We start from the raw sequence: 65,927 nt of genomic DNA on the forward strand, positions 1-65,927 counted from the left end.
GGAGAGTGCAGCTCTCACTGTGCCTGTCAGCTGGTGACTAAGGCAACTGCTGCTGCTCCTCTTCCTCTTCCTCCCTGCCTCATGCCTGCCCTGCTCCCCATCCACAAAACCTTCCCACCCAGCAGCGCCAATCCCAGCTGCTGAGACCACGGCGTCCAACCATTCCTCAGCTCTGCCAAGGCCACCCGCGCTGTCCCATGTCCCCAAGTGCTGTGTCAGACACAGCGGCAGCACCCAGGGACACAGAGCTGCTTCAGCAGCCGGTGGGTTCCTCAAATGACTCACCAGAAGCCCTGGGACAGCCCCAGGCGGGGTCCCTCCCCCCCTGCGGCCCGGACCCGTCCCATGTCCCCGTTCCCATGGCCCCACCGCCCCAGCCTGGCCCCGGGGGCTGGCAGCACAGGGGACAACGGGACACGGATCACTCCCATCCCACCTGCAGCCAGAGCCACCCTGCAGCTGCCCAGCCACAGAGGTTTGTTTGTTTTAGAGAATCTCAGCCTGAAGGGGAAAAAATACCTCTAAAAAAAAAACCAGACAAGAAAAAGAAGCCACGGCCACATCCTGCCTGAACTGTCACCCGTGCTGGGTGCGTGCCGAGAGGGTGCTCGGGCAGCAGCGCTGGGGGCGGGGGCTCTGCTCCACCTGCCCAGGGACCCCTCAGCTCTGAGTCACGGCACCGGAGCCACAAATCCACTTGATGTGAGCAGGAAACCACGGCAGCCCCTGGTGCTGCTCAGGGCCACGTGTGCCACCACCTGCTGCCACGAGGAGCTCTCTGGTGGCCAGCGGGACACTGCAGGGACCAGGGAGGAGCTCTGAGGTGACCAGAGGGACACTGCAGGGACCATGGGGGAGCTCTGAGGTGACCAGGGGGACACTGCAGGGACCAGGGAGGAGCTCTGAGGTGACCAGAGGGACACTGCAGGGACCATGGGGGAGATCTGAGGTGACCAGGGGTCTGTAGAGCCCCCTGTGAGCCAATCCTGGAGCTCCTCTGGGCTGGGACCCCGGGGTGTGAGGAGGACTGAGCCCTCCCAGCACAGGCTGCAGGGCTGGAGCATTGCTGTGAGCAAGGTGGGAGCAGAAAACTGGAAAATCATGGAATCACAGAGTGGCTCGGGCTGGAAGGGACTCCAAAGGCAATCTAGATCCAGGCCCCTTCCCAGCTCAACTCTGCCACAGCATCCCTGTGAGCAGCCTGGGCTCCGTGACCCATCCCCACGGCCATGCCTGGCAGTGGCGCAGGGATCTCACCTGCACCGGGTGCCAGCCCACACCCCCAAGCCCCCCAGTGACAGGCACAGTCGGGCCCTGCACCCCTTGGAGAGGGGCTGGGTGGGAGGAGGCTCCTGGAACGCAGCTTTGGAATGTGGGTGCTTTTCCCTGTGGGGTCAGAGACGCTCAATGTGGGTGGCTCTGGCTCCTGGGCCCTGCTGCAGCCCCATGGGTGCTGCTGGTGAGGGGAAATCCGGCAGAGAAGAAATCCAGAGGTGCTGGAAAAGGGAGAGAGAATCCCGAGCAATTAGGGGCTGCAACCACTGGCCAGCTGGGACCCCCGGAGGGGCTCTGGAGTCCCCCTCGGTGTGACACTGGGGTGACACAAACACCCCAGCAAACAGCCCCAGCTCCGGCCACCCCTGGCCCCTCGGGCAATGCCAGCAGGGCAGGGGCCCCCAGGCCACTGCAGAGTGACCCCCAGGGCTGCTCACAGCGGGGCACAGCCATCAAACCCCCCGGCCAACCCCTGTCACCACAGGAGCTCCGTCCCCAGGAGGGCTCCCCGCAGTCAGACAGGGCAGGGCCTGGGTGGCTTCGGGCACCACAGCCATGCTGGGCTCAAGCACTGGCGCTGCAAACCTTCCCCTAATAACACCTGGGGGCTGTGGGAAGGGCTCAGAGACCACACAGGCACCGCACAGCCTCCTGCAGGCTGCTCAAACACCCCCACTGCTGCTGTGGGTCGGGAGCCAGGTGCCCCCATGCCCCTGGGCACGGCCCCGCTCCCCGCAGCCAGGATGGCTCAGCTCCCCAAAAGCAGGCCCCAGGCTCACACACGCAGCACCTCCTCCCCCCGAGCCAGCATTCTGCTCGGCAGCACAATTAGGAAGAGTAATTATGCAGTAGAAAAACATGAGAGAGAGACAGCAAAGCATGTTTTGGGGGGAGATGTTATCTGTGGAGCAGGATTGTGCTCTCAGGAGCTTTGACAGGTTTGGAATGTTTCACTGGGGCACCACGGCACTGGAATAAACCCTGGATTGTCAGGCAGAGCCACATCCCTGCCACCAGAGAGGCTGGCTCTGCTCCATTCCCAGCCAGACACGCACAGCCTGGGTGGACACTCACAGCCAGGCTGGACACTCCCAACCCGATTGGACACTCCCAGCCCTTCCACAGACACTCACATCCAGCCTTTTTCCACCCAAAACCTCCTGCCAGCAGCAGCAGGAGCAACTGAGCTCCATCTGTGCAGACCCAGAGCAGACCAACCCATCTCCAAGGGGCCGCCGAGCGCTCCGGGGCAGGAATACCGAGCACCCATCCTGTGCTGTTTCATTAAAGCAGCGCTGCTGGAGCTGCTGGAGCTGCTGCAGCCGCCACGTGCAGCTCTCCCTGCCGAGGGTTTTGCTCCTGGCTCAGGTGATCCAACCTGTGCCCCGAGTTGGCTCAGCAGGAGCAGCACCCACTTCAAAACCCGGGCTGGGCTGGCATTCACCGCCGGCAGCGCTGCCCCGGGAGGAACACGGAGTCTCTCCCCTCCCTGCCGCCTGCCTTTCTCTTTCTTAACCTTTTTGGCTCCTTTATTAAAGCAACTGAAGAGTTTAGAGGGTTTTTTTTCCTCCCCCCTCCTCCTGTGTGGCTCTCGGTGTAATCTGCCTTGAATATTTGATGTGGAATCTCTCGTGAGAGCAAGCAGGGTTTTTATGGGCGCTGGAGGAAAACTCTTGCAAGGCAGAAGTGGTAATGAGCACCCCTGAGTACCTTCTCGCTTTCACAACCGCCTGTCTTTAAAAATGAGCAGGAATTGGGCAAGTGGTTCTCATGTGGGAGCGGCGCAGCCTCGCGCTCCCAGCCCTGCTCTGCCTTCCAGGAGCTCGCAGCAGCCCAGCAACGCTTGTTTATTCCAATTGAAGCTGACACCAGCAGCAGGCCAGACCAACCAGATGAGCTCGTGTGTGTCCTGTTTTATTTCCAACTCGGATTAACAGCATCTCTTTAATTCCTAATAGCCCGTTCTGGGATTTGCAGGCACTGTTCAAACACCAGCCCGGGCTGTGGCACTCGTGTCCCTCCTCTCGTGTGTCCCCTCCATGCCCAGCTCCGTGATTTCACACCCGGAGAGAGCTCCCAGCCCAATTACATGGGGTGAACTCCTGGGAAGCTTTTCATCACACCCACACGCGTTTTTTTTCCACATCCAGGTCTCTGAATTTAACACAGCAGACACGATTCCTCTCCTTTTCAAAGGCAAAATATTCCCTTTCATTTCCAGCCCTCTGTACATCATAACCCTGAGCAAACTCTGCGGGAGCTGCTTGACAGTGCTGCAGCTCCAGGTCGGGATAAACAGCGAGGAGAGTCCTGGGGGGTCCCTGCTCATCCCGAGAGGAGTTTGCCCCCAAAGCACACACCTGTGGAGCACCTGGCCAGGCTGGCAGGGCTGGGATGCAGAGAGCCAGGGCTGGGCTCTGGCAGGGCTGATGGCCCGGAGGTTGGGGTGATGCTCTGTGGGTGTTGGGGCTCCCTGTGCCTGCAGCAGCTCCCTGCACCCCACAGGGCCACCTGTATTCCAATAGGACAGTCTGAATCCCAGCAGGATCACCTACATCCCAACAGGATCACCTACATCCCAACAGCACAGTCTGCACCCCCACAGGATCACCTGCACCCCAACAGGGCCGGCTGCCACATGGGTCCAACAGAAAGCAGGATCTCGGATCCTTCCAGAGCAGCAGGGTCCCCCCTCACCAAGAAGCGCAGGGAGAGGGGCTGAGCAGCAGATGCTGTTCAAGGGCTGTGGCTCATTCACAGGGACAATGGCAAAGCAGCCACCAAGTGGGAGGAGAGGCCAATCCGTGGGACAAATGAGGCCTCGCTGGGATCCTGCCAGAGCCTTGTCCCTGCCCACACCGGCTGCAGGAACTGCTGGAGCCAGGGCTCGGTGCCCACAGGGATGCCCGGCTGGGCAGCCAAGCCCAGCACCGAGTTCTGCAAGGGCCAGGGGTCCCTCTCGGCCAGGCAGGGGCTGATTATCGTAACGAGGATTAACGAGTTGATTAGTGCAGCTTGGGCAGGGCTGGGGGCTCCCGCGGCTGCCGGGCTTTGTGCCGGAGCAGCCCCAGCACCTCGTCCTTCCTGTGCCCCGGGGGGCAGCCACGGCCCCTCACCCAAGCGAGACCCAGGCGGGATTTTCCGGCTGCTCCGGACAAAGCCCGGCTCGGCCGTGCCAAGGCTGTCTCCAGGAGCTGGCTGTGTCCAGGAAGCCCCCGCAGAGCCCCAGAGTCACACCCGGTGCCCGCAGCCCCCCACACCCTCGGGGATAGGGAAAGGGGCATTTCACAGCCCTGGTCCCCATGAGGGCTCCAGCCTGCCGGTATTGGCTGGAGGGACAACACAGCAGGACATAAGGGGTCCAGGAGTTTCCTGCGATGTGCTGAGGATAATTTCCTTCTCCAGGTGTCCAAGGCCAGGTTGGACAGGGCTTGGAGCAACCTGGGATAGTGGAAGGGGTCCCTGCCCAAAGGGCAGGGGGTGGAACGGGGTGAACTTTAAGGTCCATTCTGACCCAAACCATTCCAAGATTTTCTGATTCCATGTCCAGCGCCCTCTGTGCCAGCTGCACCCTCCTTGCTCCATGATCCAGACCAAGCTGGGCAGCTGAGGGAACACCAGGCCTCAGCCAGACTCCCTGCTGATCCAGCACGTTGCAGAAACATGGGAAGGAGATTTGGTTTCCCCTGAGCTTGCTCCAGCCCCTCCCCGCTGTGCTGCAGCAGGATCAGAGAACATTATTAAAACAGTGTCATGTTACCTATCAATAATAAATGACCCGAATAAATTCACTGCTCCCTGCTTAATAACCCTGCCAGATTTCCATATAAATATCTGCACAGAAATGGGTCCTCATTCCAGGAGCCCTTCAGATGGACACCAGTGCCACATCTCAGACACAGCCCAGGAGCACCCAGCCCAGCTTTAATGGGAAAGTGCTTTTTCCTGCTACAGAGGGAGGAAGGGGAACTTGGCACTGATGAAATGAATCCAATATCAGTGATGTGCTCCTGTTCAGATGCAGCCCAAGCATCCCCACTCTCAACTCCCCACCAGGTATTTGCAGCTGGGAAGTGCTATCCCTGCTGATCCCTGGATCCCTTGGCCAGCAGCACCCTCAGGGATTCATTCCCAGGGATGGCATCTGGGGCCAGCAGAGATGGATCTCTCTCATTCTCAGAGATTCAGCAGAATGGCAAAGCTGCCCTAAGGTTCCCCCAGCTCACAAGAGGCTGTGGCAGAGTCCCCAGGGCCCCCAGGGCAAAGGATGGCACCAAGCCACCAAAGCCCTTTGACCTGCCCAGCACAAGGAGCAGCAGTGCTGGGAGAGCCTGATCCATCCTGCTGCTCCTCAGCCTTGCTGATCCCAAACCCATGGCCCTGGGCATGCTCTGCTCTTTCCCAGGCCTGTTTAGCTCAGATGGCTCTTGGTGTTACCCATGCCCCAGGCCCGAGGGGGCTGTTTGGCAGCTGCAGCTCCTCGAGGGTGATGGAGCCGTACCCGAGTGGGAGGTGCCTTACAGCCCAAGAAATCCCCTTTTCCACCACTGCCAAGTGGGACACAAGCAGGGGCTAGCACAAACAGCCCCCTGGCAAGGCCCAGCCGGCCTCTGGCCTCCTCCTGTGACACAGCCCATCCCAACCCCGCTGTGCCCTGCACAAGGGTGGCGGGGCAGGGCCAGCGCCCTCCAAGTGCCCACACAGGGCTGTGATCCAGAGACCCCTGGGTGCACAGAAAACCCTGGCTCTTCCTCGCTTCCCAGGAGCACTGAGGGGCAATGCCACACCAGGCAGGGAATGCCCAGCTCAGAATCTGTCCTGCAGTGGGACATGTCCAGTCCCAAGAGCAGCAAACACGGGGCTGGAGGGTCAGAGCTGAGCCCCCGATCCCAGCAAACCCCAGCTCGGAGCCGGGTGCTGCCGTGCCGCTCCATCCGTGCAGCCCAGCGTGCCAGGGGGCTCTTGCGTGCCTTTCATTTGGCTTTTTCAACATGTCAAAGCAGACTGCTTCCCTCCCAGCGCTCTCAGATGTGGTCGGATTGTTTTCGCCAAAACTTCCCAAATACAAAGTTTCAACCTAAAGCAGACGCTGCCCACAGAAAGCTTTCCCCCCCGAGCTAACTGTGAAGTTATAAGCAAATAAAACTGGATTTAATAATGGGAAATATTCCTCATTCTTGTGCATACGCCTCTGAAGTCAAACCACCCTCGTCGAAGACGTCCTTCTCCAGCAAAGGGGGTCTGTGCTGGATGCTCGCTGCTCTTTGGACCAAAGCACATGGAAAACTGGGTTTGTTTCCCTTCATGTGGGCACAACCTCCTGGCAGTATTTAAATCTCCTTCCCTTACAGTCTCAAAATTACTGAGGGGTTGCTTTGTTGCAAGGGCTCCCCAAGCCAGTCTCTCCCAGAAGCTTCCCAGCCCTCGGGTCCGCCAACATCCCAAATCCCACCGGGCAGCTCATGGACACAGGAGGGTCCTACTCCAGTTTTCAGTCAAAAACCAGCAATGAGGGGTATGAGGGCACCTGACAGCAGCTGCAGGAGGGCAGTGTGGAAATACCCGGTGGAGCAGGCAAAGAGCAACCCTGGCACATCCCACCCCACCTCCCCACCACCACTGCCACAGCCAGCAAGGTTTGGATTCGCTGTGGTCCTCAGCACCTCTGAGCTCTTTGTTCTTCCCATCTATAACCTAATTAAACCCGACCAACGCTGGGTTTTCCACATTCTCTGCCTTTTTTAATGCTATAAATCATGAGAGAAACACCCCTAAGTGCAAAAGCCCAACGCAGAGCCTCAGCAGCCACGCAAACATCCACGGGCAGCTTCTCACGACACGGAGTCGTCAGGCCTTTCCTAAATGCTGCTAATGAAATGGTTGGAATGACAGAGCCTCGTTAATGCCAGGCTCCCACAAGAGCCGGGCGCAGCGCCGGCCCCGGCGGGCAGGATCAGGCAGGAACATGTGTTTGGAGTGGGAGGCTCCGGCCCGGCCCGGGAGCTGCTGCAATTTGTTACAGGGCCTTGCGCAAGCGGCACCATCGGGCTTGTGGCTTTGTCTGGGGGGCCACTGCGCACCCCCTGTGGTGGGGCTGTGGGAAGGGCAGCCCGAGGTGCCCGGGGCACCCGCAGAGGTGCTGCCAGGCTGCTCTGACCCCCAGGCATCCCTGTGCCCCTCCAGTGCCACCCAGGCACTGGGGCGGGACTCGATTTGGGGTTTCACAGCTCAAGGTGTTCACCAGTGTGAGGTTTACCAAGGGGGTTGGAGACAGGAAAATAAGCAGGAAGATAAAAGTCCACTTCAATCAAGCACAGTGTACAGACAAATCTCTCCCAGGACGTGAGAAGGGAGGAAAACCAACAGTGCTCCAGGCTGTTTTTCTCTCCCAGGGATCTGGAGCAATGCAGAGGACCACAGCCAGTCAGAACAGCGCTGCACACACCAGGTGCATTGGAAATTCGGGATGGGAATGGCACTTTGCCTTGTCCAATAAAACCTCCAGCTCTTCACCCTGCAGCCCTGGGCCAGTGGGACTGAGCTGAGCCCGATCTGCTGGAGGTGCCACCGGTGCAGGTCCTCGTGTCCCCAGACCCTGGGGAGGGGACGTGGCGAGGCCAAGGTTCAGCGTGACGGCACATCCCTGCTGAGTGTTCCAAACAGAGCCCTTAGAGACACCCAGGTCACACCCCTGGGCTCCTTTCACCCCAAAAATAATGCAAGAGGTGAGAAGAGCTCACCTGACACAGGGACAATCTCACCCTCTTTCATCCAGGAGGCCACACATGCAGGGAGCATGCACATGTGTCCAGCAGGACACACATCCGAGCTGTGGTGAGGAGGAGGAGGACGAGGAGGCTGAGGAAGGACACAGAACACTGCGAGGAGTTCTGCCTCTCTGACACTGTTTGTCTCACTCTTTCCCAATCGCATCCACCACGTGCTCGTGCTCTGCCATCGCAGGGACAGGAGCCTGGGGGAAGGTCGTGCTCCGTAACCCCACATCAAGGCACCTCCCCAGCCGGGGAATTCATTATTGTTCCTGATAAGCTATGATCCCCTTAAAGACACTTCCCTGTATCCTTCCATCTTACACAGCTCTTCCCTGCCAGCCTGGGAGGTGCTTTGAGCTGCTGCCTCTGGTTTAAATGGAGGATCACAGGCGCGGGTGGAAACGCAGCGATAGGGAAGTGACAAATCTCCCGTTTGCCCAGGAGCATCCGCAAAGCACGAGCCTCCAAGCAAAGCTCCTCTTCCCTGAAAAGGAAGAGAAGGAAAAGACCAATGCTTCAAAAATCAGAGCTTCCTTTACAGGGATTTAAAAGGAAAAAGATGCAAAACACCCCATAAATTCCCCTCTGTGTGAGGCAGAGCTGTGAAGGTGAGAGTGCAGTTTCCTGACAAGGGCAGCAGAGCAGAGTCCCCCCCTCTGGAGCACCTTCTCCCTGGAGCCTGGAGATCCATTCATTTCCACACTAGAGACAGGGATTCTTTGAGAGCATTAGGAAGGACAACATCGGCTTTATCCGAAAATCCTGGATCCCTTTGGAGCTGCCAAAAGCGCTCGCCGTGTCCTCCCCTCAGCCCTGCCCACGGTAGCAAGGGGGTGTGGAGCTGTCAGGAAGGGCCAGGAGGCTGAAGGGGCGGGAGGGATTGGGATGAGCTGCTGGGATGAGCTGCTGGGATGCCTGGAGCACGTCCAGCCGTGAGCTGAGCTCTGGCTCCCGTCACACCTGTGGTGGTACCTGAGGGATGATTGACACACGCGACACCGGGTCCTGTGGGGCTCTGGTCCCTCCTGGTGCCAAGGGCGGTCCCAGGGATGGGTGACACAGGGAAGAGCCACCTGGACACTGCACAAGCTACCCTGATGCTGGGGGTTGGAAGAGGGAGGAACACAAGGGCCTCTCTGCCCCTTATTGATTTTGCATTCTGAGCCACCACTGCAAAACAAGCCCAAGCCGTGAATCCAGCTGGAACAGGCTGTCCCATATCCCAGTCACTCCTCTGCAGGGAAGGATTTACAGAAATCAAGAATTCAAGCCTGGGAATAATGTATCAATCTCTTCTTTTGGGCTCACTGAGTGGCATTCAAAGCGCTCAGAAAAAAACAGTGATTCATCTGTGATGTTATTGTTAAAATCCACACCAAGGTGCTTTTAACAAATATCAAGTGCTCTGAGGAAGAGCATCAGGAATAAAGTCCTTTAAAAAATTAGTATTTCTTTCAAAGGAGAGGTGATTTCTTCCATTTTAATCCTAAAAATCCATAGTCAGAGAGTCCAGAGGAGACCATGGGGAGGCCCAGGCACAGAGTACACAGAGCAGCTGTGGCTGCCCCTGGATCGCTGGAAGTGTCCAAGGCCAGGTTGGACAGGGCTTGGAGCACCCTGGGACAGTGGGACAGTGCCCTGGCAGGGCTGGCACTGGATGAGCTCTAAGGTTCCCAACCCAATCCATTCCAGGATTCCTAGCAGCACGGGGGCTCCTGTGAGTGCTGCCCGGCAGATGGGGAGGGATGGAGGGATTGATTGTTCCTTTGCCTCTGGAGCTTCCCACGTGCTGCTGAGCCCCTGGCACAGCACGGCCCGACCAGGAACACCCAGGATCTGGGATCAGGCCCAGAACCAGGCGCTGCACAAGCCCGTCATTACCCCTGTCTGGGATCCTGGAGGCCTCTGCCAGCGGAGCCGCTGGGGAGGGGAGCTGAGGGCAAAATGCAGAGGGCTCCAGGATCCCTCCCCCATCCCCTCCCCAGCACGGGCAGCCCCACATGCTAATGCAGATGCCAAACCCATGTAAAATGCCTGCTGAATTCTGGGGAATTAGGAAATTTCCATTTCAATTCAAATACAAATTAAACTCCAAGTTGTCATCAAAGAAAAGAAGAAGATGAGGATCAAAGTGATGCAACACTCTGGGAAAGGAAAAGATTAAAGAAAGTAAATTGAACAAGATTTTAAAGAGATATTAAAAGGTGTTAATGCAAGCTAATGCGGCTAATGAAGAGAAAGGGAGGCTATTCAATTAACATTTGCAGCAAGGAGAGGAGAGCTTTCTACACCTCCGCTACAACATCAAAGGCTGGATGCTACCTCTTATTAAAAGGGAACATAGAATATTTAAAAGGCAGAATAGATTAAAATAGATTTCAGATAATTACGTCTACCCCCATAATGGCAACAGTTTATCATTATATTCCAAAAACAAATCTAATAATATGTGCCACATACTGCGGTTAGAAACATTCTTTGAAGTGTTTCAGAAAAGCAGCAATTAAACCCGAGCACAGACGGGTCTGTGGTTTCTCTGGGCAATGGGAACCTCGGGATGTCCAGCTGGAGCTGGGAATGGTGCCCTTGGCCGCCCCAGGGCCGGTGCCGGGCAGGATGCTCCGCACGGAGCCGGGATGCTCCCGAGATGGGCTGTGAGCAGGAGCTGAGGGCCCGTGCTGGCACAGCCCAGCCTGCGCTCACGGGAACGCTTGGCTGGGATTAGGGGCTGCCTGTTATCCCAAAGGCACCGACTGCTCCGCTCCCACCTCTGAGCCACACGCCCCGCTGCCCTCCCGCTCCGACGGGGCATGGGAAGGGGGAAAAACCCTGGGGAGCACCCACAGCCAGAGCTCAGCCTGGCTACCCACAGGGGACAAGCCAAAGCCTCCTCCTGACAGCCCCTGCGGGTTCTGGTGCTGCCGGCAGCGGGAAGCTCCCCCTCGCTCCCGGCGCAGCCCGGCACAGGAAGGCAGCGCTGGTTAACCCGGCAGAGGCTGGCTGGGCGGTGTTCTGCAATAATTACAGATAATTTGGGTATTTGCAGACACCTCCAAACCAAACAGTGCGGCCCCAGGACAGCCCTGCATCCCTGGTGGGCGGGTGCTCCATAGGTTGGGATTTTACCTGCAGGGTAAAATCCTCTGCATTCCCGCAGGGATCTGATTGTCACACGACAACACCAGGAAGAGAAATGGCAAACTTGAGTCCTGGGAAGAGCAGAGAGCCACGGAGCTCCCACTCAGAGGGAGCAACAAAGCTCCAAACCCAGGATGGGAGCAATCAGGGCAAGGCTGGAGAGCACACGTAGGAAGTGGGGGGTCTGTGCTGGAATTGGCTCCCAGCTGGAATCTCACTGAGAGGCTACAGGTGTGGTATGTGCAGAAGACAGGCCCTGAAGCCATGCCTTGTCCCCCGTCCCTGTGTCTCTCTGCTGCCCATGCCAGGCTGCAGCCAGAAGGAGGCAGGGAGATGCCGAGCTCCAGCCACAGCCCATCCCACCCCACCCCATCCCTCCCACGGCACAGACTTTCCCAGCACACAGCAGACACCAAAGCCCTCCAAAAGTGATTTCCTCTCTGGTTCAGGGGGAAAAGAACAGACACGGCGTTAACCCCCGGGCGAGCTGTCTGGGAAGCAGAATCGATGTGGTTTTAATTTCCGCCCGAGAGGCTCAGCTCCATCCTGGCTTCTGGGAGCTGCTCACATGTCCCTGGGTGTGGATACCTGAGCCAGGCAGGACTCGGCAGTTGCAGAGACTTGGACAAACCTGTCACCTGCTCCTGCAGCTGCTGGAGCCCTCGGTGTCTTCAGAGACTCTCAGCATTTCCCCTAATTTAGCTGGAGAGAGGAGCAGGGAAAGGGCCTCCTTGGCTCTGTTTTGGGGTGGGGCTTTGGCTTCATTTGACAGAGAGAACAGAGCAGCACGTGCCGAACTGGAGGTACCTGGCAGACCCCACGCAGAGGCAGTGGTTTAGAGGTGCTCCAGACAGCTGGAAAGTCGCTCTCACGCAGCTCCCTGCTGTCCTTGGGGGCACTTGTTGGCTCCCACAGAGCCCCTCATCTGCACAAAGGTGTCAGAGCCAGGGCAGCGGGATCCGGCACTGGACTGAGGCACCAGCCCGTGCTGCTGGATGTGGGCACTGCTCGTGTCTCATCCTCACCCTTCCCCTGGGCCAGCCATGCCTAGAGCAGCTCAGTCCCACGGAGGCACAGGCAGCTCCAGATCCCACAGCAGACCCCCTTTCCCAAGAGCATTTCTGCCCTCTCCTGCCCTTGAACACTTTCAGCTCATTGATCTTGCCATGCAGAGGATTCACTTTGTCAAGATCTCCTTTAGCCTTCCCAGGTAACGCTCCTGCCCCGCACTGCTGTCCAGCTTGGAGCTGCCTCCATCCAACAGGGAGAGGAGTGGGTGGAGCTGTGGTCCAGACTCAGCAGGACCCCTCAGGGTAGGGACACCAAGGACCAGGCACAGATCTCCATGCTCGGGAAGCTCCTGGTTCTGCTCCTCCTCTGATCCCCTGCACGGAGAGGGAGGTGGCAAAGGGATGGAGCTTCCCCAGCCCTCCCCACCCTCCTGGCACCGCTGGGACGCCGAGCAGGAGGGAATCGCTCCCGGCCCGCGCTGGCTCCAGCTGGCAGGAGGTGTCAGTCCCCATCTCATCCCGCTCCCTCGCCCTTCCCAGGACCTGCTCCCGCCCGTCGCAGCTGCTCAGCCTCAGCCGTGGCCATGGCCCTGGAGCAGGAGCAAACTGTGCCACGGGAGTGCGGGGGGATGAGGGAACCTCACATGAGGTGGGCGGCGGGGGCGAGAAATCCTCCCCAGCACGTGTGACATCCTGCTCCTTTCTCCCAGCAATCGCCACCGAGCCTGGCTGGAGCCCTGTGGGAGGGACATCCTGCTGCTGCTGCCCAGTGCCCTGTCCTGCCCAGGTGCCCTGCACCAAAGCTCACCTGTGCTCCCCAGGACGCAAGCGTTTCCCTGAGATGGAATCAGTGATGCCCAGTCCTGGGGCCAGAGCGCTTCGCCTCGAGGAAAGGCCGGACCTCTCCATCCCAGCAAGGATGGCAAAATACTGGGAATGAGCAGACCTCATTATTTCACATGCCAGAGGATCTGGTGGAGATGCAGCAGCTCAGGAGCTCAGCATCACCCTGTGACCAGCTCAGCTCCGCCATGGAGCCTCATCTGACAGCAGCCAGAGTGGCCGGAGCGGGCTTGGCCACCAACACCCCGAGGATCCCCCTCCAAAGCCCACCATCACCTGCAGAGCCTGTCCAGACACCACCCTGGAAATCCTTCTCACCCCTGCTTGGAGAAACCCCCCGGTTTTGGGAATCTTCACAGGCAAATGTCAGCTCTGCTGAAACATTTAAATTTTCCCATGGGAGACGTCTAAACAAAACATTAACATTTTGACTTAAAATGTCATTTCATTCTGGTTCTTCAATTAAAAACAAAATGACATTTCAAGTCAAAACGTTGATTTGAAACGGATTTTTTTTTGTTGTTTTACTTCAGGAACCAAAATTCAACTTCAAGTAAGAGAGACAAGAAAGGCTTGTTCAGAGCTGGTTCCTCCCAGGTTTGCTGAACAAACGCCCTGGGAAACCCAAATTCTGGCAACAACCTGTTTTAAGGGTTTTTTCCATTAAAAAAATCTGCCAGGAAGATGCTGCTTCCTGGGCTAACTCATCCCATGAAGCAAAGCCCAGTGAGGGGGGCTGGGACTGTCCCCATGTCCCCAAGGCTCTGCAGGGATTGAGGCATCACCTGAGCTCCACGGTGTCCTGCCTGGAGAGCCCCTCACCTGCCGCAGCCCCCGCTGTGCCGCTTGTCACCCTTGTCACCCTGGGACCACGGGCAGCCTCGGCTCATTTCCTTGGCACTCAACATTACCAGCCCAGCAAGATTTCCCTCTGGTAAAATCTGAGTTGAGCAAAAATTCCCCGAGCAATTTACTGGAGGAATTTAACATCCTTTCCCTGCCTGTTTTCTTCTCTCTGCACATAAAATATTCTTTTCTGCGCTACAAAAATACTTTGAAACCGCTTTATCCTTAAGTGCTACAAGGCCTTTTCCTTCCAGCTGCAAAAACATCGCCGAGCAGGTTGGGCTGTCCCCTGGGAGGCCGTGGCCTCGCTCCATGGCACCTCGTGGCACATTTGGAAAGCCAAGGGAAGGTTGTGGAGCCCATGACAGCGTCCCAGGGAGTATCCAGTGCTGTAATTTAGACACGGAATGAGCAGCTTCCAGAGGAGCAGCTCTGTGTTCGAACCTGCTGAAATGTTCACAGTCAGCTTCAAACCCTCCCAAACTCCCTTGGTTTTGGCACTGGGTGCAGATCCCAGCTCGGGCTGGATCTGCACAGGGGCCTATCTGAGAGCTGGCTCAGCCGGGGGCTTCTACTGTGGGGGAAGATCGTGAGGAATTCCACTGTGCAGTTTCACCTGGAATTCAGCCACTGCAGCCACCTTTGGTTGGGGCTCTGGGCCTGTGGGAAGGGGCAGAGCCAGAGCTGTGACCCCACTGCCACCTGTCCTCGGCTCAGCGAGACCTGGCACCGACACAGAGCTGGAGGTGGCTGTAGGAAGTGAGAGGGGTGGAGGATGGGCTTTGGGAACACCTCTGGCTCCTGCTGGGCCATGATTTTGGTTTATGTAGAGCTTCATGATGAGAAACCACATCAGTGTATAGAGCCATGGGGTCACACCACACAGTGTGACCATCCTGTGTGGGGCCACTGCAAAGTGGGACCTCTCCAGGCAGGAGACTGAGGGCACCTCGGGCTGGACTGATGATCCCCAAGGGTCCATCCCAGCACAGGATATCCTATGGCACATCCAGGCTCCAGCTGCTCCAGGGCTGTGCTGCAACCTGTGTTTGGTAAGAAGGGACCTTCCACCTTCAGCTGCCCTGGAGGCTGCTCCAGAGGCTGCTCCGGCCCTCATGGATCTGGAGATGGCAGCTGAGGGACACCCAGTCCGTGCACCCCGACGCGGAGACAGAGCCCAGCTACTGAGGGTGAGATCCCACGTGGCTGAGGACTTGCATTTCCCATCTGGATGCTCACAGGAATAGCAAGGCTGGATTTAGATGCCCAAGTCATTTTGGGATGGAGCCTACGTGGCTCCCAGCAGGATCTGAGCCTGCTGCAGATACACAGACGTGGTTTTGCTCCAAGGAGGTCACTTATAAGGCAAGGCTGGCAGAGGAGAGGAAAAGCAGCCCAGGGTTGAGGAGAAATTTGCTCGAGGCCACCCCAAACCAGTGCCAGAGCAGGGAACAGCATCCAGGGCTCAGCTCCCACCCCAGGCCCTCGACACACAAACCACATCCAAGGGCTTTCCAGAGAGGAGCCAAACCCAACCACAGACCCGGGCAGTGCTCACAGCTCCCTTTGTCTGAGGCAAACAAAGAGATGGGGAAAGTAAAATCCATCCTTTCCCTCTGATCCTTCCCAAACCTTTCCCCCAAGGAGACACCGCAGCAGAGCCAAGCCCAGAGGAAAGGGAGGATGAGGTTTTGTGGATTCACCACCCCTGGAAGTGTTCTAGACGAGGTTGGATGGGGCTTGGAGTGGCAAGTCGTCCCTGCCCATGGCAGAGAGTGGGACTGGATGGGCTTTAAGGTCCCTTCCAACCTGAACTATTCCACGACTCCCTGGGCTCCAGCCCCCAGCCCTGTGCCGCGCTCCAGGTGCTGCCTGCAGGAGCCTTTGGAGGTTGCTGGCACCGACCTCCTGCTTCCCTCGAGGCTTCCAGCACTGATCCAACACCCACAGCCCCGTTCCCACATTCCCTGTGCTGGCAGGGCAGCCCTCCCGCTGTGCTGGCAGCTCCTGGAGCTCGAGTCCCTGCAGACGGGGCTGAGGAAGGACAGACCCGGCCCCTGTCACCCCCTGTCCCTTGCAGCGCGGGCGCCGGCAGCCGGGAGCTCTGCAGTCACACCGTGTTCCTTCTCCGTGCAGGGGAGAAACTGTCACTTCGCTCTAATTAGCCAATTAGGTCCCTTAATTAGCTGATGTAATTACTCCGAGGAAGTGATTTCATTTAAGAAAAACCTTATTCCCGAAAGCAGACGGAGCCAGCCCGGCACCAGCAGGGATGGCCGGTGGTGGCTGTCACCGGGGCGGGGACAGGACGGACATGGGGAGAGGATGGTGTGGGGATGGTGGTCAGGGGGACGGGACAGGGATGGGGACAGAATGGGGATGGGGACGGGGACGGTGGCCAGTGGGGAGACAGGATGGCGTGGGGATGGTGGACGAAGGGGACAGGACAAGGATGGGGACAGGACGGGGATGGGGACAGGGGCCAGGCTGCCCCAGCTGCCCGCGGGGCCGGCGGAAGCGGCTCAGCGTGCGGGGAACAAATGCGGGGACAAACCCGGCGTCATCCCCGCCATCCCCCAGCCCGAGCAGAGTCAGAACTCACAAAGCGCTTCCCACCAACAATTTGTTCTCTCACAAGAGATCAGATAAGCTAATCAGCGTGGCTCCATCTGTCGAAAGGATGGGGGAGGGGGGGGAAATAATACTGCTTATTTACATTTTTTCCTTTTCTTGATGTAACTTCTAGATCTAATCAGCACCAAGCTGTGCTTTAATTGGAATTATGGAGCAGACGTGCATTTCTCTACAGCTCCTTTGTCTCCTCAGCACAAAAAATCCCCAGTCCAGTGCACAAGGCGGCTCTCGGCATCCTCCTACCTGGCCTGGGACAGGTCGATGGGAGCTGAGGGACAGCCCAGCCCCCGCCGGCTCCTTTCCGCAGCCCGCGGGAGCCGGAGGATGGGTGGGAGATGCTGGAAGGGACCCGGTCAGTTGGACAAGCCCTGGGAGCCAAACGCCCTCCCCGAGCGGGAAGAGCTATTCCGGTGTGACGCCGGGAGCAGCTCGGCGCTGCTCTCCCGAATGAGACCCGACAAGCACAAGATCTTCCCCAGCCCTGCAGCAGCCCGAGCTGTAAAAGTCGCTGCAGATATTGTGACCTTTTAAGAAGGCAGAGATCGGGGAGGTTTAAATAGCGCACCACGGCGGCTCCCAGGCGCAGCCGCTGCCGCACAACCCGAACGCGGCGATTTCCAGGTCAGCAGAGCTGGAGCAGCGCGGTGACCCCGCGGCTCCTCGGGCACGCGGCGCTGGAGGCGCCGCCGCCGGGAAGCCGCCTCTGGAGCAGCCCCAGCCCAGGTTGTCGCTGTCACACAAACGGGCACCGCCGGAGTCGCTGCCGACGGGTTTGAGCTGCAAATTAGCAGTCAAAAGCTGTTAAGTGCTTCAATTGAAGCGCGGCAATCAGAAAGGGATGGGGACAGGGACGAGACACCCCGTCTGCTCCCCAAAGCACCCCATCAAGGCAGAATTAATGCGTGTATGCCAGGCGGGTCATTAGAGGACAGGGATGTTTGCATTCCTCCTTTCCCACAGCCCGGCTGGTGGCTAAGCTGGAAAAATCCCCGAGATGGGCACATGCCAGCACACTAAACTGCGGTTTATGTCACCTAGAGCATTCCGCAAAGTCTCAGTGATCTGCAAATAATTAAAGGAGAAAGCAATCAATCTTGTTGTTCAAAACAGCGATTAGCCCGGGAGGACCCGGCATTGTAATTCCATCGGCACCCACGGGGGAAGATGCCGCATGCATAATGAGAGCTGCGAGTCCTCACAAGTTCAAGGACCACGGGGTGTTCTCCGCTTGTGATGGGAATTTCCTGTGCGTCTCCGAGGCTGTGTCATCCCGTGTTTCACAAGCTCTTCGCCGGAGGAACAGGGGAATAGCTCTGCGGCTTGTCAGGCACAGCCCGGCTCTGCTGCCCGGGGCACAGGGCACTTGTCCCTGGGTTTTCCCAGGACACGATCCAGGTGTGATGTGGAGGCCGCGGAGCAGGAGAGCCAGGGCCCCACCCGGCCTCCAGCCAGGCAACCCTGAGCTGTCCCTGCGAGGGGGACAGAGCTCTGGGGAGAGGCCAGGAGGCTTCACCTGGACAGCCCTGAGCCTTTTTAGAATACTTTAGCTTGGAAACCGCTCTAAGATCAAATCCAACCATTCCCTCAGCACTGCCAAGGCCACTGCTAATCCATGTCCCCAAGTGCCACATCCCCACGGCTGTTAAATGCCCACAGGGATGGGGACTCCAGCACTCAGGGCTCGCAGGGACCACAGCCACTAAAGCCATGGCCTGCCCTTGTCCCCACGTGTGACCAAAGCAAAGCTTGTGCAGGAGCAGAGCGGAGGGCAGAACCCAAGCAGCACTGACTCCATCTCCTCGAGCCAGCCTCCCTCCAGCCTCAGCCACGCTCCAGCACGGCCAAAAGCCCGGCAGATCCAGGCAGGAACACAACTCTTCCCCCTGATTACTGTGGGAGCAGCAGAGAGAAAAGCTCTCCCCGAGCAGCACACACACTGTGCAGGGCTGAGCAGCACTTCCCACCCACCTTCTGTGGTGTGTTTGGAGTCAGACTCTGCGTCTGTGGCTGACGCAGCCCCCAGAGAGCCGGGAGGGATCACCCAGAGCTGTGCCGGGCCAGGGGGGCTGGGTTGAGTCGTTCCGGCGGTTTCGCAGCTCCGATCCTGCCTCACCACAAGGCCAAGAGGAAATTGCAATTATTTGTTGATGGTTTTTCAGAGCCCTCATCCAAGCACGCTGCACAGGCAGCTCCCCTGAGCCCATCACTTCCCAAACGCTGCCACAGGAGCTCCTTGTTTGTGCTTCACCACGTACCTGCTTCTTCCCAGCACGGGGAAGCTCCTCTGCCAAGCCAATTCCCAGGGCGGCTGTGGGAAGCCTTGGCTTGGAAAAAAGTAATATTTCACAACCTAAAAGGGAGAAAGGAAGAAAACTTTCCCCTCAGCCCCCCTCCACATTCCAGAGCTGCTGTGGCCATGAGGAGACCCCAGCCCGGAACAAGAAGGCTGTCCCTGCAGGGATGAAGCTTTCTGTGCCCAGAACCGGCCTCCATGGAAGTCAGGGAATTTCCACCTGCTTTTCCCGTACAGAGCTCTGAGTTCCTGTGTCCCCAGCACCCCAGAGTGCTGCCCCAGGAGCAGGGCATGGGATGGAACACGTGGATAATTGCAGTGAACTTGGATCCAGGCCTGATGTTTCATGTCCCTGTAGGGACTTTCCTCACAGAACTGCAGTGTTTGCTGCTGCTGGACTGTCCCTGCCAGGACGGGAAACAGAGTCAGAGTGGTCAGGGTTGGAAAATACCTCTCAGACCATCCAGTCCAGCCATAAACACGGACCCAGCACAGACAGGGCTGTCTTTGGCATGAGGGCCTCCCCACAATGGGTTCCTTCCTCCTGCTGCATGAGGAACACAAAGCCATGAGAGATCCAGACCCAGGGCAGATTTTACCTCCTGAACATCAAGACCCAGATCAAATAAAGGATGGATGGGCTGATGCTCAACTCCACCTGGCCTCTGGAAGGACCTGCAGGTCACTTTCAGCCATCCCTGAAGGTGAGATGGACAGAGCTCACTCCCCATTTAACAAAGCCAGAACATGAGTTTGGACTGGAGCCCAGAGCTTGTGGCTGAAGGCCCTGAGCCCATCACGTGCTCGGGGCTGTTCACGCAGAGCCAGAGCCAGCACCCAACACAGGAAATGGCTCTGAGGCAGCAGAGCTCCCACTTAGTTCCGATCTGAGTCAGCTCCAGCCCCACCATGAGCTGAGGCCCAATCTCAGAACTGCTCAGCAATCTCAGAACTCTCAGCACCTTCACCCCACAGACCCTCTCGCTTCAGGTTGGACATCAGGAGGAGTTTCTCCATGGAAAGGGTGCTCAGGTCTTTCAAGGGGCTGCCCAGGGAGGTTTGGAGTCCCCATCCCTGGAGGTGTCCAAGGAAGGTCTGGGCATGGCACTCAGAGCTCTGGGCTAGGGACAAGGTGGGGATCAGGCACAGTTTGGACTGGACGGGCTGTGAGGGCTTTTCCAGCCTGGGTGACCCTGGGATCCTGTAACAGTCCCAAGGTCTGGCTGCAGGGGAGTGCAGGCACCGCTGGCTCTGGGGAACATCCCTCACCCTTCCCCAGATCCAGACTCTGCTCCCGGGCAGGGCACGTCCGGCCCCGCGGGAGAACGAGGAGGGATTTGCAGGAGAACGAGGAGGGATTTGCATCTGCGGCTGAAACCTGTGGGAGCAGCGCTGGAATTTCGCGGGAGGCGATGAGAGGGGCCGTCCCAGCAAGGGAGGCTCGGCTGCAATTAGGAAGCCAATTTGGGTAATGTTTTGATTGGGAGGGGTTTACATGCCGGTGGTCTCCGGAGGCAGAACTCCTGCCTGGGAGGGTTTGCCTCTCAGCCCATCCCTTTGTGTGATACTCAGCCTAAGCTGCATCTGAAAGAATCAGCCTCACTTATTATCAAAGCCACAAACCATCTGGTTCCACTTTGCTGGGGAAAGGCAATGAGTGGAAATCTGGTTTCACTTGGGTTTTCCTTCCCTTGGTCATGGTTTGCTCCATGTTTAATGTTGTTACTGCAATTCGATAGTTGGGCAGTGGGTGGCCCGGTTCCCCCATTTGAAACTAATTTACAGCTTTGTCTGGCAAAATTGTTGCTTCCAATCAATTAGCACTGACACCGAAATTAAACCATCCTGGGGTCTCGACACATGAGGAAGCAGGTCCGCACTTTTTGGAAGAAATTTGCTCTTCTGAGGGGAATCTGGTGGTTCACCCTTCCCCCGTACTAAGCTGGATTTTTATTTTTAAAAAGATCCAGCCTCTGTTTCTTTTCAGGAGGTTTAATAGCCAAGGCTGAGATCCCTCGTGGATGCTATTTTTGTTTTACAGCCGTGACCTTGTTAAGGAGATGGACAAACAAGCCAGAAATGGAACATTAATAAATAAAGCCTGAATCCATCAAAACATCCCCAGCCGCCTCCATCAGTCCTGCAGAAACACTCAGTGTTCCCCAGCACCTTCCCCTCCTTTCCTGTGGCCAGGCCGGAGCAGCTCCGTCCCATCCCATCACACACCACACGGTGCAGGCTCTTCCCAGAGGCTGCAGCTCCGCGTGAGCTGGGGATGGCACCCTGGACTCACCCCCTGGGTTTATTGTCCTCCTTGTGTTCTGAGAGCCCCCCATTAACAGAGTTGACTGAGGGTGGGGACACCCCACGCCAGCCCTGCTGAGCCACGGCCAAGGCTTGGCCAAAGCCCACCCAGGCACGGCTTAACTCCCTCCACAGGCAGCAATCCCAGCTCGGAGAGGCTTGGCTCCAAATGCTGGGATTTCAGAGTCCCAGAGGACAAACAATGCCCTGAGAGAGAGGCTCCACGGGGTGCCTGGGAGCCGCAGGATTTGGGCTGGGAGCTGGGAAGGAACAGGACTCACTCGCTGTGGTGATGCCACCCTCAGCCCTTCCCTCCCTGCAGTCAGAAATCCAGAGCTCCCTTTGGATGGGACCAAATGGGGATCGACAACGGGCTGAGATCCAGAGCAGGACTCCAAACCTCCACACAGGGTTCAGTGCTGTGTCCAGGAGCCAAACAAGAGTGGGCTTCCCACTCCAGGAATCCTGTGAGATTCCTTGCTTTGCCCTTCGCTCCCCGGGCAGGGTGTCCAGGGTCACACGCACAGCGGGGGACAGGTGACCTTGGGCAGGCTCCCTCTCTCACATCGCTTCTGCAAGGGCTGTGACCTCCCAGCTGTGCCTCCCCTCCTGCACGGGGCCAGAGGGCTCCTCGGACAGTCTCGCCCAGGGGCAAGGACAGCAGGCTCCGTGCTGCAGGAAACGCAGGAGCTCTGGGAAAGCAGCATCGCCGTGGAACCATGGAATGCGCAGAGCCTGCCACAGGCCAGGATTCCGGGGCTGCTCGCTGCTGGCAGAGGCACCAACCCCATTTGCTGTCAGAGCAAAGCTTGGCCCCAGGTGCTTTGCTGAGCCCCAGCCTTGCCTTGAGCCCTTTGCTCCCTGATCCCTCATCCTTCCCCATGGCACAGGAGCCCAAGTACTGCTGCTCTGGGACACGGCACGGACACCTCAGCAAAAACCTGCCCTTTCCAAACCTTCCCTGAGCATGTGGACCCTCAGCAGAGCTGCAGCAGCGTGGGCTGTTCAGAACGAGCAAACACGACACAAAAATGGAACCTCTCTCCCAACAGGAAGAAAAATATTTTTTAAAGCCTTGAAGTTTTTACAGCTGGTGAGAGGCAGCACCGGGAAGGCTGGAGGGCAGCCCTGGCCAGCAAATTCCAGCCAAAGTAGGAGCATGGGAGAATACCAAACCAGACAGGAAAAAAGAGATGAAGAAGAAAGGAGATGAAGCAGCTGAGATAAAAATGAGATAGCTGACAGGCTGGTGCCCATGGAGCAGGGCACCAGGGCCTCGTGTCTGAAGATGCACCAGCTAGAGCTGGGAAAATTCCCTGGCTTTGAAGACCAGGTCTTCCTGGAGACAAACAGCTCTAATCCACACTCCTGAGTAATTCTCTCTTTGGCAGCACATCATACCAGCATCGATTTAAACCTCAGGGCAGCTGCACTGGCTTTAATCTGGGTTTTATTTTTGTAAACTCCAGTTTCAAGGAGCTGCTCAGAGAGCGGAGCGGGGCTGGGTGGCAGGAGCAGAGCCAGAATCACTCAGAGCTGCAGTGGAAACACTTGAGCTTCTTCAAGAGCAACGACCAAATGTGAAAAGCTTTGATCCTAAAAAGGTAACAGCCCTGTCAGGGGGAAAAGGGGTCAACCTGTTCCACTTCTGCTGGGGCAGCTCCCTCTGCTGCCTTTGCTCCCCAGCTGTTCCTGAGGAGGCAGGGCAGGCCCAGATGGGCTCCCAGCAGTGGCTCAGCCACATGTGCTCATTACTCTCCTCTGTAAAGTTCTCACCTCCCAAGAAACAGAACCCAAACTTGAAAAGGCAAATGCCATCCCTGTGAGCTGCCCCATTCGGGAACCAGCTGGATGGGCCATGGAGAATAAATCACATGCACAGCTGCTGCGGAGCAGGGAGAGCCAGCCCTGCCTCCAACACCCCCTCACGTGGCAGCTCCACCAGCCCGGGGGCTCGTGGGGCACGGCAGGAGCCTCCTGGCACGCAGCGATCCCTGGGGCTGCCTGGGTCCCACCCAGGACCAGTTCACCCAGTGCCACGGGCAGCAGCCTCTGCTCCCAGCTCCCTGCAAGGGGGCTCCTCCTGGAAATCCACAGAGAGAGTCCTGCTCCTGGGGGACACGGCAGGAAGCTTCACCGCTTTCAGGAGAGAAAGATACAGCCCAACAATCCCTATTAAAGATCCCAATTAACACTTCCCCTGAGAGGCTGTGCCCAGCTGAGCAGGTGCACTGGTCCCAGCCTGAGCACAGCCCTCGCACCAGGCTTGTGCTGGAAGCAGCAGGAGGGACCAGGGATTGCTTTTGTCAGAAGCTGGAGCTGACCCCAGCTGTAACCAGCTACAAGTGCTTGTAACAGGAAAACAGTCAGTGTGACACCTCTGGAAATGAAGAGATCAGCAGCTCAGCCCTGGATGGCTGTGAACCATGGCAGAGCCACTGCTGCTCTCCAGACAGCCCTGCTTTCTCCAGGAAAGGATAATCCAGTAGCCTGCCTGGCTGTCCTTATGGATTTTTAGCTTGTGTGGAACGCTGAGACTGAGAGATTAATGAAAGTGTCTCCAAGGATATTCCAAACCGGGGGAGATGCTCGTGGAACAGCCAAAACAGAATCACTGAGGGGCTCAGGTCGGAAGAGGTGACGCATGGGGTCCCCTGGTCCGACCTAAACAGACAGGATGGAAAAGGGATCTGGCACGAACCCTCTGGAACACACTCGGGACAGATTCCTTCCCATTTCCCCCCACTCTCCAGCGCTACCCCCGTGCTCCCCCAAAGCAGCAGCTCTGCAGCGCTGAGCTCTTGTTCCCGTCTCTGGCACCATCTGCAGGTGGCAGCGCCCTCGGCAGCGCAATTCCCTCCCGAAGGATGGATGCGTGGGAAGCAGAAGGATCTTCCAGCCCGGTGTTTAAACCCAGAATTCCAGCACGGCGGAGCCCTCCCAGCCCAGCCAGACTCGGGAATGGTCCCTGCAAACAACTGCGAACCCCCAGGGCTCCTCCAGGGACAAATGAAACAAAACCCTATCCCTGGAAAGGGCAGTGGTGCTTGGGGGTGTCAGCAGAGCGCTCTCCCTCAGCCTGAGCCAGCCCCAGTCTCCATTACATCCCAAGTTCCACAATTATCCCTCTTGTTTATCCTCCTGGAGAGCCGCAGCCACGCTTTTATCGGGAGCACACAGGCAGAGACATGGAGACAAGAGAGTTCTGGGGACCAACCCAAAGCCCGCCTGCAGCCAAGCCAGAAATCTCCCTCCCAGCTTCCCAACAGAGATCCTTTGTGAGAGAGAACCAGGAGAGCCCCTGCAGCTCTTTCAGCAGGGCTGAATAAACGTTTTGAAAGCTCCAGAGATGAAGGGGAGGTGTGGGAGCCGCACAGGATGGGGGATCTGATCCCACACAGCTCCCAGCAGGGCTCAGCAGGAATGGTCACAGCCCAGAGCCTGTCCAGGACACTGCTCCTAAGGCAGGGCTGGAAGATCTCCCACGAGGTTCAGTCAGCACCAGGAACGAGGGATGCACCAGCTGACAGAGCCTCAGTTCCCAAACCCAGCCCAGGATGGTTTTTCCCCTGCCCCAATACCATCCTAGTCTCATGTCCAAACTGCAGGTGACCAGGGGAGGGAGGGAGGGAAGGAAGGAAGGGAAGGAAGGAAGGATACATTTCAGGGAGAACATGCCCACTCTGCCCCTCCCTGGGCCCTCCAGCTGCACATCCCATGGCCAAGGCTCTGGGCAGCACCCAGCCCTGAGCACATCCCACACTCCAGCTGTCCCCAGGCCCACCCCACCTTCCCCAGCCTGACAGGTTCACCTGCTCCGGGCCAGATGCAGGGCTCAGCCTGTTCCAGGAAGAAGGGATGAGTTTCCAACACTGGCTGGAAGCAGGTGGGAAGCACCTTCCCCTCACCGCCCCCTCGCCCCTGCTGACGGCACTTCCAGCAGTGCTCAGCAGCTTGGCCGGAGCTCAGGGAGTTTATTTCTCTTTCTTTGGAGAAGAAAACAGCTGCGAGAGCTCTGGGGAAGGAACTGTGGTGAAAAGGAGCTGCCGTTCCAAGGCTGGAGGGTTCGGGAGGTCGGGAGTGCTGCAGGGCCGGGTTTGCTCAGGACAAGGGGGCTGGGGTGACCCAGGGCATGCAGCTCCCGGCCCACCTTGCACAGACCCGAGGATTTGCAGCTCCAGGCACTGATCCAAGCCCACTGTGGAAGGCGGATTGTTCACAGCCACCGGAGCCAGGTCCAGCTCCCATTCCACGCTCCGGGTGGGAGCGGGAAATTCTTCCCCTCGCTCCCTGGCACCGGGGCTGGCTGCTCTCCCAGCTCCCTGTCAGCCAGCCAGCACCTCCCATCAGGAAAAACAAACAAGCAGGGAGGCTGCTGAGGAGCTTTTGGCTCTGGATTTATCGTGGAATGGGCTGGGGATTGAATGTTCCTCGTTCTGCTGCTCTGAACACCTGGAAGTGGTTCCTCAGGTATCCACTCAGCAGAGCTTAGCTCTGAGGAAATTCCATACCTGAGACCCATTTTGAGCCATCCCTCTCACCCAGAGTCTCCACCACACATCCATGAATCCAGTAATTATCTTTAGCAGCACTGATACTGAGTACCTCAGACAGAACAGACGGAACCCAAGCAAGGAAATGGAAAAAGCCTTCATTCCACAGACTTTATCACCGAAGAGATTCCAAACACAGCATTCCCAGCACGATGAGAGATGCCGCAGGATTGGCACATTTCCTTCCTGAAGAATTTGCAAAATATCCTTTTTCTTTTTTTTTTTTTCCTGCAGCAAAATCAAAGCCAGACTCAGCCTCAAATGATTAAAGGTTAACGAAGACTTCAAACAATCTCACGCGATGGGTCCTTTTCCCAAGAATGATGGGACATAAACTGGGCTTGGGTTTAATATCTGCCTTTAATTAGGGCCATGTTGGAGGGCGATGAGCAGGAAAAGAGGCTCTGGTACAGATGGGAGATTTGCTCTGGAAATTCTTCAGAAAGAAAAATATTGCTGCACCTGTTCGGGGCAAAATCCTGCCCTGGGGAAAGCATCCCGAGTTTGGGGTGAAGAGAAATGGGAGCTGTTTTAAAACAAGATTCCACTGAAATGCACTTTGGTTTTGTTCTCTGGAAAACAAGGTGTGCTGGCTTGGGATGTGAGGAGGCAAACACAGCCCAGACCTGAGCTTCAGGAATTGGTCACATTCCCAAGGCTGCCAGAGGTCCAGGAGCATTTGGACAATGCAGGCACAGGGTGGGATTTTGGGATGTCTGTGCAGGGCCAGGGGTTGGACTCAATGATCCCGGTGAGTCCCTTCTAGCTCAGGGTATTCCATGATTCTCTGAGGTTGGATTCTCCTCGAGAATTGGCCTCTGGAAAGCAGGAGCAGCGAAGAGAGGAACACAAACCCTGCACTGGGAACCAGCAGCTGCTCCAGGCACCACCTCCTCACAACCCTCCCCAGCCCTCACTGCAGCCCAGTCCCAGCAGCACTTTAATTAAAAGAGGTGGCTCCGTGCACCTTTTTCCTATTGATCTGCAGTCAACAAGAGCCCATAAACCAAGAAATTAAAGCCATAATTTACAGCCCTTGGCCGGGCTGCCTGCGAGCTCTGGTTGCCACATTGTACACGATGGTTTCCTGCCTCTGCCAGGACATAAACTTGATACAACAGCTCCAAAAAGAAAAAACCTACCCGTAACCCCCCCAGCCTTACAAGGCTTCCTCCAGGAACCAGCTCCAGGATGGTTTTCAGCTCCCTGTGTCTGATCTGGGGCCAAGCCGTGGTTCCAATCAGAGCAGAGAGCTGCAGATGAAAGGCCAGGCCCTGGTTCTCCCTGGCCCGAGCCAGGTGTGCAGCTGGCACCGGGAGCCTCCTGGGGAACTGCTCCAGTACAGACATGTTAAAGTAATAAAAAGAAAATGAGGAACATGTGGCTAAAACCAGCGACTCATTTCACTGATTTCTATAAATGAGTTTTCCCAGGGCACAGTTTGGGGTTTCTTTAACACGAGTGTGACAGGGATTCCAGCACTTCGATCCCTGGGAGAGGTTGGAAATGCCGTGGAGAACTCTCCTCCAAACAGCCTCTTATTTACAGTTGTGAGGGCTCAAAGAGCTGACTGAAACCTTCAAATGACAACAATTCCTCCGAGGCAAGATGCCAGAGTTGAGCAAACAATTTGTACGGAATGTTAAGTGCAGGGGGAAGCCACGGAGCTTGTAATGAAGCCGTGGTGGTGTTTCCAATCAGGACTGAACCCGGCACGGCAAAGCTGCCGAGGGATCCGACAAACCACGGCCGGGGGGAGGAGAGGGGGAAGCAGGGCTGGGGTAAAATATCCTTTTCTGTGGCTTGTTGAACAACGTGACGTGGTTGCTGCCTGGTGGTGCTGGCAGAGAGCACAGAACCAGCTGCTGCTCCGCATATTCCAGGGCAGATTCCAGAATCCAGGTGTTTTGAGGACTAAAGAAAGATTTTTAAATAAAATCGCTTTCATGGCCTTTATGCCACCTCGAGGCATTACATGTGTCCAAGTGACCGGACAAGGGGGAATGGCCTTAAGCTAAAGGAGAGGAGGTTTAGATTGGACAGCAGGAAGACACAGAGAGAGGAGAGAGATAAGGTTGCTCCAAGCTCCATCCAATCTCGCCTTGGACACTGCCAGGGATCCAGGGGCAATCACAGCTTCTCTGGGGACCCTGTGCCAGGGCCTCACACCCTCACAGGGAACAATTCCTTCCCAATATCCCATCCATCCCTGCCCTCTGGCAGTGGGAAGCCATTCCCCGTGTTCTGGCACTCAAAGCTCCACACTTTGCCCCCGGAGGCATCCAGCTGACACAGGTAATGTTACACCTTCTTGTAGCCCAAGGAAAATCCCTGAGCAGCGTTTTTAACCTCTCCTGGGCATCTCGATTTCATCAGGAACACGAGGCTCCTGCCCGAGCTGGGAACACACCAGATAAGCACATTCCTGGGGAGTGTTTTGGGGGCAGAGCCAGAACCCGGTGCTCCCTCCCCTCCCCTGGTGCGGTTCCCGACTCGCTGCAGAGAGAACTCCGGCACCAGGGAAGGCAGCTGGGAGCGCTGGAGCCACAGGGCAGAAGAGCAGCTCTGGCAGAGCCTGCAGGCAGGAGCTGGTGAGTACATGGCAATTAAATGCATCAGAAACCACCAGGGCAACGTGCAGCTTCCCGAGGCGGCTCTGACAGGAGCTGGGATGAGCCAGATACCTTCTCCCCCCACAGCCCAGCAGGCACTGCTGAGGAGCAGCTTTGCTAGGCCAGGTCTAGCCCCTGCTAGTTTTGCTCTTTCCTAGAAGACCACAGAGCCTTCCTGCCCCCTGGGCCCCTCCTAGCCCCAGAAAGGATCTGGAGACAATGGACACCTGAATGCCCCAAACCTGCAAAGAAACATCACCTCAAAGGGCTGAGAGCAGAAATGAAACCAGTTTGTGACACCACAGCCAGAGAGGGACGAGCCTGGAGACCCTTTTTCAGTGTTTTCATCACCTTTCAGCTCTGAGGTGTCTGATCCAGGATGGAAATGCTGGAAGCGGAGCCCAGAAGTGCTGATCAGTCAAACTCCCTGAGCCAGTTCAAACACATTCCCAAGCGTTGCCACATCAACTTTGTCCCGGCAGGCCCCGTGCCAGGGCAGTGTCCTCTGTCCTCACCTCCGTCCTCACCCTGCTCCAGCCAAGCAGGGACCACCTCTGTCCCCACGGGCACTGCTCCTTCCAGCTGCTCCCACAAAGGCACCGACAGGATCCCGCTGGAGGCAGAGGGATTTGAACCCAGGTGATCCCGTGACACATGGGAATGTTGTCAATGATCCCAAACCCAGAGCCAGAAAGCCCTGGAACACAGCCCCAGAAAGCCCTGGAACACAGCCCACGGTGCACAGCCCTGGCTGGGAGCTCTGCCTAATCCCAGGAGACAGGTACAGGACAAGGCACACTGGGACAAGCAGAAGCAGTTGTTCAGCCTGGAGAACAGAGGGCTCTGGGGAGACCTGAGAGCTCTTCCAGGGCCTAAAGGGGCTCCAGGAGAGCTGGAGAGGGACTGGGGACAAGGGATGGGGGACAGGACACAGGGAATGGCTTCCCACTGCTGGAGGGCAGGGACGGATGGGATATTGGGAAGGAATTGTTCCCTGTGAGGGTGGGGAGGCCCTGGCACAGGGTGCCCAGAGAAGCTGTGGCTGCCCATGGATCCCTGGCAGTGCCCAAGGCCAGGCTGGATGGAGCTTGGAGCAGGGGACAACTGCCCAAAGTGGCTCCGAAGTGACTTTTCCTTGCTTGCTCTGGGCCTGGGACACGGCCCCGCTCCAGCTGATTTGGGGGCACCAGAGCCTTTTCCAAGGAGTATTTGGAATGTCCCCCCCGTGCAGCTGCAGGGATTGAGAACAGACTCTCCCAAGCAGACCCCACTGCTGGATGGGGTTTGTTCATTTGACCTTAAAAAAAGAAAGGTAACAACTCAATCAGAATGGATAAAAATACCCTTAAAAGGCCCCAGCAGTCAGCCAGGGTTGGTGTTTTCAAAGGCACACAAGCACTTTAGGAACAGATTGGTTTATTTTTTCCATGTAATTTACTTCCAAATGTGTCCCTGGATTCCCCATTGCATTGGAGATATTGCAAAGGTGACCGGGGAAGGTTTTGTTCCTTCCCAATATCCCATCTGACCCTGCCCTCTGGCAGTGGAACCCCAGGGGGGGAGCAGTGGTGTGTCCTTTCTCCCCCCAGCCCCCCCGGTTGTGGATTCCCCTGCGGATGCACCAGCAGGGAATCTCCAGAGCCCTCTCCCTGCACCATCTTCCTAAGGCCTGTTTATATCCTCACTCAGGAGAGGAAAAAGAAAAAAGCAGACTGCCAGAATTCTTCAAAGCTGCCCAAATTACTGCATTTTTGTACCCATCCCTCTCTCCAGGTGAAGCTGAAACCCCAGGAGAATCCTGCCAGCCTTTCCTCAGGTCCTGCTCTCTGTCCCCACACCCTCCTGCAAGGCTCTGCTGCTTGCCAAGGAACTCCCTCTCATCCCAGCGAGTCCCTGCTTCAGTGCCCACTGATTTCTCTCCTTTTTTACCTTTTAGCAGGAGTGGGATGTGAGAGTCGTCACAGCCTAGGGCTGGAGGAGACACAGCAGCAGGGTCACGGGATTTCTGTGGTTTCTTGTCAGAACCACGCAGGAACACCAAAGGTCCCGTGCTTCCCAGTGCACACTCCCACTCCGTGTTTGTGTGGAGGATTCAGCACAGCACCTCCAAAAACCTCAGACAGCTCGAGGGTGGCAGCCTGACGAGCCGAGATCCACACACAGAGCTGCCTTTTATCCAGATTTTCAGGAATTTGACAGCTCCAGGGAGCTGCAGCTCAGAGCAGCTGACAGCCAGGAGAGGAGATGGGGTCATTCCCTTCCAGGCAAGGAGAACATGGGTATCACTCCTGGGAAATCCACAGTCCATGCTGGAACTCCTGGCTGCTGTAAAATCAGCTGTTGAAGGCCTTGCAGGATCACCTGCACTTTAACTCTGCAGCCAAACACTTCCCTGCAACCCCTGCCAGAGCCCCCAGTCCCCCATTTCTCCCCCAGCACCCAGAGGTGCTGCCCAGGCTGGAGCCATTTCCAGCACCAGCAGGAGAAATTACTCCTGAATGTCCAACTTCTGTCCCTCCTCTGAGCAGGAGATGAGATTCTGCAGCACTCCTTACTTGTTTGTCATTGGGACAGAAGTCAAAACCTTCCAGAACTCCAGCAAGTTGTTCAGTGAGACAAGGACAACCAGAAGTATCTCTGAATTCAAACTAATTCTTACCCCAGTCCTAATCCTCCTCAGACAGATCCCATCTCCCTCTGAAATTCCTCATTACATTATAAAATTGTAACTTGATGCCCTGCTGAGAATTTTTAAATCTTCTCCACTGTATTCTTAAAGTATATAAGCAAAACCCCCAACACTTAATGAAGTGTAAAACTAATTATTATGAAATAAAACTAGCTGTTCACCAAGTGGAAAACCAGCTCATTTTCATGTCCTATTTTCCTTTGCAATGTATTCCCTCCCCTGCTCTGCAAATGTAAAAATAAATATCCCTCGCAGCGTCGTGCTGCCTCGGAGGCTGCAGCCCACCAATGAAAACCTGCACAATTTAATGGCCCTTAAATGCTCAACATCTTTTTCCCTTCCTGTAAAATCCATCTGACCTAATGGCTGTGACAATTACGTGTATGGCTTTCCTATTAAAAGGTAATTTTCTGAGTTGGCAGAGCAACACAAGCACGAGATGACAAAAGCAGTAAACTCCAACTTCCCAGCTTTCTGAGCCATTTCCAAGTCAGCTCCTCAAGACAAAAAGGCAAAATTCCCTTTCCAAAGAGCTGTTACACAACAGAACCTCGTGCCAACACCCAGCTCCAGGCTCCATTACCTCGTTAATGTGGCGCTGCTGTTCCAGGGGACAGTGGAGCCTCTCCGGTTGCATTTGACATTCTGCTGACCTCCCACTTCCTCCTCTCACTCCTCAGCATTGTTCATTCCACAAGCCTGGAGACACCCCCATTTTTCCAGGATTTACACAATCCACACCTGTTAAAGCGCCAAAATCTACTGATATTTCTTGACCTTAAACAGAAATTGACCACTACCATGCAAAAAAAAGAAGAAACCATTTTATTGATGTTATAATATGGGAGAGATTTAGAAAAACATACCTAGAACTCCCTGGATAAGGAAACACAATATCAAAATAGGCCAGTTAGTACAACAAAACAAATCCTCTCCAATGAGTTTCAAGTAATGCAATCATAAAAGAATTTGGCTAAAAAGTAACTCTTTACTCTGAGATGTTTTCTGAAATAGTCCTCTAAGAAACCAAAGGAAAGCAGCAGCAGATCTGTTTAACTACAGACATGTATTTAGTAAATATATTAAAGGTGTTTCTATATAAAAACTGCCCTGCACATCCATCACTGTCTGCAGCCTCCACGTGGCCTCTTCAGTCCAACAAGACTCTGCCCAAAAAGGGAGAAAAAAGGAGATAAACATAACTCTACTGTAAAAAAAGGAGCCCAAGGCCTGGAGGGGCAGCTGGGGGAGCCCAAACAACACAAAGCAGAGAACTCTGACTTCAGCCCTCATTTTTCAGGAATATGGAGGGGAAGTTTGGCTTTTCTGCATCAGGATGCCACATTCCCACTTGGTGGTTATCAGCAAAGGCTTTTAACAAGTAAACTGAGGTCAGCACTCACTGGTGCTCAATTTAAACAGCCCCATTCGTTATCAGGCTCATTTTTCAATGGCTTCCCTTGAACAGTACCAAATTTCATGGGTTTTTTTAATAAAGCTTCCTTTTGGAAATCATCCTTCAGTTAAAAATGAAGCCTTGTTTCATGGGAGATTCCAGCAATTAAAAATTCTCCTTTCATTAATCCTCACTATTGGCATCTTCCCCCCCAAAGAAGATTAAAGTACATTGTTTACAGCTCAGACTTCATGAGCTGGCGTTTGAAAATCCAATACCTGAAATGCCTCGTGTGCAGCTCAATGAGCTGCTCAGTCACACCCTAATGAAGGCCTAATGAGGAATGAAATTAGGCAGCAGCAGCACCATGGCACTGGGATCAAACTGCTGCTCCTCAAACCAGGCCACTCCAGTCCCACTCTTCCAGCCTGCAGGAGTCAGGCTTAAAGCATTCAGGAACAATTTGGGGGAAGGGAGTGTTAGCGTTTGGATGGAAAACCTGGTTTTTTAAGTCTTGTAAAAGCAAAGGCACTAAGTCTTAAGCTTATATATTAAATAAAGGCTGTAACTTGGCCAGCCAAGTTACAAGAGACACCTGAACACCTTCCTCTGCGTGTCACAGCACATCCTGCTCAGCCAGTGTGACAAATTAGCCACTTTCTCTTAATCATTAAGGGACATCCACAGCTACAACACTCAGCCACACTCCTCTGCACAGTTTATTTTTAACCATCCCATGAGAGTTCAAGTTCAAGGATCAACTGGAGCTTCTGGGTATAGGTCCTGCTTTAATAAGTGGTCAATCAGACATTAAAATAATTTAAACCTCTATGTCATCATTTTGACAGTTTTAAAAGATGTTCTACACCTTTTATCTATGTCATGAAAAAAGTGTCAGGCCTGAAAAGCCGTAGCCCTGGCTTAGTGTTTTATGAGAAGAAAATGCTTCAGCTTTGTGAGTTGCTTCATATTTGGAGGCTGTAATTGCAGCTTTATCACCATCACTCATTTAATATCGACATAAAGCCCCTGAAGGTTCTCACTCCCACAGCCACAGCACCCAGACACAGCAGCCCTCAGGAGCACATCAGCAAACCAGGCCCTGCCTCATCCGGATGATCTGGAGCAGAGCAGCCTGGACATCTTCATCCATGTGACCCTGGAGGAGCAAACATCAGTCACAAACATTTAAAATCCCTCCAAGCATCAACCAGCCACTCCCAGCATTAGGAGATTCTTCAACATCACCCAAAAGTCCTAACTCGTGGCTGTGTTTTCACCACTCTGGGACAATCTGAAATACTTGAGGGATCCTGTGGTTTTTTCCTCATGGACCTCTCAGACACAGCATTTTCCTTTATGAAAACACAATGTGGGAAAAAATGACTGTCCCAAACCATTCCTGGATTCCCTGACTGCCTGGGCTGAAGCAGAATCAAGAACATGCTCACCCCAGTAAGACACAGCCATGGTAGAGGCTGGGTTTCTGCTTGGACCAGTCCATTCTAAATTAAAACTCTCCACATGAAAACAGGTACTTGATGCTGGTTTCAGGTTTATTTGAGGTTACAGAATCGTGGAATATCCTGAGCTGGAAGGGACCCATCAGGGTCACCCAGTCCAGCCCCTGGGCCTGCACAGACACCCCAACAATCCCACCCTGGGCATCCCTGGGAGCAGTGTCCAAATGCTCCTGGAGCTCTGGCAGCCTCGGGGCCGTGCCCATTCCCTGGGCAGCGTGGTCAGTGCCCCAGAACTCTCTCGGGGAAGAATCTTTTCTTGATATCCAACCTAAACCTCCCCTGACACAGCTCCAGCCATTCCCTGGATCCTGCCCCTGATCCCAGAGCAGACATCGGAGCTGCCCCTTGGGAGGAGCTGCAGCCCCTGGTGAGTCCCCACTAAGGCTCCCTGAGCTGAACACTCCAAGAGCCCTCAGCCACCCAACCAGTGCCCAGTCAGAAACGTGTCTCAGGAACCCTCACACAGAGACAGGAGAGCAGAACAATCTGCCCTGGCACAGCCATACCTGGACAGCACTGAGCAGATGTGTCCGATACACCGAAACCACCTCCTGGTGCTGCCGCTTGGCATCCTAGGAGAGAGAACAGGGACAGGAGGTGAAACCCTCACATTTTTAACATCTGCTCCTGCCTTTTCCAGCCCTGTGCACTTGGTTTTGGGCACTGCCAGACCAACCAAAGCTGAATTTCCAGGTTAAAGTTTTATCCCCTCCACTAATCAAGGAAAAAAATTCACTGCTCTTTTGCTGAAAGGCTGCCAGAGCCAGCCAGGAGCTGAGTTCACAGAATCACAGAATATCCTGAGCTGGAAAGGACCATCAGAGCCCAACTCCTGGCCCTGCACATTTATTTCAACACCAGCATCATCTATTTTGTTAAAACCACCCCATTTAAGAACATTTTGCCTTGTAAGAATCAACCCTACAAACACTCTGATAGGTGTGCTTGTAAATCTGTGCAGGAGTAGAACTCACTTTGCTCAGACACAGCTTTAATCATGAGCTTTACTGAAGCCACAGGGGCCACAGAAGTGTGCACAAAATCCGAGCACTCAGGATGTGTCCCCTGCTCTGTCAGTGCTTCATGATAAACAACACACTCAAAAGCAAAGGAACACTACTCACAGCCATTAAGAAATTACCACCTCACCCTTCCAAGGTGAGAAAAAATACATGGGTCGGGTTTCTGTAAGAAATTACTAAAGCTGAGCCTGCATTCAGAAATGGTCTTGGCAGGACTAAACCTCAGTATCTCATAAGCACAAGTTCTCCTACTTTGCTTATATCCTTTTCATCTGGAAAAGCTGCCAAGTCTTGCAACTCAAACTGCAGAAGAAAGCAGAAAAATTTACTGAGAAGCAAGAACTCAGGGGAAAAAAACCCAAAATAATGGCTACTGTACTTGTGAAGCATCAGGCTGCAGTCACACCCCCTGCTCCAGCAGGCACATCCAGATTTCCCTGTTTATACAAGGAATTAAGCAATGCTACTGCACGTCAGACAACACCTTGTGTGAGCACTTACAGCCAGCTGCTGCTGGAGTGTTTTCACTTGGCTCTGGAGCAGTTCCACCTGCTGGTTGTGCCTCTTGGAGGGGATCCCAGTGGTGTATGTCAGCTGGGACAAGCCATTGAGAGCCTGCTTCAACCGCTCCACGTCATTCAGCAGCTCTGTTATCTTTAAAAAAAACAACCCACAGAAAACACCATTTAGGGATGTCTCACTGAAAACTGTTCTTTAACATTCTTTCAAGTCTGATGAAGCCCAGCAAGCACTGAAGGGTCTTTGTCCCAGCTTGCTAAGAGAGGACTTTATTTTCCTGACATGCTGTCAGGTTCCCATTGTGCCTCCGGGCACTGGGATGTGTCAGGTACACACCCTGCAGGTCAGCAGTGATGTAAACGACTGAAAAAAGGGAGGATCTGAGGATATTCCAGGTCTAACTTCTAGGAAGAACAGTGAACCTTTAGCTAAGGCAAGTCAGTGATGCCCCACAAACACAGCTCCAGTGGGAGGAGGAGTTGATACCCCCAAAAGTCTGAAGCTTTAACAGAATTTAAATACTGCACCATGTCCAAAACATCCAAGGGGTTGGAAAAACTTTGCATAATGCAAAACCAGGACTTCAGCTGCTTTGGGCCAGCCCTGGGTACCTAATGCTCAGCACACAGTGGTGCTGGAACACCTCAGGAGCTGCGTTTGCAGCCTAGTCCCTGAATGCCAAGCTGAGAGCACCAGGAGCATGAACCCCAGAACTCACCTTGTTGTCCTTGGCTTCCACCTGCTTTGCAGACTCCTGGATTCTCTTCTGCAGGTCAATAATGGTTGTCAGTGATTTGTCACACCTTTCCTTCTGGTCCTTGATCTCCTGCTCAATGCTGCAGCTCCGCAGCTGGAGCAGCTCCTTCTCATCCTTGAGGGACAGCTCGCTCCTCCTGGCCTGCAGAGCCTCCTCACAGGCCTGCTCGTACTTCTGGTTCATGCTGGACAAGTGGCCAGCCATGCTGCTGACCTGGGCCTCCAGGGCACTCTTCATGGAGCTGTACTCTGCCACGGACACCAGCTCCTTGCTCTGCAGCTCTGCCAAGGCCTGCTGGCTCAGCTGCAGCTCCGCCTGCAGCCTCAGCACCTCCTCATTCTTCACTTGCGTTTCTGCCTCCTTTTCTTTCAGGCTGGTTTTGATGGCTGTGATTTCTCCTTCCAGCATTTCCTTCAGCTGGGTATATTCCACCAGAGGCACTGAGGACTTCTTCAGATCAGCCAGTTCCTGCTGCAGCTCCCCTACTCGGAGCGTTTCCTTGTTGTAACCCTCCTCCTTCCTGCTGAGGGCTTCCTTCAGCTCCTCCACTGTGTGACCAAGAGCCTCCCTCAGGGCCTCCATGTGCCGTGCCGGGAGCTGCTGAGCCAGGGGCTGGCTGGCCCTGTCCTGCTGCTCTTCCTGCCCCTCCTGCCCCATGTGTTTCCTCAGCAGTGCCCTCAGCTGCTGGTTGAGCTCCTCCATCCTGCTGGCACACAGCCGCTCCAGCTCGTGGGATTTCTCTGCCAGGATGTAGTTCTGCTGAAGGTCATTCTGGATGGACAGAACCCCACTCCTGAGCTTCTCGTTCTCCTCTTTGCACTTCTGGGCTTCCTCCTCACTTTCTCTGCACTTCTGCTCCTGTTCCTGCAGCTTTGCCCTTAATTCCTTCACTGTGGCTTCAAAGCTCTGCTCTCTGTCCTCAAAGGAGGCAACCGGGGCATATTTTGACTTGATGCACTCTTGAATTGTGTCCAGTTCCTTCTTCTGGGCTTCAATTTCTGCATGCAACTGTAAGATTTCATCTTGCCCCCTCTTATGCTCAGCCCTAATGGCAGCATTGTTCTCCTGCAGCTCTTGCACGCTTTTATTTAAAGTATTTACTGTGGTTTCATGATCTTTTAAACTTATATACTCAGTTTTTATTTGGTTCTGTAAGAGTTTCACCTTACTTTTCAAAGCTCCATTTTCCTCATTTACCCTCAGGAACTCTTGCTTTATCTCTCCAATTTTCCCCTTCAGATCTGACAGCTCCCCATTGGTCTTTTCCAGGGTGCTGTTCAGGACAGTTTTAACCTCCTCGTGTGTGGTCGCCAGCACATACTGATCCCTCAGGGTCTCCCTCAAGTCCGTGTTCTCCGTCACCAGTTTGCCCACTTTTGCTTGCTCCTCATCATATTTCTTCTGAAGCTCAGCAAGCTGCTTTTCAAGCTCAATCCCATTAGATTTTAAAGCTTCCACCTCTTTCTTGTGCTGCTCTGGAGACAGGTACACAGCTTGGAAGTGGCTGATATTCTCACTTAAGTTGTTCCTCTCTGCCAGCAACTTTTCAGCTTCTGCTTTGCTTTCATTGTACTTCTTTGTTATTTCAAAAAGCTTTTTTGTCAGGTCTCCCACAGCCAGATCGTTTGTTTTCTTCAACTCTTCATGAATTTTTAAAGGCACATTCTGGCTTTTAATTTCAGTTTTTAGCATTTGGGCTTGCTGCTTCAGCACCTTGTTATCAGCCTGCAATCTTTCAAGTTCCTTCTGCAGGGTCTCATTCTTCTGTGATAGCTCAGAAATTGCCTTCCCCAGTTCCTCTTTCCTTTGCTCAAACCCACTCCTCATTTGCTCGTGCACTTCTGGCTTCACATGCTGAGCCAGCTGAGCTCTCTGATTCTCAGATTCCCTCTGTAAAAGCACAACCTCTGCTTGCAGCTTCTCTCGCTCCCCTTCCACCTCTGCTAATTTCCTTGCTTTCTCATTCACCTCGTTTGACAGCAAACTCTTCATGTTCTCAAACTTCTCTGTGCTCACAGACTGGGCCAATTTGGCTGCTGTCTCTTTGAGCTGCCCTTCCAACTCTGTGACATTCCTGCCCCTTTTATCTCGCTCCATCTCCAACTTCACAAGTTCCTTCTGCAACCTTTTATTTTCCTCCACCAGCCTTCCCTCGTCCCTTTGGAACTCTGCCACCAGCAATTCATTCTGCTTGATCTGGTTCCTCAGTTTCCCCACCTCCGCAGAGGCTCCCTCGTACTTGGTTTTCATCTCTCGGAGCTGCTCCTTGAGCTCCTCTGTCACCTTGGTGCTTCCCGAGGCCACTTCGTTGGTCAAGTGATCCTTCAGAGCAAGGAAGTGGCTCTGCATTTGCTTCACTTTGCCTTCAGAGTCAAACATTCTCTTCTGAACATCCTTTAAAGCATCCTCCAGCTGTTTTATCTGTCCATCAGACTCTGCCTTGGTTCTCTCGCACTCTGATGCCAGAGCTTTACATTCCGAGGCCTTCAGAGACAGTTCCCTCTGCAGTTTGCTGATCTCTTCCTTGGCTGCACCAAAGCAGCTCCTCAGGTTGTCAAGTTCTTTCTTTGAAGTTTCCTTCTCTGAACTGGGTGATTGGGTAGGCAGGGAGAGCTCCAGGGGCCTCAGCATAGACCGGGACTGAAAGGAAATTGGCACAAAAATACACGTTCACAACTCTGACAAGTCACAGACACGTGTTTAGTACTTATCATTTAAAATGGGAACTTTCACCCAGGGAACTGTCTAAAATCCAGTTGATCTGAACATAACTCATACAAGAGATTTCTTTTGCTTTCTTAAAACCACGGAAAGTTATTCCTGCCCATAGTAGAGGAACAGGTATTTCAGCTTTTAACAGCAAAAATCTTGAATATTGCTCTACATTACTGCTTCCCAGTCATGGAATGGTTTGGATTGGAAAGGATCTTAAAGCCCATCCAGTGCCATGGGCAGGGACACCTTCCACTATCCCAGCCTGCTCCAAGCCCTGTCCAGCCTGGCTTTCCAGGCCACTGCCAGGGATCCAGGGGCAGTCACAGCTGCTCTGGGCACCCTGTGCCAGGGCCTCCCCACCCTCACAGGGAACAATTCCTTCCCAATACCCCATCTAAACCTAAACCTAGAGGGGCAGGTATAATACATTAATTCCACTTCCCTTGTTCTGCGTTCATATTTAATCACTCATCTTCTAGAGCAAATTTAATTTATTAAGATATTGCTCCCATCCCTCAAGCGTATGACAACAATTTTTCAGGAACCAGAACAGAAAATGTCATGGTTAACAGACCCCTCTTGCTGAGAAGGGTGAGGAATGCAGTCATTTGGAATTCTAGAAGGGTTTGGGTTGGAAGGGACCTTAAAGACCGTCTCATTCCACCCCCAAGGGTCTGGTGGACCTTGCTTACACCCAAAATGTAGCTTTAAAAGGTTGATATATTACCATATAGCAGGCAGGAAAATGAAATCTTCTGAATATTAGCTGAATTTAAATAAGAAAAATATTATGGAGATGTACCCCAGTTTACACTGTGACTTCGTAAAACACGTTTAGGAGAGCTCATGACAGACCCAGCAGTTCCCAGCATTTACAGCCCTGTCACAGACAGGACTCTAGAGGGCACCCACAGTTAAAAAGAAACATGGAAAAGCAAGAATCCCTCAAAACCGTGTGTTCAGAAGCAATGCTCAATAAACACACATTTATAAGCACGTTTAGCTTTCCCCGCACGACTATCTCAGTTCCTTCCAGTGGTAAAATATTTATTACCTGGGATTCCACTGCAAATGCTTGGCCTTGTTTAAGTAATAAATCTTCTTTTCCTGGATTTTCAAAGCAAACAGTGATTAGGCTCTGGTTAAAAACAGTAACACAATCACAAGAACACTGATTTTCCTCCCTAGCTTTATTCTGGTCACTGGGGCCATGCTAGGCTGAAGGCTGGTGTTTAAGTGCTTGTTATTAAAACAACAACTACTTAATTAATCCCCACAGGAAACCTGGCCAAAGTCCTCCTAAGGAGGAGGGGAAAAGTGGTTTGCCAGGCTGGGTTCTGGTCCTGCAGAAGGGTCACAGCTGGCAGCTTGCCCAGCTCACGTCTGCACATGACCACAGCAGGAAAAGCATCCCCTGCACTCCACATCCATGACTCCTCCTGCCAGGCAGCCAAACACTCAAAATATCATTTAATCTGTCAAGAGCCCTTATGTTACACAAGTGCAAGGCAGGTCTGCAGCTGGGCTGGATGCAGGAGACTCCAGTTCCTGGAAATGGGATCATTTCTCACACAAGTGTGAGCTCAGGTCGCGTGCTGAAAGTCAAACCTGCTCCACTCCAGCTCTGACACTGACACAGCTGCTGCCCCTCAGCCAGGCAGAAGCATTGTTTAGCTTGGAAGGATGGAAAGACTGGGATTATGGATCCTGCTCAGCTCGTTTTTCACATCATCAGAGGACACAGCAGAGTCCCCGGACACATTTCCCAAGGCCAGGCACTCCTGGGAGATTGATCAATGGTGCCCTGGCAGCACCTACAAACACAGCTCTGCTCGGAGGGCTCAGGGGTGGACACAAGGCCTGGCTGCATTTCAGACCAGCAATAGGAAGAGATGACCAAAACTCCCTTGATCTCTGTATTCTAACACTGCATCAGGCACAGCAAGCTTTAAAAAATAACTGCACTTACTATTTCCAAAGTTACCGCCAGACCCCGCAGAGTCGCCCTAAAATCAAACAGCAAGAACAAAAATAAAGTTGAAAATTCATTTCAAATTTCTGCTCTGTGTTGAACTAGGGGTGAAGGGGCAGGGAAAGCTTTTACAGTGAGATAACCATTCAACACTTCCAGCAATTTAAAATGCTGAAGTATTTCCTACTGTAAATATCAATTGCTGTATCACATTTCAGATCACTCAACATACTTCATAATACTTGAGTTTAGCTTTGAGAGCTTCAATAGTCCTTAAACTTTCTTCCTGCTGCTTTTCCTTGGTAGTCAGGATTTTCTTCAACTCATCTTTCTGAAAGAGAAGGAGTGCCACATAGCCAAAGCCACAAGAATGGACAGGTTTATAAGACCTCGAGCACCTTTTCCAGGAGTTTAGACAGAACTTCAACCAAGATCAGCACCGAAAGAATCCCTAATTTTTTGCTTCTGAAGTTCTTCTTCAAGACTGCTCCTCTACAGGAGGAGTCTTGAAGAAAGAGTCAAGAATATGCACCAACATAATCTGCTACTGTTTAATTAATTCATATTTGTTAGTCTTGCATTACTGAAAGCCACTGAAGAGATGCTTAATATTATCAGTGTGCTGAATATCCTAAGTGTGCTTTAAAGGAGCCATGGGAACAACACATTATTTGTAGTAACAGAAATACTGTGGAGCTGCATAAACTGATCCAGAGCATTAGATGCTTCATTTAGCATTTTTAGGTAGCTTTTAAGTAATGTGTTTAAAACTGTACAGGAAATAAAAGAGAGAGAGTTGCTTCCCCTACTCCCCAGTCCTGTTACACCTGCAGGTGACACATCCTACCTCATTCTCAAGATCATCTGCAAACATTTGCTCCTGCAAAAATAACAAAAAAATCCCCCCCAAATCATTTCCTCAATTATGTTTAAGGGGCTCGCACAGAGTTCATCAGCTGACAAATCCACCCCAGTTTCTAATGCTCCCCCTCCAGTTTCCATCCAGCTTTATTGCTCTATTTTCTATTTCTCTTGCCACGAGTTAAGGATGTCTGACAGAGCAATGTCTCTGGAAACTGGAATATCTCCTCAGTTTCCTAGCACAGACACACAGACACTACTGAGGCAGCAGAGTACAGCTTTTCAGAAGAAGTTTGCTGATTTGGGGACACGGCTATTAAGAAGTTTGTTTTATAAAGGCAATGCTTGAACAGGAGTTCAGACGAGCCAGTGACTGCACTCAAAAATATTCTTTCCATCCATGGGCTACACTTAGGAAAAGCTGCATAAACGTACCTCTACAAAAATACAGCAAAGAAACAGCCTCCACAAAGCAAAAACCCAGCAAAAAATCTTCTTTATACTTTCTTTCTACTGGTCATACTTAGCCCTCCAAAAAGAGGGAATTTTTTTTTAAATCGACATTTCAAATTTCGGTGAGAAACTTCTATTAAAAACCTTTGGTTTTGTTTTCTTGCCAATTGAAGACTTTTTTCTCCGTGCTTCCACTTCCAGTAACAGCTGGAAAACCAGCTGATGACAAAGTAGTGCCACACACCACCGACACTTAATGGAGAGATGAAGCTCAATCTCCAAATCCCAACACTCCAGAGCAGCCCATGGCTCAGCTGCACTGGGAGGCAGAGCCACAAATGGTATTGCTCCAATTCCTGGCTGTCAGGGAAGGACATCGCATCAGTCTCCTCACAATTTAACTACAAGACCAAAGCTTTTCCAGCAGAAAATGAGTGACACACATTGCAGTAATTCCCAGGAAAGCAATGGACACCACATCCTAATTCCATGTGCCTTCCTTGCTACTTCTCCTGTCACCACCAGCTGGTTATCCCAGATTTCCAGCCAGGTATTCCACGTCTTGGTTTACCTCACTCAGCTGCAGCTGTAGCCCACTGATTCTGTCCAGCAGCATCCTCTGCTCCTCCTGCACTTCTCTCATTCGATCTTTCAAATCTTGGTTTTCCAACTCCAAGTCCTTAAAAGTGAAATACGAAATTTAAAATAAATAATGAAGATCTCCCCCACCACACACACATTGGGAAAGGTAAAGACTCTGAACCAATCAATAGTTTTAACAGCCACTGAAGACTCCAGGCCCTGCCTAATCTTTTGAAAATGGCAATGACATGGAAATGTCATTGCCATTTTCAAAAATTAATGCTGGTTAGTAGAACAATTATGACACAGATTATTTTTAGTATGACACAAACATACATCTCTTGACAATGTTAAAAAGATAAATCTTCCTGGCTTGTGACTCTGATTTTACTACAGAGGCAGAAGGTTAAGAGATAGGAAAGGCACACTTCCAACTATTTATTACACAAAAAAGTGCTGTTTTTTCCTGAAAAAGTTTACAGCTCATCTGCATAATTGCCACACTCCACATCATGCAATTAGTTTTTAAGTAAACAGCAATATATGACCTTTGTTGATGGGATCATTAGTGCTCACTTCACCAGCTCAGCTTGTCTTTAGTGCCTCTGGCTCATTATCCCAGTGGGAATCCACAGGGCCCAGGATCCTCCCCACCCACCTGGGCGTGTGGTTCCTTTTGGAACAGTTTGACGCTGAGCTCCTCCTGTGCTCCATAGCCCCGGCCCCGCTTCTGGGACATGCTGGTGACCTGTCAGTACAGCAGGAAAACATTCCTTTATATCCCTGTTGTGTCCTGTGAACATCCCAGCCTCCCTCCCAGCCTCCCCAGGGCCCAATCCTCCCCAGTTCCCATTGGGACAGGTGTCACCCATGACCTCACCCTCACACAAATGGGAGGCCTGTCCAAACTCCAATCCTGAACAAGCCCATCATGGAATATCTTCCAACCAGAACCAGCCACACCATCTGATTACAGAGGGGACCTTCTCAGCCACAGAGGGAGTTAATTCAGAAAATACTGATGTTGTTTTGTGTCACAGCACAATCCTGATTCCCCTCTCAACACCCCAGTGATAAATGGCCTCAGGAAGTACCTTTCGCTCAGCCTGCCCTCTCTTCATGCTGTCTCTTCCTAAAAAAGCACCACAAAAATAGGAAGTTACAAAAGGCATTTCATTCAGGTTCATGCAACAATGCAACACATTCAGCTAATTCTATCCCCTTTCCACCCTGGGAGGGCATTTCAAAAAATAGCTCACCACGCCCCCAATTAATCAAACATGGAAACATTCACAAGCTTTTCTATAAAATAAAGGCTATTTATTTCTATGAAATAAAGGCTATTACTACCAGAAAAAAGGCTATTTATTTCATAAAATAAAGGCTATTTCTGTAAAATAAGGGTAAATAACTTCCATAATCAATACTGTTAAGCCCTCAAGGCATCAGAGCCTGCATCCCCCTTAAAGCTTTAGTAAAACCAAACAACCCCAAAAAACTGTCTTTCCCCTCCCAACCAGACAGTTTATGACCTTTGTGGTCAAAGGACCACAGCTGCCCTCCAGAAGAGTTTGTGGAGACACAGGAGTAGGGACACAATTCCACCCAAAGGAAAGTGTTGTAGGTTCCTCCTACCTCTGCCAGAGTCCTCAACGGCAGCTTTTATTAAAGCCAAAATGTCAATATTGTCCCCAATCCTGGCATAGTAAGCACAGTCATGCCCAAGGCCATCAGTCAAACCAACATCAGCACCATTTCTGAGCAACACCTCCACGGCATCCTTGCAGCCATATTCACAGCCTAACATTAGGGCAGTCCTGGGATGGGGAGAGAGATGGGATTGAGAGATCCAGGGATCCCACTGTGCATCATTTACAGAGCTAACCCCTGGTACATTCATGTTTAATCACAGAAACTTCAGCCAAGGCACCCTTCCTCTGTCCAGAGAGGAAACAGCTTTCAAAAGTCACTTGGGCAATGTTTAAATATTTGTGAAAAAGCAAACAAACCCCCCATAATAGCAGTATTTCCATGAAACCAGCACAGATGTGCTGCCTTTGAGAGTCAGCCACTGTCTGGAGAACTCCCATGACTTTGGTTTCCTCTATAAGACACAAATCTCAATAGACACAACAAACACCAGGCAAAGAGTTTAGACAAGGTTTGGAGAGCGGGGTGCCTGGGAGCCCTGGCAGTGCTTCCCAAAGACTTCCCAACTGCAGGACATGCAGTGCGAGTAGCCAGGCTTTGCCCCACGGCAGCCTCATGTCATGCAGGAGTCCTCTAAGAAATAACTGGCAAAAGCAGCAGCTACAAATAGAACCCTCCTCCCCTGACCCCAGGAATAAACAGGTCAAGGTCCCTTGGGAGCTCCAACGGACTCAGGACTTCTTGCCAGAGCACCACTTTTGCCATGGCCCATTTTGTAAATTGACCCCAAGGGCTGCTTTGGACAGACAGACCCTTCAAACAACCAAGTGCAGGTTCCCTGCTGGCAGGAACAAGCCTGGAGTATTTTGGATGCAAGCAGGAGCAGTACAAAAGGCCAGGTTTACCTGCAGTGTTGAATGTCTGAACTAAATCCCAGCTTCTCTTCCCCCAGGTTTAGCACATTTATTCTGCTAAGGGGCAGCTTCCCTTCACATGCCAGCAGGAATTCCAGTACTCCTCTGCAGGCCTTACCTGCTCTGTTTGTCCCTGGCATTGACATCGGCCCCCCTGTCTATGAGCAGCTGGCAGACCGTGGGGCGACACATCTGAGTGGCCAGCACCAGTGGTGTCCTCCCGTCCTGAGGGAGGAAGGGCAGAGGGTGAGGGAAGGGGGACGAGGCAGAGGAGGCCAAGAGCTCCAGCAGGTTTGTGCAGGAGGAGGGGGAGGGCAGCCCCTTACCCCGTCCTTGGAGTTGACGGCGGCGCCGTGGTCACAGAGCAGCTGGATGCTGGCAGAGCAGTCAGACATGGCTGTGGAGAGAGCAGGGAGGGGACACTACACTGAGAGCAGCCTGGGGAGGCCCCAGGCACAGCCCTGGGCCTATCTGCTCCACCAAAATGGCCACAACTGAGTTAAAGCCTGACAAGGCTGCAGGGCTCAGCTCTCACACCACCCGAAGTATCCAAAGGAAATCCAACACTCCTGTCTGTGCCAGACACTCTGCAGCCTAAGGAGGGTGCAGAAAACCCAGAGTAAAGATGTCTTAAACTACTCAAGGCACTGCCCTAAAACTCTGCTCATGATATCTGAAGATTTTACTCAATTTCATCTCAGACCTACAAGCCCCCTAACACTGTTAAGTTCATTATCGAGGACAAATGCCATGACAATATAAAACACTCTCTCCTACTACAGTCACCAAAATTGAAAGAGAAGAATCCAGCCCATCTGGAAGTAAATCCATTAATTAAATCTTTATTTCTATACAGTTACCAGCAAAGCCAAGCCCTTCACCTGCATCATGAAGAGCAGTTCTTCCCTGGAGATCCACATTCTCCGTTGGACAGTTGTACTGTTAAAATAAACAACCCCAGTTATCAATTAGAATTCAGACTGCATTTACAACATGAAGTGTTTGAGGTTTGAATTAAAGCAGTAAAATGCGATTTAAGCAAAAAATATGCAAGTTTGAAGCTACAAATATAGTGATAGACATGAAGGAATGAAATCTGGGTCTGTGCAATTTAGGCCTCTGAACACACTGACCAAAAGGCGTAAAAAAAGTTAAGACTGTGCAAAGAAATTGCACAATTCATTAGACTTTTTACAGATAATGGGCTATTTATATCTGCATTGAGACATGCAGCAAATAAACAAGAGTTAAAAAATAAACAAAAAACCATTAAAAATTACCAAAAAAATCAAATAATTATGAACGGAATAAATAATAAAAAAAAAAAGAATAAACATCACACAAACCTAAGACAACTCTCCAACGTTGTTTCATTAGTGAGAATTTGTGGATATAAATGCCCAGCTTTTGAAGCAAACACTACTCTGGAGCAGACGGTGTTACTGCTCCTAAATCCAACTGCATTCAGAGAGGGAACATCAGTCTTTAAAAGACACTCAGCCCCATTTCCTTCAAGAAGCACAAACTACAACTTGATTTGACTGTCTATGAAAAGAGTAACACCAAAAGGTTTATTCTCTTTATTTTAGCACTCTTTCCGTCCCAACCTGTTATTTAACATGAAAGTCTTTTCCCATGACTCTTATTTTTAAAAAAGAATCTGATTGGTTAAGAAAGAAATCACATACCCCAATTTTGAATCAGTGTATTTAAAACCACGTTTTTCCCCTCAATATAAGAGCTGTAGAGACAAGCTGTATTTTTAGTACCTGCAAGAGCTTCTGCAAACACAAAGCATGGCCATACTTAGCAGCCAAATGCAGGGCGTTTCTGCCTAAAAAGAGAGCAACAGCAGTTCAGGGTTTGGCTTGAATGAATTTCTGATGAATATTCCCAGCATCTGAGATACAACAGCTCCTGTGGGTCAATCCCCCCAGATCTGTCTGTGCTGTGACATCTCCTGTCTACACCTCACTTTGTTACAGTCTTTTCTTATTTTAGTGAATCTTCATTCAACAATGAAGAGTTCATTTCTGAAATTAATGTCAAAATACTGCAGCTGACTCCACACAAGCATTTAAAAAATAAGCTCTCCCACAAGAAGAGGAGGCCAAGTTTTCTCTATAATTCTCTTGTTTTCAGCTTCATATTAAACATGTTAAATTCTGAGGCAAACAATCTGAAAATTAGCACCTGTTTTTAACTGTCTCTTTATAAGACCTTCCACAAACTCTGCTATCACACAAGGAAATCTGGAAGGTACAGATGAACTCTGAGCTTCTGAGGCCCAGTTGGGCACACAAACACCTCCCACAACATTCCATTTGAATCCTCACTTCGAGTTCATTTAAAACTCTTCTTATCCTGTTGCTGTCACCCAGAAATGCTGATCTCACCAGTGTGTCTGGAGCATATTATAAACACAATTACAGCAGCACAAACCCACATTCCTTAAGTTCTGCTGCATTCGTGACCTCCATGACAGGACACGACCAGTTTCCTCAAGACCAGCAACAAGTCACACAAATAATTCATTTTTTACCAACTACAAAAAGAAGGAAGAGCTATCCTGTGGTTCAGCTTCATTCCAGAATGAAACCCATCTGAGAGCATTTTCAGGTTGGCCCTGAGCCAGGGAGGAAACCCACCTGCAGCATCAGTGGCTGTGATATCAACTCCATGCACGAGGATGGTGTTCAAGCAATCCAGGTTTCCCTTTGATGCGACAACATGGAATCTAAAAAAAGATAAAACCTTGCTTAGGTGCAGCTGGTTTGTACACAGAAATGGTAATATTGGCCAGGAAAGCCAAAGCCAAAGGCTGTATAAGGAAAGTGTTACAGGGGCCAGCTCTGGACAGCATCCAAAGTTAAGGGTTCTGTAGATGTTACTTCATGGAATAAGGCAACTTTCTTGAGCAACAATCAGTGTTTACCTGCATCAGTGAACCAGGTGAAATACCACTGTGGTTTCAGTTTCTCTTTAATATTCAAACCTGGCAAGATCAAGACTTTGAACACTGATCTTCACTTCCAGCGTAGTGAAGCTAGATTTAGATGAAGTATTACAGAGATCTCTGTATTCAAAAAGGCTTCTAGAGCAGCAGGAATATGATTTTCAGCAGCTTCCCACCACCATTCCCGGAGCTCTGGAAGTCACTTACGCGGATCTCCCTTCCACATCCAGCTTTGTAGGACTGACTCCTTTCTTGGCCAGGATGGATGAAACCTTCTCCACATCGCCCCTTTCAGCTGCCTTCATTAACCTGTCATCGTACTTGTTCCAGTCTGGGTTCAGCTGGGAGACAGAAGCAGAGAAGTGAGCTTATGGTGCACTGTGGATCCACCAAGGGCTGAGCCATAATGCAAATGGGACACAACAAAATCCACCTTGGTTTACAAACACCGCTGTACCCACTGGATCTTTGGAGTTATTTGTGCCACATCCCCGTGACATGGCTGTTGGTATTGAATGTACAGAGCTCTGGGACAGCCTGGCTAAGCCACTTTGGTCCTAAAGGAGACCTTTAGGATCAAACTTCTTTGGTGTTCCGCATTCTGCTTCTGTGTGTCTTGTTCAGTCTTCATATTTCAACAACAAATGGATGCGCTAAAAATATGCTCCAGGACATGGCTTTTCCTGGCTGTGCCAGACTGTTCAGTGGGTCATAAATTAGCTAAGTGTGATATTCAAGGGAAGAACATCTACTGAGCTGCAGAAGACAGAAAGTCAAAGTTGATAGTTTTGAATTGCCTGCAATTCCCAAAGCACTGCAGAGGACCGAGAAAGGACAAGTCAGTTATAAATAAACCACCACCCATTCAGCCCCAGACAGTCCTCACCCCCCACTCTTCCCTTGTTTACTTCAAATTTAGAATTTCAGGCCCCAGGCCAAGCCTCCCACCTCAAAATGCACAGCTTGTTCTCTTCCCTGCCAAACCATCCCTTCTGAATGGCTCTGGGCTTTTCAGGAAACTGGTCCATGACAGAAACGTCACATCCAAGCCGAACACCAACGACTTGTTATTCAAGGAGCTTTTAACAGAAGAATAAATCTTCCAAAGGAGTATTATACTCAAAATAGGAGTAATACATTCAAATCAAACTCTGCACAGCAAAATAACTTGCTGGTAAGGGTGAGACACAAGCAGCCTGTGGGTGTATGAAGTTACTTATCACTGTGGGTCAGAAATTCCTCAGCACAAAAAGAACATTAAACCAGGTAACCCCAGCCCAGGGGTTTTTTTAAGTAAAAGAGGGTACACAAAAAAGAACAACCCCAAAAATCCACTGCCACCACCTGGAATCTGTAGTGATCTGTAAAAGGGAACTGCAATCATGTCCAGAGGAGACAGAGGGGGGAATCCCATCAATCCATATAAATATCCCCAAGGGGTGTCAGAGGATGATTCCACACTGCTCAGGGGTACCCAGGACAAGGAGCAAATGGCCAGAAACCAAAACACAAGAATTTCTACCTCAACATGAGGAAGAATTTCTTTCCACGGAGGTGGCAGAGCCCTGGAACAGCTGCCCAGGGAGGGCCTGGCATCCCCCTTTCTGGAGACATCCCAAACCCAGCTGGAAACATTCCTGTGTCACCTGCTCCAGGTGATTCTGCCTGTGCAGGGGGTTGGCCTGGAGGATCTCCAGAGGGCTCTTCCAGCCCTAACGACTCTGGGTGATTATCTTTACCCCGCTTTCTCACAATAAACAAGATTACAGTAATCATGAAGGCTTAGCAGCAGCTAACCCAGGCCAACCCTCCTAGAAGTGACAGGAGTAATAAAAATAGAGCACTAATGAAATCAGCACCAGTGCTGCCCGGCTGAGGTGCAGCACTGACTCATCAATCAATTAACACATCCATTAGCCTGAAAGCCACAGCAGCCTGGCCTGAGAGGTCACTGCACTGGTGACATCACCAGTGCCATGTCCCTCCCCAGCTTGGACACACTGCCCTGCAAAGCCACCTCCTCATGCAAGGCTTAGCTCTTCACATCAAATACCCTAGAGACTGTACATACACAGCATCAAGCTCCATGCTCCCTAAATTTTCCTGGCACCTTCCCATCCTTACAGGACAGAGATCTCACCTTGGTGTTCACACTGGGGTGGGATTGCTGGGTTGTGCCTTTGCAGCTGATACCTGCCAGCACAACTCACCCAGATGTACAGAAAATCCTCCCAAATCCTCCCCAGCGAGTCCTCGCTCCCATTTCATAAAACTTCTGATTAACAGAAGCATTACTTAAAAAAACCCAACCAAAACCAAACAAATCCATCATCTTCATATTTTCTCCTTGTGATTATAACACTTCAGTAACTTGTATCCACCGCCTATGATGTACTAAGTTTAAAAGGGGATGGAGGGACAGGACACAGGGAATGGCTTCCCACTGCCAGAGGGCAGGGATAGATGGGATACTGGGAAGGAATTGCTCCCTGTGAGGGTGGGGAGACCCAAGCACAAGTTGCCCAGAGAAGCTGTGGCTGCCCCTGGATCCCTGGAAGTGTCCAAGGCCAGGCTGGACAGGGTTTGGAGCACGCTGGGATAGTGGAAGGTGTCCCTGCCCATGGCAGGGGTGGAATGGGATGAGCTTTAAGATCCCTTCCAACCCAAACCATTCTATGATTAAATCATTTTACATTTAACAAATGCATTTCACGTTTAAGGAAAGTTCCTTGCAGGAAGAGTTGCTGAGGAGATACTAAACTCATTAACTAAACAGAACTACTACACCACATTTGCACAATCCAAGCTTTCACATTTTTGCAGCTGTAAATTACTGCCAGGATATGAAATCTCAGATAGAGCTATGAGACCTGCGATACCTACTGTGTCTTTGGCTGCACAAGAGAACCAACAAATCATGCTGAACTCGCAGCTTGTGCTGCCAGGAGAGATCAGTTCCCGTCACATCAGCTCACAGCGCCCTGAGCCCGAGCTCACAGCGAGGAACGGCTGCTCTGCACTGCCCGGGGCTCCTCCTGCTCCATCCTTCACTTAGCTTGGCTCCCCGAGGATATTTTCCCCATCTTCAGCATCATCTTCAGCCTTCATAACTCTGGGAAATGTCGCTGGCCAGAGGAGCCGTGTGTGCGGCCGCGCTGCCCGGAGCCCGGCCAGAGCCACGGTCTGTGCCGGACAGACGGACTGGGCTCCCAGGGAAATACTGCCCAGACCCCGAGAATCTTGTAAACAATACGTAGCCAGTCTCATCAGCCCGATTTATTTTCTGATAAGGCAGTACTTGATAGGCAGGCGATAGAAAGCAATAGCTATTAATACATTCCCGGCGTGCCCGTGCCCTGAGTCATGGTGTCAGGGTGTGTGAACTCAGGGGACAGGCACGTCCCCAGCCCCGCCGTGGTTGTTGTGCTCTGCAGACAGGCAAGCACTCATTTAAAATAACAAACACGCTCCTCACATTCACTGTGCACCGACATGAAGGAAGGTCACACTCAGCACCACTAATAACACACGAGGACTGAAATACTCCCAGGAGTAATTTTTTCCCCATTCCACCGCGCCACAAAGCCGAAACCAAACTCGGGCTCAGACTTCAGACAGTTACAACTGCGGAGCAGATGGAATGCATGATCCTATTTTGACAGAAATGTAACCCATTTTAAATTAGAAAACACACATGCCTCTGCTTTAAAAAAATTCCCCTTTTACAGCACTGAAACCCTTTCTGAATAGAACCTGGTTTCAGCTTACTGCTGCTGCCAGTCTGTCTCCCAACATGTGAAACGAGAGGAGTCACAGAGGCTGTGAAAACATTAAATAGACAGCACAATGATTAACAGGAGGGAGATGGAGAGTCCCCTTTCACAAGTTTTAAATTTAAATGGACATCTCCCAAGTGTCATATTTAGAGGAGTAGGTCAACATGACAAGCAATGCACTGTTTTGTCTGCAGGAGAGAAACCTGGTCCAGGGCCAGGAAAACCACTTACACACACCCTGGAGGACACACACAAGAGGCTGCAAATAACCTCATAAATGGATCTTCTCAGGAGAGAATTTTAAAATCACTCACTCAGATTGGGACAAATTCTCTCTTTCCCAGTCAGTTCTGAACTATCCCCCATCCCCCGTGTGAGCACCAGCCTTTGCCCCACAGCATCAACATTCCCCAAAGAATGTTCCAAGACCTTTCTGCAATTAGCATCCATGTGACAAAGCCACTCCAAAAAAGTGCACTGACTGTGTTGTCTTCTGACCACAACCAAGTCTGTCTCCTCAAGCTAAAAAATGGATTTTTTTTTTTGGGGGGGGGGGGGGGGGAATAAATACACCTCCCAAGTGGCAGCAACAGAAAAGCCCCACTTAACCAAAATAAGTTTGGTGAGAAATGTAGGTAAGACTGTGGCTTCCAGGTGTGCAGTCTTCTCTGAAGTATTCATCCCAAAGGTTTTCCTTGTCTCCACTTCAGCTGCCTGCAGAGATTCCTTGTGCCCCGTGAGCTGCACTCATCCTGCAGCCCCTTTGTGCTGCAGATCCTCCTGAGACAGCCTTGACCACAAGATTTAGGATTGCTAAACCACATTCCCCAGCCCTGCCCAGCTCCAGCCTGGCACAGAGCAGCTTCCATGGTTCCATCAGCACTAAGCAGCTTCAGGAAACACGGCCCAGCTACAAACCCCACTGATTAAATGTTCTCCAAAGCAGCCAAATCCAGAGACCTCAAAGGGTAAAACCGACTTAAACGTGCTCTTTTAGAGTAACCAAAGTGTGGAGCCTAATTCAGACTTTTTTTCCAAAATTAAGACCAGAAACATCATCAGGCCCCAGCAGTGCAGATCTCTGGAGGTGCTACATCACCCTCCACACCACAGCTGCCTGGCCAAGGCTGATACTGCCCATTTTGTGTTAACACAGAGCACCTGTTTTCCTAAGCTCAGCCTGCCAGGAATTCCTCCCAGCTCCAGGTCTCCAAAGATAAGGAGTACCCCACCTCCACCCTGGGCTAGGATCAGAAGCAGCCTCGTTGCCAGCAGCTTGTGTGAGGTGTGCTGTCAGTGTGAGGCTCTCTCCGGAGCAGAGAGGCCGGGTGTGTGCAGGCTCTGCGCATCCATCTGGGATCAAGGCCCCCAGCAGCCTGCTCAGAGGCAGAACACAAACTGACTGCTCCAAGTGCCCTCCTGGCTCTCAGCAAATGACAAACTTCCTGGGCTGAAAGAATTGCACTATCCATTTCCCCAGTTACTCCTCAAGTCCAGGCAAGCCTTGCGCATCCTCAACACCCTCCAGTAAGAAATTGTACAGCTTCAGAGCATGGAGTGACAGGACAAGGGGGAATGGCGTCCCACAGAAAGAGAGGAGCTTTAGGTTGGTTTGGAGGAAATTCTTCCCTGGGAGGGTGGTGAGGCCCTGGCACAGGTTGCACAGAGAAGCTGTGGCTGCCCCTGGATCCCTGGAAGTGTCCAAGGCCAGGTTGGACAGGGCTTGGAGCACCCTGGGATAGTGGAAGGTGCTCCTGCCATGGCAGGGGTGGCACTGGATAAGCTCTAAGGTCACCTAACCCAGCTCAGAAATATCAGCTGTAAGTCAAAGCAGCTCCTAAGCCCTTCACAGAGAGCTGGCATAAAGCTGTGAAAGTGAGCCCAGCTCCTGCCACCACGAGGCCAGGCTGATCCTGTCCCCAGCAAAGCCCAGGGGGGACACAGCCCCTGTAATGCCATTAGCAGGTGACATAAGCACATGGGAGAGCAGGGAGCTCTGGTGACACTGCCAGCACCAACACAGCACAGCTCACAGACTCTCAATGGCCCTTCAGAGAACCCCAGAATGGGTTGGAAGGAAGCTTAAAGCCCATCCAGTGCCAGCCCTGCCATGGGCAGGGACACCTTCCACTGTCCCAGGTTGCTCCAAGCCCCACCATCCAACCTGGCCTTGGACACTTCCAGGGATCCAGGGGCAGCCACAGCTTCTCTGGGCACCCTGTGCCAGGGCCTCCCCACCCTCACAGGGAAGAAATTTCCTCCAAACATCCAATCTGAACCTCCTCTTCCAGAGCCAGGGGCAGGCTCACACATCTCTCCAGCTGCACCCTGATTCCCTGCTCTTTCTCCAGAGGTCAGAGTACATTTGTCATCAAAACCAACATGTGGACAGACACACCCTGCCATTTCAATGGCACAAAGTGACAAATGCTTTTGAAGTGCTTTGATTTGTTTTAGAAGTGCATAGACAGAATGGAAGGGTTAGATTAGAAAACTTTTTAAAAAATGCTCCCCAGGTACAGCTTCCCCAGCAGGGCAGGGGCACTTCACTAAACCCATCTCTCCTGAAGATTTTGGCTTACCTGTCTAAAAAATACTGCACGTACTGGGTTAAACCCCATTGGGGCAAACGGAAATGGCATTTAATATTTTACAAGCATATCATACTTCCCAGGATATGTCTGTCTCCACATGTAAATGCTCTGGAGTGTCAGACTGCAGGAGTGAGATGTGGGGTTTAGTCTGTGCAAGGGAAAACCAGACACAGCCTGAACACAGGGTTCTTTTTTCACCCAGCACCTTCCCACAAGCAGCACTTTGTGTTACCACCTCATTCACTAAAAATCCTTCAAAATAAAAAAGCCATTGAATGCCACAAAGTGGACAAGGCTTAGTCCAAACAGGGATCAAAAACAGAGTTCCCTTAAGCCTGCTCTGGTTTGGCATCGTGCTGAAAACACTCCCGTCAAAACGTCACCTGAACAGCTGTGCTGGGCCTGGTGTTTAAATGTAACTGCAGCCTGTCATTAATGAAGGTTAACAGTGTCCTAACGAACAGCTTAAAGCAAAGCAAGCAACTAAATCTCATCCAGATTTTACTCTATTCTGAAGGCATTTTCCTCCCAAGTCAGCATATCCCATCAAGATCAATTTATTAAGTATCAAGAAACAATTCAAATTGACTTCTAGCTTTGTTATGTGTCAAAAAATCCTCTCAAAATTAACATTTCCCCCTACAAGGGGTTAGAGGTCCCTGAGGTCCCTTGCAGCAGTGCCAGTTTCTCTTTTCCAGGCTGGGCCAGGGGAAAAATCCACCAGCACCAGCCACAAGAGCTCACAGGCTACACTGGAAGTGTCAACAGATTCTGCCTACAACCCCTGCAGGAGGCAAAGCCTGCTCAAAGAATTAAAAACAGTCCCAGCTTTGTTTTGAAACAAGTTTCTCATGTCTCATGGCCAACACACAACTCCAGAGCCCTTTATTGATAGAACAGCCTCAGATTGCCAGCCTTGAGGCACAGCCTGACTTGGACACCAATAAAAGTGATCAGAGCTGCTGGGGTACTCTGGACACAAAGCAGTGGCTTTGCAGCTGCATTTCCAAACTCTGCTAAGGACATTTTATGGTAACTGGGGCCAGACTCACACACACAAAGAACATCACACCCTCCTGGAGCACCACAGCTCCAACCTCCCTGAGCCCTGCAAGCCCAGGTCCTGCTGCTGCCTGGCTTCATCCCACAGGTGCCCAGGAGAAATAGTTCCCCTTTAAACAGGGAGAAACAGGAGCAGGGTCAGAGTCCAGCTGCCTGTGCTGCCCAGTGGGAGCAGCACAGCTCCCGCCTTCCCAGGACTCCAGGCACAGCATTAGTTGGAATTTCTAAGCTCTCAGGCAAGGCCCCATTGATTTGTGTACTTCCATTTATTAAAGCATCAGGAAATATCAGGGGTGATGAAACCTGACGTGACTGTTGCACACAGGGACCAGCCCTGAGCACATGGGGAAGGGAGCAACAAATCTCAGCCGTGGTCAGTCACCAGTAAGTGATGAGAACAGGATCAGTGTCAGATGTTCAAGCATGTGCTCGCTAATATTCATATTTAAATACTGACAAAGTACTCCGTAAGTTGCTTCTACGCAAAAGGTCGTATGAACTCCAACCAGATAAGCACAGAGCTTATCTGTATAATTACATGTGCAAATCAGCTCAGGATATTGAGCTCCCAGGCCCCCACTGAACCTGCACTCTTTTACATATTTTTAATTGCTACATTCCAAAGTGATAAAGCATTAATACTCCTTTCTATGGAGCCTGAAAATTACAATGCACCTGTAAACAGGCTGCACCACAAAGCTTATGCTGCACCACAAATTGCCCGTTGTGCTTCTGCAGCTTCACCCCAAATATCACACAAACAAGCACTAATTCCAGTTAACTAAATGCAAATGAATCACAAAGAGATTTTTCCAAGAACAAACACATTAGCACGAGCCTGAATAAAGCTTCCTGGAACCAAACATGCTCCAAGGAAAAACCCCAGCCAGGCCAGGAATGACATTAGAATATTAGAATGCTGTGGGTGCTTGGCTGCGGTGCCTGAAGATGCCACGGCAAAGTCACCTCAGGCTGCCCCGGGGAGGAGGGACAGGACAGAACTGCTCCAGCCAACAGCAGCAACACTGGAAAAATTCTGCTGATGGGTCAGGGCACTGGGATCAGCCTGGCTGACAGACTGGTCTGTCCTTGCACAGGGCAGAGTCAGGACAAAATGCCACAAAATCTTGTTTGTGTACAAACTCTTGTGTGCCCCCAGCAGCACCAGGTTTTTCTTCTGTAAGTGATCTTGAATCTTTAAAGGGCTAAAATTAGCTTATCAAACACCTATTTTTCACTTCACCCATTCAGCTACTAATGTGCATTGGACAGCACACTGGGGCTACAAATCACTGTTAACATTTATGCTGCTGCACATACAAGGAGGTGTTGCTGATGAATTAGCAAATTCAAGCAGCATCCTTCATTCCCGTAGTAAAATGGGTCAGCCCAGAACAGGAGGTGGTCCCTGCTCTCTCTGCTGATGAGAGGGCAGAAGCAGATGTTTAGTGGTGTATTGGGTCACCCCACAAAGCTCCTCTCCTTTCCCAGAGGAAAACTCATCCATTTAACAGAGCTGGGCAGCATCCACAGGGAAAGAAGTGTTGACACAACCTTGAACAAGCTCAGCTGTCACTAACTCCAGAGCTGGTTCAGATATTCATTTAATAATCACAGCTCATCATACCAGGGCAAGTGCTCAGGTGTCCCTTTGTTCCTTGCACAATGGTTTCCGCTAATTATATGGCAGGTTTGGTTTCTCTTAATTAAACAAAATGCAGCACCACTTTTCCCAGAGGAGAAAGGATTGGTAGGAGTTTTCACATGGTTTTATATCTGCCCATTCCCACCACTGCAGGTGATTCCCATCTCCTGCAGGTGCTCCAGGTAGTGCTGGCGGTTCCTGAACTGTGGGGATGCAGCTCAGTGGCAGCTCCAGCTCTGCTCAGAGCACCACCAGGAACCCCACATTTCCCAGTAACTCCAAGTCCCCCTTCCCTAAATTCCAGGCTTCATCATAAGGGACAGCAAGGTTAAAACCCCACCTAAGGAGATAACACACCTGAGATTTAACAGAGCCACCTCCCCAGCTGTCTCCCCAGAGTTACAGAAACAAGCAGGTCCTTTTCCCCTGCAGAGGCCACAGTCAGAACTCACCACTCAAAGTCCATTTGCAAAGGTCTGACCCAAAGACAACTTTGCAGAACAACAAACCAACCCCTCCCCAATCAGCTTCTCAAACAAAACCAGTGAGCATCTTATCAGTACAGACACAATTTCTAACTCTGCTGGAAGAACACATTTCCTTATCACAATCCAGATCCCAAACACACATTTATAGTGTCAGGATGTATTGTGGAATCTCAGAAGCACAGGCAGTGGGAGCTGCTGTGGTCCCAATGGGATTGAGGTCCATTAATTAAGATCTTTCTTGTAAATGCTGGTGAATGAGGCACCTCCTTTGACCTTAAGGCTTCGTTCTCCACAGAAGCCCACATCCAGCTTTCCAGCCTGCACTCCTGCTAATGGCAGGCATTTGTCTCACTATGCAGAGCACCGAACAGGCTGCTCTGATGATTTTCCAAGCACCATCAGCCAGCTGGAGTTGGCAAAACCAGGTAATTCCATTTTCAGGCACAGCATTCTGGATAATCGTGGAATTGGTAATAACTAATATGGTTTTTACTTTTTGCTTTTTGTGGCTTCCCTCCATCAAAAATCAGTAATAAAGCCATTTCCAACAGCTCCCCATCAGAAGCCACGTAACTATTACCTTCACCTGGAGGAAAGTTTCCAAAAGCAGGCTGGATTAGGTTTCTCTCCACCCCCCAGGAAATAGCACTGGGTGGGGAGAGGAGAGAGGGATGAAGTTTCTCAAACAGGCAACGCTTGTACACTCCTTTCAAGCAGGATCTCTAAAGCTGCCGCTGGCAGGATTCCCACCCACTTCCCCTCCTTCCCAGCAGGAGAACAGAGACCCGGCTTCATCCCATCACCCCCCCCTGCGAACATCCACCCATGGGGATGGATTTTTCCCCCCTCAGAAAAGATTAAAAGTTGCTATTTGATGAGATGGTGGAGTGATCACATAACCAAACTATGTAATAAACAGGGGAAATAAGTTTATCATGGACAAAAATCCCTGCTTTTAAAGGATCCTGCTGAAAGTAATTTCCCTTCACGTATTTTAGAGTAATTTCAGCTCTGAAAGGTATTAAGACTGCTCAAACCTCCGCTGAAGAGAAGGTTTATTGGAAGTGAAAAATCTCCTTGTCTATTCAAAACCAAACACAGGTGCTGTCAGTCTTTGTTTGAATTTAATTATTGGGCTAATTTGAGAATAACAAACAACTCTAAAGTACAGGACAACTAATGAACACAGAGCAGTGCCAGCCCACACATGACAAATCCTCATAACAGCCTCATGAATCACTGCCGTGCTCCGTGGATCCTCGGGCACAGGGATGGGAGCTGTCATTTGTCAGGGAGTTCCATCAGCACCTTAGAGCAGCTCCAGCTCTTTCCCCACAAGCTGTTATTGTCAGGTAACAGCTTCAGACCCAAGGCAAATGCACAGGAGGATTTTAGAGATAGCCAATCTCTCAAAGGACAACTGATAAAAGCCAGTGTCTCACATTCACCTCCCTGGCCCGCTATTCCACATAGCAAGCGGTAAGCTCAGCAAAGGAACACAGGGATAAGCTCAGGATGGATTCCCGGGGAAGCATTTACTGAATAGGCACAATTAAAGATGATTTACCGCGCGAAGCAATTTCTAAACACAGCTTTCTCTAGTTACAAAGACCTCCTCCCTCAACAAAAGTCATCTGCAGGGATGAATGAAGTAGAAAGAAAGACCAAGAAAGCCAGTTAAAGCCAGCCAAAACCAGCCTAAATTTTGGAAGTCAGACAAGAAGACACAGACAACTGCACCATCACAGAGGTGCATTTCCAGAGGTTCTGCCTCCCCCAGCTCTGCATTCCAGACTGGATGATCAGCAATCACAGCTGCGTGGTCACCAGCCGCTCTGAAAGCTTTCTGCCCACTTTCTAAGCAAATCCTCCTTCAAAAGCGCTCCGATTTTGCCACATTAATTCCTAGTGCAGAAGCAGCTCCTGCCGATGCCCTCCACACGGACTGAGCGAGCCCCCGGGGCGGCGGCCAGCGGGGGCTCCGCACCGGCTCCCAAGGCTCTCAGGGAAAAGAAGAGCGTCAGTTTGTGCTGGAGCCAGGAAGCAGCAGCCAAGGCACAGGTTCGGTGCTCCGAGCGCCGGACAGCCGGAGCCAGAGGCCAGGTGCCACTCAGGCAGGGAACGTCCTCACCCCGCCGCTGCCCTCGCTCAGCCCCGCTCCTCCAGCCCATCCCAGCTCCCTGAACACTCTTCCCACAGATCCCGGGATCTCCTCCCCCCGCGTTACCGCAGCTCCCCTCGCTCTCTGCTCCCAGCGAAGTCCCCGTTCTCCGGGGAGCCGGAATCCTCCGTGCTCTGCCCCTCCAGGAGCCGGGACACCCGGGCTCTGCGCCCCCAGGAGCCGGGACCCCCATGCTCTGCCCCTCCAGGAGCCGGGACACTCCGTGCTCCGCCCGTCCACGAACCGGGATCCCCGTGCTCTGCCCCACCCCAGGAACCCCCGGCCCCCGCGGGGGTCCTGCCGCGGCACCCACCGCGCTGCCCCCGATGACCGCTTCGTGTTTCTTCAGGCGGGACTTGAGGCTCTTCATGGCGCGGCCGCGGGCAGGGAGCGCGCACCGGCCCCGTCGCGCTCCCGCCGCCGCCGCCACGGCCGGGACGCGGCAGCCCCGCCCCGCTCCGCCCACCTCCCACCGCAGCCAATCGCCGCCCGCCCTCGCGGGAGCCGCAGCCAATCAGCGAGCGGGGCGGAGGGGAGGGACTTCCTCGTGTTCAAGGAGCGCTGCCTGGCGCGGAGCCGCCCGGCCGGCAGGGGGCGCGCTGCGGGCGGGGCGGCGCTCTGGCACGGGGCGGACCCTCAGGGCACCACAGAGAGGGCGGGTCTGCGGCTTCTGAGGGAGAGGGGTAATGACCGGGATAAGGATCGGGATAAGAAGCGGGAAAAGGACCGAGACAGGTGTATCTGGTGTCGGGGGGACCCCACCTCCATCCGTCCAAGTACAGAGCTCCCGGTGGCTGAGAAGGAAGCTCAGAGGCCTCCCGCTCACCTGAAGCGGGCGGTACAAATCAATGGCCGCCGTGCAAACAGCCCCTACAATAAACATGACATTTGTGCACAAAGGAATGAAGAGGTCACACAGCAGAGGCCCGAGCTGGGCATAGGCCGTGTTTTAAACAACACAATTAACTCTAGCCTCGGCGTGAGCACTGTCAGAGTTCGAGTTCAGTTCTGCTCATCCCAAGTCTTACTTACTGTCCCCTTCTCACCCCATTTTCCTCGCAGCCCCATCACACTGCACTGATGACAGAAGGTTTTAAAACTTATTTGAGACTTACTTCATTACGGCACGTGGATTGGGTTTAAGACCTTGCTTATTAGAGCTGGAAAGGGGCTGTTTGATCAATGGATCTCTAATATAAGCAAGGCTGGAGGTAAATGTCACTGCCTTTTAATCAATCCGGCCAAACCCTGTTCAAACACTTGGGTTACTCTATAGGTGGCCTGTTTGGAAGGAAAGAAAATGGTGCCTTTAAATATGAGCTCATTTTGTGCACAGCAGGGTGGCTGGAGAGTCCAGCGAGCTCCAAAATGGAAATCTTCCCCTGGGCACTCTGACCCCTCATTCAGCACGGATTAATCCCAGATTTGGGCTTTCTAGAGAAACACTGTTCATGCCCCAAATGCTGTTTAAAGTTTGTGGTGTTTTTCTCCCTAAAGAGCCATGTTTCAGGCAGTATCTCTCCTTTCATTCCTTCACAGAAGCCTCCACGCTTCCAGGGCACCGACAGAGCTCCAGCATGTCCTGGAGCAGAAGGCACAGCTCCAGACACCTCTCACTCGGCTGGGCAGCCCCACACCAGCTCTCCCAGGCCATCAGTCCCTTGGAACCCCTGTTCCCACCACTCCAGCCTGGCACTGCCACCCTGCCACCGCTGGCACAGGCGATCTGCCCCTGCCTGGCACAAAGCAAAGGGACAGCAGCACCTGGAAACCGGGGAGATCAGGATTCCCTGGTTGTTTTCTACCCGTGGGAACCAAGTGGTTTCCTTTGGTCTTTCCTTCCTCTTTCCAATAGCTGTGAAGGGACAGGATTGGAAACGCAAATTCCTTGAGCGTACCCAACATGCTACACGTCAAAGGGGTATTTGCCCAGGGATGTGCACAAACATGAGGCAGCAACATTCATGTCCAATCAGGAATTCAAGGAAAACGCTCAGCCCCAGCACCAGCAGAACCTGGGGCAGATGAACTGGTTTGAGTTGCTCGGATCAGAACCATTGTCTGTCAAGTTGTCACAGTAAATAGTTGTTTCATTAAAAATAAGCTTTTATTACCAAAAGTTTCAGCTTTACAAAAATATTGTCACATTCTCAGGACCAAGCTAATAGCAGTAGCTTTCCCCTTTTCCCACCAAATCTGTGCTGTTTAAAGGAAGCTCCTTCTGAGTCATTCCAGTACGAGCGAAAGCAGAATCTTAAAAATAACTCCTTACTCTGGAGTCAGTGCCGAGAAGCTGCACGGAGCAGTTCCAAGTGCTCGGCCAATTCCGGCACCGTTCCCTGATAATTGCACACATCCACGCGTTTGCCCCAGCCAGCAGAGCCTCTGCTCTGCTGAGGGCTCAGCAGATGCTGCACTGAGAGGATGGCATCCAGCCCTGTGATCCAGCTCTGTCCCGCTGGAGCCGATCCCGGGGGAAGCGTGTCCCAGGCACACCACAGTTCTCACTGGCCGGCTCTGTGCAGGGTAGAGCCTTCAGCCAGGGCAGCTGGAACAGAGCCTTCCCATTTTTCCCCTGCTGTCAAAGCAGGAAGTTCCCTATCTGAACACCATCTCCCAGCCGATGTGTCAGCACCAGAACAAGATGTTTCATGTTGAATTACTGGAGCCTGACTTGTCGGTGTGAGTGGCAGCCCCGGGAGCGCAGCTAACCAACCTCACCTCACAGTCCCCAGGCCAAGCCGGGCCGTTCCGGTGCGGTCCAGGCAGATTCCATGTCTGGCCCTTCCCTGACCACGCTGCCAGAACTATTCCCTCATTCTGGACACATCTACAGGCTTTTTCTCCGGAGTTCTCACTTCACTCTTCAAATTAATTCGGGCTGCTTCTGTTAAGATTCTTGGCATGTAGTTCCCACTACATCACCCCTCTGCACGTCCCATGCCCTCTTTGCCTGTTAGCTAGATGATATATCATGGAATCGTAAAATCCTGGAATGCTTTGGGTTGGAAGAGACCTTAAAGCCCATCCAGTTCCAGCCCCTGCCATGGGCAGGGACACCTTCCACAGACCAGGTTGCTCCAAGCCCCATTTTTGTTCCTGGTCCCTGTTTTTGTTCCACTCTCGCCATCACTCCATTCCTGGTTCCTGGCTCGTGTCCCTCATTGTCTGGCCAGACGTTCTCCCAGCTCTCTTGGAAGTGAGACGAGCTGGGACAAGCCAGCCTGGTGTGGTTTGTGTTCCCAGTGCGTAGGCACCGAGAGCAGAGCACAACCTGAGGCTGGTGAGATAAGGTCACTTCATGCTTTCCCAAACAGAAATCTGGAGCTCCTGCTGGAGATTTGTTCCCTGCTCTCCCCAGCTCCATGATTTCTCTGTCTGTGATTTTACCCTTCAAAGCACAGGTTTCCTTGGAGCAGTGGCTGAGACTGCACATCTCTGTGCACTGACTCAGGGCTTGGTGGATGTTGTGCCTCAGCAGTTCTGTGAGCAGTTCCGAGGGCCGCCGGGAGCTGCGGGCACGGCTGCCTGCACTGACACACACTTAGTGCCATCCCAGTGACCAGGGCTGGCATCTGAGCTCAGCAAGCAGCTTATGCAGCTCCCAAACCATACCCTGTGTCTGCTCAAATGGCTCATTTTTGTGACAACCTTCGCTTACAGCAGCACAACAAAGGGGAGATTTATCCCGACAATGTTTGCCTGATAAGTGCCGAGTTAATGGCACACGAAATGTGCTGGCTGGTCCTCTGCAGGCCTGGGATCTAATTAATCTCTGGCAAGTCCCCCTGAAATAGAAGCAGTATTGGCCTGCACATGTAGCAGTCGAGACCAACTAATTGGAGCCAAACTGTACAGCGAGGCCGGAGGAAGGAATTGCTGCAGCACGGTGGGATTTCCAGAGTTACAGTGCCAGAGCCTGTGCTTCTGCTCCATTGGAAGAGCATTTGGGCCATTCTCTTACCCCAGTCAGAGCTCAGAAAGCTTTTGAATCAGTCACAAAAGCACAGAACTAGGTGGTCATGCACTCCACAAAATGAGGTGGTACCGACTGTCTCAGTGGGTGAGGCCCATTTCCACAGGGATGTGACTCCGGGACCTCCACCTGTGCTCAGTGACACCTTCCTGCAGCCGCACAGGAGCTGGGGAGCTCCCTCTGCACAAGCCATAGCAACATCTGCCCCCAAAAAGAGGCTCAACAAGCTCTGGTTCTCAGCAGTTTCACATGACGGAGAAGCAGATCAGTGTGAATATATTCCACTTCTCCAGGGAAGAGAATTCATTTGTAACGGGACATAAAAATCAAACCCCAGCACAACTGAAAGGGTAACACTCTTGGCTTTCTGTTTCCACCTGGGTCATTAAATTATCCAGCCACCTCCTGCATCACTTGCTGCCTTAATCATCCAGATAAATTAATCCCCATGCCAGGCACACACACGGAGGAGGATATAATTTTATCTCCCTTTGCTCATGAGCCCAAGAAGAATCCCTGTCTCCACTGCAAGGATAGAGGTGGGCCTTGTTCCCATGGGATGTCTGACACCCTGCTGGGTGCAGTGTCCCTGACAGGACACACGTGTCCATCCGGTGTCCCTCAGACCCGGGTCTCAGGGTCACACCAGGCACATCCTGGGAGGAGCGATGGCCACACGGGCAGGAGCACACACACAGTCACTGCCGGGCCCAGCAGCCCCTGGAGCTTGGCTGACTCCCACCTCCCCAAGGGCAGCTCCTGCCCATCCCCAGGAGCGCCAGCCAGGTGTGCACAAACCTGCACTGCTGGATGGGGAGGGGATATGGCCCCAGGGTTGTACAGACAAGCAGAGGGAAGGTTTAACAACACACAGCCAAAGCAAGCCAGTGTCCAAGCTCTATTAGAATCATGGAATTATAGAACTGTCAAGGTTGGAAAAGACCTCTAAGTTCGTCAAGCCCAGCTGTCAACCCAGCAACACCACCATGTTCAGCACTAAACCTTGTCCCTGAATGTCATATCCACGTGCTTTTTTGAACACTTCCAGGGATGGTGACTCTACCACTTCCCTGGACACCCTCTTCCGAAGTTTGATAACCCCTTCAAGTGAAGAAATTTTTCTTATTATCCAACCTAAACCTCCCCTGGAACAACTTGAGGCTGTTTGCTCTTGTCCTGTGGGTTGTTCCCTGGGAGAAGAGTGGATTCCCACATCAGTATACAACCTCCGTTCGTCTTACTCCTTTCACCCCCATCTTGTCCTGGGTTCCCAGAAAGGGAGGAAGAAGGGAACATGTTTAGACGGCAACCTGCACTCAGCAGTGTTTGCACACTGAGCTCTGAGCCTGCCTGGCCTGAGGCCGAGCTCAGGAAAAACAAAGCGTGTGCCAACCTCTTGGGAGCCGAGTGCGACGAGTGCCCGGTGCCAACTTGGCTGCTCTCCCTTGCTCCTCGCGGCTACTTCAGAGCAGTGCCCGACAGGCACAGGGAACGCTCACCCTGCGCACGGAGCCGTGCCCGGACCCAGAGCCAGACCGTGCCTGGCAGGAGCTCCTGGAGAGCTGCAGTGTGCAGCCAACAGGGCAGCGTTGGGAATGGGAACAGGTGGGAAACGGCTTTCCAAAGCTGTACGTCAGGTCAGAAGTGGGTGTAGAAACCAGGGCTGCTGCCTGCTGCCAAGAGAGCCAACAGAACAGGCTGTCCTGTGGATTCACTATGGATTAAAACATGCCCCAAAGAAGAAAACACCCCAAAGGAAGGGAATCTGTTTTGGCAGCAAGAGAGGGTAAAGTTCAGGTTGTGGATGAAGACTGAAAACAGCTCCTCAGTTTTTTCCCACTCACACGTGCTTTCAGGGAAGTGGTGAATTTAATTTTCTTGACTGCAGTAAACTCTTGTTCCAGATGCCAGGAGAAAGTTTTGGAATGCCACTAG

At 52.3% G+C, this 65,927-nt stretch overlaps 1 protein-coding gene across 1 annotated transcript; it reads right to left on the bottom strand.

Moving 5' to 3' along the window:
* Positions 1 to 31,772: 31,772 nt before the first annotated feature.
* On the bottom strand, positions 31,773 to 60,446 carry UACA (uveal autoantigen with coiled-coil domains and ankyrin repeats). The gene is made up of 19 exons (XM_039557687.1): positions 60,330 to 60,446; positions 48,498 to 48,631; positions 47,983 to 48,071; positions 47,104 to 47,168; positions 46,216 to 46,273; positions 45,661 to 45,731; positions 45,453 to 45,559; positions 44,406 to 44,587; positions 43,865 to 43,902; positions 43,429 to 43,518; positions 42,760 to 42,867; positions 41,722 to 41,754; positions 41,107 to 41,205; positions 40,872 to 40,908; positions 39,957 to 40,009; positions 36,149 to 38,827; positions 35,413 to 35,565; positions 34,396 to 34,461; positions 31,773 to 33,525 (listed from the first exon to the last, which is right to left on the bottom strand). Exons 1-19 carry the CDS (start codon positions 60,384 to 60,386, stop codon positions 33,454 to 33,456), a joined length of 4,191 nt encoding a protein of 1,396 aa, XP_039413621.1. The 5' UTR covers positions 60,387 to 60,446; the 3' UTR covers positions 31,773 to 33,453.
* Positions 60,447 to 65,927: the final 5,481 nt, after the last annotated feature.

The sequence above is a fragment of the Corvus cornix genome, chromosome 10 (genome assembly GCF_000738735.6).
Source record: "Corvus cornix cornix isolate S_Up_H32 chromosome 10, ASM73873v5, whole genome shotgun sequence".
In the NCBI taxonomy this organism is placed as follows: Eukaryota; Metazoa; Chordata; class Aves; order Passeriformes; family Corvidae; genus Corvus; species Corvus cornix.

What these genes read in the sequence shown, in the direction of transcription:
- UACA (XM_039557687.1), bottom strand. Translation starts at nt 60,386, where the DNA reads ATGAAGAGCCTCAAGTCCCGCCTGAAGAAACACGAAGCGGTCATCGGG. An exon ending in CTAAACTCAAGTATTATGAA is followed by an intron (nt 40,909 to 41,106) that starts GTATGTTGAGTG and finishes GTTTGATTTTAG; the next exon opens with GGCGACTCTGCGGGGTCTGG. An exon ending in TGGCGGTAACTTTGGAAATA is followed by an intron (nt 40,010 to 40,871) that starts GTAAGTGCAGTT and finishes TTGAAAATCCAG; the next exon opens with GAAAAGAAGATTTATTACTT.